The 72,089-nt window shown below is 38.3% G+C and overlaps 1 protein-coding gene across 1 annotated transcript; it reads right to left on the reverse strand.

Annotated features, from left to right (window-relative positions):
• Nucleotides 1-45,685: 45,685 nt before the first annotated feature.
• On the reverse strand, nt 45,686-48,092 carry LOC145160387 (glucan endo-1,3-beta-D-glucosidase-like). The gene has a single exon (XM_079079553.1). The coding sequence runs from the start codon at nt 48,020-48,022 to the stop codon at nt 45,866-45,868; it is 2,157 nt and encodes a 718-aa protein (XP_078935679.1). The 5' UTR covers nt 48,023-48,092; the 3' UTR covers nt 45,686-45,865.
• Between the last annotated feature and the right edge of the window lie 23,997 nt (nt 48,093-72,089).

Here is a 72,089-nt window from a genome sequence, read left to right on the forward strand (position 1 = left end):
CATAAGAAGCATTCCTACTTCATGTTTAAGCCTTAGGAAGAGATTAGGGCACCATTTCACCCCTTTGTGGAGTTTACGGTCCTTGGACCATTTCTCCTTGGGTTTACGGCCGTAAACCCAAATGGTTTATGGTCTTTTTGATGTTTAAGGTACTAAGAACTTTAAGCATATGTTCTAGACTAGTATCCATGGCTTGGTAAGGGACTAGGGCACACTTTGGCACCCTCATTAGGGTTTACGGTCCAAGAACATCGTGGACCGTAAACACCTTTGATCTTGTGTTTCTTTGGTGTTTTCTAGATGATTAGAAGTGTAACAAGTTTTATAAAACACTAGGGTAATAGTACTTACTATGTAGAAGCTTGAAAAGGTGCTAAAAGTCCAAGAACACTAGTGTGTGTTCTTGGTGAAACTTGAAGATCTACACATTTGGAATGATTTCACGGATGGAATCATGTAAGATCACTAGATTAAGTAAGATATCAACTTTTTAGGGCTAGAAACACTTACAAAGTTGAAGATCAAGAAGAAAAGTCGGATGATACTTGAGAGGATTTGAGTTTTGGATCTTGAAATGTGAAAAAGTGATAAAAATGGCTAAGTGCCATATTTATACCCTTGGGGTTTACGGCCGTAAACTCCATGTTTAGGCCGTAAACTCCAAACTCTTGGAGTTTTGGGACTTTATTGTTGCACAATAAACCCTAGGGCATCCTCTCTCCTGTTATCTCCTGAAGTACTAGGCTTTAGAACACTCAAACTGACTCTACACAGCTCAAAAGTTAGCAGAAACTGTTATGTCTTCTATTGAAGTGAATGGTTGTACAGAAAAGAAATTTCGGGTTGTCACATCATCCCCCCTTAGAAGGAATTTCGTCCCGAAATTAGAGTTTAAGCAAATAAGTAGTTACAAATAACTAAGTAAAAAGACGAGGATATTTCAGTTTCATCTGATCCTCCCATTCCCAAGTGAATTCAGGTCCCCGCTTGGCGTTCCAGCGAACCTTTACTATCGAGATACGACTTTGTTTTGTTTGCTTGACCTCCCGGTCAATGATCTCTACAGGTTCTTCCATGAAGTTGAGGCTCTCGTTTATCTCGATCTCGTCGAGTGGGATTACAAGAGTCTCGTCGGACAGACACTTTTTCAAGTTCGAGACGTGGAAAGTAGAATGTACGTTACTGAGTTCGCGTGGTAAGTTAAGTTTGTAAGCTACAGGGCCGATTCTAGCGAGAATCTCGAAAGGCCTTATGTATCTTGGATTTAGCTTTCCAATCTTTCCAAAACGTATTAAGCCCTTCCAGGGTGAGACCTTCAATAGAACACGGTCGCCCACCTGGAATTCCAACGATTTCCTTCGTTTATCAGCGTAGCTTTTCTATCGGTCTCTAGAGGCTTCCAATCGTTCACGATTCTGAACGATCTTCTCTGTCGTTTCCCGAATGATCTCCGGACCTGTGAGAGTTCTTTCAGGAACTCGTCCTTTAGCTAACTGGGTATCACCCACCTCAGCCCAGCACAGAGGGGATCTGCACTTTCGGCCATTGAGGGCCTCGAATGGAGCAGCCTTTATGCTCGTGTGATAGCTGTTGTTGTAGGAAAATCCGACAAGGGGTAAATGAGTATCCCATGCTTTCCCAAAGTCGATCACACAGGCTCGCAACATATCTTCCAAGGTTTGGATAGTTCTCTCACTTTGTCCGTCGGTTTGTGGATGGTAGGCTGTACTCATGTCCAACCTAGTTCCTAGGGAACTTTGTAGCGACTGCCAGAACCTCGAAGTGAATCTACTATCTCTGTCCGAGATAATGGATATGGGAATACCGTGCAGTCGTACAATCTCCCATATGTAAGTTCTTGTAAGCTTCTCCATATTGTCTGTTTCTTTGATAGGCAGGAAGTGTGCGGACTTGGACAATCTATCGACGATGACCCATATGGTATCAAGTCCACCCGTTGTCTTGGGCAACTTGGTTGTGAAGTCCATAGTGATCCGCTCCCACTTCCATTCAGGTATCTCCGGTTGCTGGAGTAATCCTGACGGTTTCTGGTATTCGACCTTGACCTTGGCGCAAGTAAGGCATTTACTCACGAAGGTAGCAATCTCTGCTTTCATGTTAGGCCACCAGTATAGATTTTTAAGATCCAGATACATCTTATCTGAACCTGGGTGGACGGAATAACGAGTGTTGTGTGCCTCGGTCATGACCAAGTCTCTGAAACCACCGAGTTTCGGGGTCCAGATCCGATCCATGAGATAATAAGCTCCGCCACCCTTAACCTCCAAGTTCTTATCCATCCCTTTCAGGGATTCACCCGCCACATTTTCAGGTTTCAAAGCGTCGAGCTGAGCCTCCTTAATTTGTGTGGACAAGTGTGAATGGATAGTCATAGTCAAAGATTTGACTCTACGACCAGAATATTCTTTCCGACTTAGGGCGTCAGCTACTACGTTGGCTTTACCCGGATGATAACGAATTTCGCATTCATAGTCACTGAGTAGCTCGACCCACCATCGTTGTCTCATGTTGAGCTCTTTCTGGTCGAATATATGTTGTAGGCTTTTGTGGTCTGTAAAGATAGTGCTTTTTGTACCGTACAAGTAGTGTCTCCAGATCTTCAGAGCAAACACAACTGCTCCTAGCTCAAGATCGTGGGTAGTGTAGTTGACCTCGTGTGTCTTTAGTTGTCTCGAGGCATAGGCGATGACCTTAACTCGTTGCATCAGAACACAGCCGAGCCCTTGATTTGACGCATCGCAATAGACAACAAAGTCTTCTATCCCTTCGGGGAGGGATAGTATTGGCGCGGTGCACAAGGCTCGTTTGAGCATTTGGAACGCTCTTTCCTGCTTCTCTTCCCAGTCAAAGGCCACGCCTTTCTGGGTCAGTGTTGTAAGAGGTTTCGCAATGCGGGAGAAGTTCTGAATGAACCTGCGATAGTAGCCAGCGAGGCCTAGAAATTGACGAATTTCTATAGGCGTCTTCGGTGCTGACCAGCTCTCAATGGCTTTGATTTTGGAAGGGCCCACGTGTATTCCCTCTTCGCTAACCACATACCCTAAGAATTCGACTCTTCGGATCCAAAATTCGCATTTCGAGAACTTCGCATAGAGCTTCTCCGAACGTAGTGTTTCTAAGACATGTTGGAGATGTTGACTATGCTCATCCTTACTACGAGAGTAGATAAGTATGTCATCGATGAAGACGATGACGAACTGATCCAAGTAAGGACGACACACCCTATTCATTAAATCCATGAATACTGCAGGTGCGTTTGTTAATCCGAACGGCATCACTACGAATTCGTAGTGCCCATAACGAGTTTGGAAGGCTGTCTTTGGAACATCCTCTCCTAGTACTCGTAGTTGGTGATATCCGGATCTTAAGTCGATTTTTGAAAAGAAGTTCGCCCCTTGAAGTTAGTCAAATAAATCGTCAATACGAGGCAGAGGGTAACGATTTTTGACGGTCAGTTTGTTGAGCTCCCTGTAGTCGATGCACATACGAAACGATCCATCTTTCTTCTTGACGAACAAGACTGGAGCTCCCCAAGGTGAGAAGCTTGGTCTTATAAAGCCCTTGATGAGCAGTTCGTTAAGTTAACAAGACAGTTCTTGCATCTCTGCAGGTGCTAGGCGGTAGGGCGATTTGGCTACTGGGGTAGCCCCTGGAACTAAGTCGATTCTGAACTCGACTTGACGTTGCGGAGGTAATCCTGGGAGTTCTTCTGGAAAGATGTCGGGAAAGTCGCGTACTACTGGAATGCTCTCAATGTCTTTTTTTTCTTGGCTCACATCGACCACATGAGCAAGGAATGCGCGACATTCCTTTCGCAAGAATTTCTGAGCTTGAATGCTCGAGATGATACGAAGGTTCGTGCCGGGTTTGTCGCCATAAACGACTAGAGTTTCGCCAGACGGTAGATTAAGGCGAACAACCTTTTCATAACACATGATGTCGGCACGATGTAGACTCAACCAGTCCATGCCGATAATGACGTCGAAACTTTTAATTGAGACCGGCATGAGGTCGATCGAAAATGAATAGCTATCTAGTGTTAGGGTACACCATATGAATATACTGCTAGTGCTCTCCGTCTTTCCATTAGTCATTTCTACAGTGAACGGTTCTTTAAGTGCTCGTGATTTTTGCTTAAGTAAATGAGCAAATTTTTGGTTCACGAAACTCCTCTCCGCTCCACTATCAAATAGTATGCATGCATAAGAGTTATCGAGGAGAAACGTAGCAGTGACCACAGTGGGGTCGGCAACCGCTTCCTCATGGCCTATGGCCAGAATTCTTCCCACTCTACCGGCATTCCCTGCCTTTGGGCAGTCCCTCTTATAGTGGCCCACCTCGCCACAATTGTAGCAAGCTTGGCCCACTCCTGCGCCGGGGACTTGGGTGATTGGCCTCGCCGGAGCTTTGCAGAAACGGGCAGTGTGCCCCTTCCTGTTGCAGTTCAAACACTGCATTTCCCGGCAGGCTCCTGCGTGGTGGAAGTTGCACTTGTTGCGCTTGGGCAAACTTCCGGCATACTGCTTTACTGGAGCAGCAGCAATGGCAGGTGCTATCACACTATGAACTGCCACGATCTGCTGCTTTTTGGCAGCCTTCTTCTTCTTTTTGTCATCCCAGAACTTCCGATTGGAATCAGCGGTTCTGGCGGGTTCTGAGATGACCAGGGTTGTTGTTGCGGCCGGGGTACGAACCCCATGGTCAATTAGCCGTTGTGCCAATCGCTTGGCACTATCAAATGTAGTGGGGTTTGAAGCCAAAACATTTCCCTGGAATGGTGGCATCAGCCCCCATATGTATCTATCTATCTTCTTTCCCTCAGTATGAACCATGTTGGGACAGAGGGCCACCAGTTCACAGAACCTGGCGGTATAAGAGACTATGTCGGAGCCCTTCATGGTTAGGCTCCACAGTTCCTCCTCCAGTTTTTGGATTTCGCCCCTCGGGCAGTACTCCTCAATCATCAACTCCCTCAGAGCTTCCCAGCCCATAGCATTAGCCACTATTAGGGATAGTGACTTGACATGGCTATTCCACCATGTCAGGGCCTTGTCTTCAAAGGTGCAAGCGGCGAACTTGACCTTGCTCCCCTCTAGACAGGAGCAGATTTCGAAAACCGATTCGGTTTTCTCGAACCATTGCGAGAGGGCAATGACTCCGCCAGTCCCTCTAAAGGACTTGGGCTTGCAGTTAGTGAAGTCCTTATAGGAGCACTCTCTCAAGCGCACATGAGCTTCACCATGAGTAGATTATACAGGAGTTCCTCCTCCAGTGGAACCAGATGAATGATATTGAGCCATGGCTGTAGCCACAGCTGCAGCTACATCAGCATTTAATGCTGCCGTATCGATTTGAGGAGCAGGTGGTGTTGCAATTGATGGAGGATCGCGTCTCGTTGATCGACGTGGAGGCATCTTTTAACTATAAGTTTAGAAAGATGAAGACATTGATAAGAATTTAATAGGAAAATTGATGAGAATGACTCATGGACTAACTCTCCATAGCCCAACAACACAATTTAATAGCACGATTGAATGTAGATTTAGTACTAACAGATGATAGCATTTGGATATTAATTTCCATAAGATTAGACATCTGTCAATAATTCTGGTATTACAGATGTAACAAGTTCGGGAAAAATGACCTAGAAGTAGGTCTTACATCAACCAAGATGGGAAAATTTTGACAGAACTACGACCTAATCAAGACCTAACAGGTCTATGATTTACGAAGATAGGAAATTAGACTAGAGTTTTTACATAAACTAAGTTATATCCAAAAGAGAAGTCGAGGAGACTCTATTGGCGACGAGAGCTACTAGAGTGAGTCCTTGAATCCGACAGAAGGCGTTCTATGTCCCTCATGCGCCTATCGGATCTTACTTGCTGAGCTCGAAGTTCCCTGACTTTAGCTCGGGTTTCAGTAAGTTCCCTCTGCAGTGCTGCATTGCGGACCTGAGTCCTTTCATGAGCAGACTCTAGCTGGCGAATGCGGACCGTGTTAACGCCAGAGTTGGCGTCAATCTCTATGACTCGGTCGATAGTCGCTCGACCTTGTTCGGTGTTCCGAGAAATCCTACGAACCATGATGGGCAGGACCCTATCAGCTGAACCTCCCTCGGTGAGGTTGCAGAAGCTTCTGTCTCCATTATAGGGAATGGGTTGACCCTGTTCCTGACTCCATCTGTTCAAGTTTGTGGCCCACAGGGGTGTGGGTCCTTGAAATGCTGGACGAGGGTTCAGGTTTGGGTCTTGAGCAGCTGGGGGTAGGTTGTTGACTTCTGGCTCCGATTCAGAACCATCAGAAAAACCTTCAGCTTCGTGATCATCCAAAGGGATTGGGTGATCATCTTCTGGCTCTTCTCCCAGCCATCCCTCATTGCCGTTGTTGGGGTAGTACGGGTCTCCGGGGATATGGAATCCAGCCATGATATATACGCGAGAAAAGGGATAAGGAAATAACTAAATAGACGTACTAATTAGATAATTATAAGATGATCTTTATCAGTTACTTCAACATTTGCGTAGTGCATACCAGTCATATGTAACCAAGACAGTATAGACCTTCGAATAAGTGACCCTAACTCTAAGCCCACAACCAAACAAGGAACAGGAAGTAAAGCAAAGATCACAGATTCTAAGTCTATGATATCCTAGACACATATAACCTTAGTGTATCCCCTCAGCAACTATTGACATACTAATAAAGACCTTTAGTTCTCAAATAAGGAATTATAGTAACACAAAATACTCCTATAGTATTTTAAGTTTATGTTCTGTTCTACTGTTCTCGTTGTAGTAGTGTTGGTAAGTTTTTAGACTTGTTGCAACCTCACAACCACACTTAGGCACATGATAATCACTCCTCGGATAATGTAGTTGATCAGGCTACATCTTCCCAGGGTTGACCATATGTCTCTACGTCTACTTGTGCTGCCCAACAATCGTAATACTTTTGTTCTGTCCTAGTGACACTGATTTTAGTATGAATGCAGGTATGTATACTTGGTTAAATATTTTATTATTTAAAATTATAAACTCTTTATCAGAGTATTTTAATCCCGCTGTGTTTATAGTTCGTATATCTTTTATGGGTTGATACACTCGATTCACTATAAACAATGCTCTGATACCAATCTGTCACACCCCAAAACCGGAACGGCGGAAACGTTCAGGGGTGGAGGACGTCATGTTCAGTATCACAACAATGCAAAGTAGTAAACAAGCAACAACATCATCCATTGCATTAATAAAATAATTGCATACAAATGTGTTCTGTCAAGTTATATAGACACCAAAAATATACATCAAAATAAAAGATGAGTCTTGAACGAGCTCCATCTTCTCAAAACCTCGCACCGGTACCTGTCTACTGGTGACCTGAGAATACAAGTTATTTTGAAAGAGTTTATCAGCTTTAAAGCTAGTGAGATCATAAGTATATTAATGTCTGTATTTATATGAATGTGTTTGTAAGTCTGTAATTGTATAAGTTTGTAAAAGTTTGTAATTGTTTGAACTCCCCTAGAAAACCCTATGTTTCCTACTAAAAGTAGCCTTCTACCAAGGCATCTAGTATCTGTGTGTGTGTCTCTTGTAAGAGTGTGTATTTTCCCAAATCCGACTATCATTAACCAAAAATATAGTTTTTACATTATTGTTTATTGTGTGAAGATCACAAAGTAAATGTAATGGGAAAATGAAATAGTACTGTAGTGTTGTATTAAGTAACTACTGCTGTACTAACTACCTTAAACCAATTGTTATTTAAAGTACCATGTGATCGGCCTGTATCCTGCTACCGACTCTATAGAAAAACGACGATGTAAGACGTCGTAAGAAATGACGTTTGGCACCCGTAGACTTGCAAGTCCCACTGTAGCGAGCAACAAGGTGTAGGATAGTCAATCCAGTATAGATCTATACACAAACTCATACGCTCCCCACTTAAGGAGATTCTGGATACAAAACGGTCATGACAGGTAGTGTCATGCCCCGTTACGTGGCTCACATAAATGTAGTAATGTTCTAGTATATGTATGTGCTAGCTGTATTGTGTGTTCTCTCCCTGTCTAGCATGTATTGTTTGTTTCTCATCATAGTATTCCATTGTTTGTTTCTCATTATAGTATCTATCGTTTGTTTGTTATTGACTCATGTATGAACTGACTCATTGTATGTTCCACTGTTCTAGTAATAACATTAGTATCTCCCTAAACTATACCTATTATAGTTTACTAGTAATGTTATTTGAATGTATGAGCATGTTTGTATACCTTTGCTACCCAAAGGTATTGAACTGAATGAAGTAACCTTTTATATCTATACACATATACATGATATATAACTAGGATTCAAACGACCTTCGGACAAATAACCTTAATACCCTAAGTCCACAACCAAACAAGGAACAGGAAGTAAGGTGAGCTATCAGTCCTAAGTCCTTTCAATCCTACTTATATAACTATATCTACATAAATACATAGAATATAAGTTAAAAGAGTTTAATAAAAGTATTTGATATGAAAAAGAGTTTGTAAAACAGTTTGAAGTAAAACAGTTTGGTAACACAGTTTGAAAAGTAAGAAATCCACTTGTTTGGTAGTTATTAATCACATGTGATTGATATAATAACTATAATAGTTCAACTTGTATTCCCCCCCATAAAAGCATTTAAAAACATTTAAAAGGTTAATTAAGGGGTATGAACTCACCTGTAGTGAGTGGTTTGGATGAACGGATTGTTATAGGATGCTAAGTGTCAAGTGAAGACTTGAACACACACAAGGATCCTATTTAACATATAATAACACATATATGTATCCAATTAGTCATTAAACAACTAATTAACCAAGTTTAAGACATCCTAAGACATGTAAAACACTTGATTTAAGTGCTATTAGTCCTTAGGATTGCATCTAAGGGTGGTAGGACCTTGCATTTGAGTTTAGGGTTCAAGGGTAAACTCCTTTGGAGTTTACGGTTTTGTGACCATCACCCCTTGAGTTTACGGTCGTAAACCCATGAGTTTACGGCCGTAAACTCATGGTACTTTGACCATTTTGTGTTTTGAAGCTTTAAAGATCATAAGAAGCATTCCTACTTCATGTTTAAGCCTTAGGAAGAGATTAGGGCACCATTTCACCCCTTTGTGGAGTTTACGGTCCTTGGACCATTTCTCCTTGGGTTTACGGCCGTAAACCCAAATGGTTTATGGTCTTTTTGATGTTTAAGGTACTAAGCACTTTAAGCATATGTTCTAGACTAGTATCCATGGCTTGGTAAGGGACTAGGGCACACTTTGGCACCCTCATTAGGGTTTACGGTCCAAGAACATCGTGGACCGTAAACACCTTTGATCTTGTGTTTCTTTGGTGTTTTCTAGATGATTAGAAGTGTAACAAGTTTTATAAAACACTAGGGTAAGAGTACTTACTATGTAGAAGCTTGAAAAGGTGCTAAAAGTCCAAGAACACTAGTGTGTGTTCTTGGTGAAACTTGAAGATCTACACATTTGGAATGATTTCACGGATGGAATCATGTAAGATCACTAGATTAAGTAAGATATCAACTTTTTAGGGCTAGAAACACTTACAAAGTTGAAGATCAAGAAGAAAAGTCGGATGATACTTGAGAGGATTTGAGTTTTGGATCTTGAAATGTGAAAAAGTGATAAAAATGGCTAAGTGCCATATTTATACCCTTGGGGTTTACGGCCGTAAACTCCATGTTTAGGCCGTAAACTCCAAACTCTTGGAGTTTTGGGACTTTATTGTTGCACAATAAACCCTAGGGCATCCTCTCTCCTGTTATCTCCTGAAGTACTAGGCTTTAGAACACTCAAACTGACTCTACACAGCTCAAAACTTAGCAGAAACTGTTCTGTCTTCTATTGAAGTGAATGGTTGTACAGAAAAGAAATTTCGGGTTGTCACATCATCCCCCCTTAGAAGGAATTCCGTCCCGAAATTAGAGTTTAAGCAAATAAGTAGTTACAAATAACTAAGTAAAAAGACGAGGATATTTCAGTTTCATCTGATCCTCCCGTTCCCAAGTGAATTCAGGTCCCCGCTTGGCGTTCCAGCGAACCTTTACTATCGGGATACGACTTTGTTTTGTTTGCTTGACTTCCCGGTCAATGATCTCTACAGGTTCTTCCATGAAGTTGAGGCTCTCGTTTATCTCGATCTCGTCGAGTGGGATTACAAGAGTCTCGTCGGACAGACACTTTTTCAAGTTCGAGACGTGGAAAGTAGAATGTACGTTACTGAGTTCGCGTGGTAAGTTAAGTTTGTAAGCTACATGGCCGATTCTAGCGAGAATCTCGAAAGGCCCTATGTATCTTGGATTTAGCTTTCCACACTTTCCAAAACGTATTAAGCCCTTCCAGGGTGAGACCTTCAATAGAACACGGTCGCCCACCTGGAATTCCAACGATTTCCTTCGTTTATCAGCGTAGCTTTTCTGTCGGTCTCTAGAGGCTTCCAATCGTTCACGAATCTGAACGATCTTCTCTGTCGTTTCCCGAATGATCTCCGGACCTGTGAGAGTTCTTTCAGGAACTCGTCCTTTAGCTAACTGGGTATCACCCACCTCAGCCCAGCACAGAGGGGATCTGCACTTTCGACCATAGAGGGCCTCGAATGGAGCAGCCTTTATGCTCGTGTGATAGCTGTTGTTGTAGGAAAATCCGACAAGGGGTAAATGAGTATCCCATGCTTTCCCAAAGTCGATCACACAGGCTCGCAACATATCTTCCAAGGTTTGGATAGTTCTCTCACTTTGTCCGTCGGTTTGTGGATGGTAGGCTGTACTCATGTCCAGCCTAGTTCCTAGGGAACTTTGTAGCGACTGCCAGAACCTCGAAGTGAATCTACTATCTCTGTCCGAGATAATGGATATAGGAATACCGTGCAGTCGTACAATCTCCCATATGTAAGTTCTTGTAAGCTTCTCCATCTTGTCTGTTTCTTTGATAGGCAGGAAGTGTGCGGACTTGGTTAATCTGTCGACGATGACCCATATGGTATATAAATTCGCTTTTTACACTGAACAGTGTTTTGCCGGTTTTACCGCGGATTTTCGATTGGTCATAACTTCTTCGTTATAACTCGGATTTCAGTGTTCTTTATGTTTTTGGAAACCTTGTTACAAACTCTACCACTTGGTTCATCCCAATTATGATTATTGATCAATTAATTTTTGACCAAACTTTGACTGGTGTCACAGTGCCCTTCCTCGTTGCACTCATAACAGACATTCTTAGTGAACGTGCGCTCGTTGGCATAGTGCCCGGGCTTTCCACACTTGAAACAGGTGACCCCTCCGTTACATTTTCCTTGGTGCTTCTTCTTGCATTTGTCGCACCATTTTGCTTCGACTCCTCCTCCTCTCGAACCAGACTTCGAGAATTTACTCTTCTTGCTGGACCTCGAGGATCCATCAAATTTCCTTTTCTCATCAACCTCCGCTCTCTCCAGACCCTTCTCTCGAATCTGGGTCTCCACATTCTTAGCAGCCCAGATGATGGCTTTCAGAGTGGTTGCTTGCTTGACTATCGGACCAAAGTCCGCTGGTAATCCGTGCGCAAACTTGTTAACCTTGGAGAGTTCGGTTGGAACTAGGTACAGAACAAGATTCATTTTCTCTGTAAAACTTGCAGCGTATTCAACGACGCTCATTCTTCCCTTCTTCAGATTCTGGAACTCATTGTTGATTTCCAGAAGATCCTTCTCCGAGCAATATTGCATCTTCAGTTGCACCAGAAAATCCTCCCAAAACATCTTGCTTGCTTCACCCTTGGGCATTGAATCAACTAGTAGCTTCCACCAGCTTAGTACTCCAGATTTTAATAGAGGAACCACGAGAGCGGTCTTCTGTCTGTTGCTACACTCGCAACTCTCAAACATTGTCTCCATCTTGGAGATCCAGTTCATGACTTCCACCGGTGTCGGGTTTCCAGATAGACACGGTGGTTTGGATTCCATGAAATCCTTGTACTTGCATCCACGTCCGTCATTTCCTCCATCCTGGTTGTTTTGTCTAACTATCGGTGGGTTGGCTTGACCAACAGTACCATTGTAGTTCCCTCCTTCTGACTGCCCATCATTCAACTCGGGCTGTTCGACCAGTATTGTAGCTTCTTCTCGATTCTGTTGAAGCAAACGTCCGGTTTCCTCCATTTGACGATCCAACATCATTTGGATCATCGCTTGTACTCCGACCATCGTTATTGGATCAGGAGCATCTGCTACAACATGTATTTGCTGAATCACTGGGGGTTGATTCCTATTCCCATTTGCATTCCCAGCTCCACTGCGGGTTCTTGCCATTTTGATCTATACACCGAATAAGGTGAATTTAGATCTTTATTTAGGATAGACGTTTAAATCATCCTTATCGCTCTGAAACGTTTACATGCTAGTTCTAATATCATAGTCATACGTTTAGAATCCTAAACACATAAGGTTTCCAGATCCGGTCGGCAACAGACCATAGATCCGAACAAATAACAGCATATAAGGCATAAATCATTTAGCACATAAAGCATATTAGGCATACTTTCCTAAATAAGCTAGTGCTCACATCTCACAATCATCACTTAACATTCTAAGTTTAAGTCTAGAAATCCTACAAATTTCTAGTTCACTTTAACTAATGCTCTGATACCAACTGTGACATCCCTATTTCCACGACCAGAAAAGACCGATTTTGTTTATGCTTTGTTTAAAAATTAGAGTAACATTTTAAATAAAAGTGTTACGGAATTTGTTCCCAAAATAAAATATGATAAAGATTTATCAAAGCATTTCCGTAGAAATGTATTTCATTAAAAACCTCGGGATGTCATGTTCGATACAGATCAAAAGCATAAACAGTACAATAAAAGCCTTACTACATTTATTCATATCTACAAGCCTATATCCGTAATCCCTCATCCAAAACATCACATCTATTCTCGAACGCCACTACCTGTAATACATGAAACTGAGGGGGTCAGGCTTGGGAGCCTGGTGAGCACATAGGGTTTTCAACCCACAATAAATAAGTTATTTAATTTCATCAACCAACAATAACCCGATTACCCATTCCCGTTATCCTCACTTTACGTCCCTAAACACCTATCATAAGGGACCAAGCCTAAGGATCATCATCGGGATGGACACTACTGCTAAGGGGATTCCTCAGCAATAAATGTCCCTAATGCAACCATGAGGGGGATGGAGTACACCGGTGAACACATCGTTCACAAACACCTACAGGTTGCGAGCCTACTAGCGTTCCACTGGACTGTCTAGAAGAGTCTGTGGTCGTCATCTATACTCTGCTAGATGACTGGATCAACATCAACATCGAGGCCTCTCATCATTTTATTTCATCACACCCGACTATTATATCTACCCATGTTTTACCCAACACATTTTGTAGATATAAAATACATATACAGCTTAAATCATTTAAAACATGCATAAAATCTTTCATCCAGCATAGACAGCTAGTATTCAGACAATATGCACACATAACATGCAATTTATATAAAATACTTCATATCTATGTGTAAGATGAAAGTAACTATGCACTCACCTGAAAAGGTAGTGATTCCGAACTCAGACAGCGCTTCGCTTCTTAAAAATAATTTCCTTCGACGAAACCTAGTATTATTACCACTAGATTTTTGTCTAATATTTACCGTGACTCATTATTAGTCTTATTATTATTCTTATTCTTATTCTTATTATTATTATTATTATTATTATTATTATTATTATTATTATTATTATTATTATTATTATTATTATTATTATTATTATTATTATTATATAAGAGTTTAAACAATATTTTCCAACCACTATGTACAGAAAGGGGCCAAACATAAAACACCAGAGGGCAGGACCATTTTGGCATATAGCACTTCTGAAATCCAACAACCCTATGCGGCCCTTTAAACCAGATTCCCTGTACCACGAGTAGTTAAAAAGATATGATAACAACACTTATATAACTCATAATAATAGCCCAAATAGTTATTATAAGGTCCTAATAACATTACTATAATTAATTAAAAGTTATTAAAAATAGCGTAGGCGTAGCTTATTTACAACGGGTTTTCTCGAAAACCGGGCTTCGCTTGGAGCAGCGTTTCCGAGCCGAAAAGCTCTTCTTCTCGGAGCCGTCGAGCACTCCGGGGCTTTCTGTTGGATAAGGTTGATGGGTTTGAGCCATAAGAACTTTCCTATGTGCACATGCAAACCCTAATGCTTGGATCTAGGTTTCTCTATTGAACATGCAATTTATCCAAGTCTTGCAAACCCTAGATCTAGTGTATACAATTCAAATTTGACATAAGAAACTCAGATCTAGATGATTACCTCTTGTAGCTTGCTTGATTCTTCTTGTCTTGGAGCTTAGAGTCACAATTGTCACTCCTTCATAATTTCGTTCACCCCTTGCTCCATTGGGTTTCCCAGCCCAATAACTCAATTATCCAATAATTGCAGTTCAGTTCCCTATATTCAATTAATCTCTTTTAGTCACCAAATTAATTCTTAATTAATCTATGACTAATATTAATTAAATAATATGATTATTCCTTTAATATATTATTCTCAAAATATATTAATAAATCATAATATCTTCTCTCTCTTCATAAATCACCCTGTCAAGTTGTTATGGTGAAGGCAACCCAAAAGGACCATACACAACCGGGTCAAGTACTTACCAAATATAGTTACGGGCTTAGACACTAATCCAACAGTCTCCCACTTGGATAAGTCTAGTAACTACAAATGCAAGCCTAATCCGATTAGCAATCGTAACTCTCAAAGACGCTGTCAAACTCTGATCTTATCAGTAAACTGTCCTTTAGATAAGGGATCGTATAATCCTCTGTTCTAGATATCATGTGGACAATTACATGGAACATAGTCATACTTATTGTCCATCAGTTAGTTTCTCGATCTCAGATTCATTTGACATAGAACTTAATTGAACACATCAATTCAGTCCTGACCGGGCCCGGCATATAAGTCAAATCAAATCATCGAGGGGCCCTGATATCGCTTCTACCCTCTTAGGATAAAAGGAACAGATAAACTTCGACTTATATGCATTTATTATCCACTAATCAAATCATACACAACAATGCGTTTATAACATCAAGATACTGATGCGTTTACGCATTATCAATGCATAACCAACCAGCAAGCGTGGGTTTATTCCAATGCTCAAATCAAGTTCATAAGCACTCATGAACGTTGTAGCAAACTTTTGTTATCTCTAATACAATTTAGACAATCTACACACCAATTCATGACAGTCTTCATTCATATCTACTTACAACATATGAACGACTTTGGACCGTTCAAATAATTCGATTATTATCAAATAATTCAATTATTCAGGAAGTCAAAACATGCAAAATGAAACAATAGGTAAATGATTAACATAAGACAATAACATTACTAATAAATAATACTCTTTTATTTAATCATCAAATGTTAATTACAATTTATCTATTACACGTTTCTAAACTATCTAATCTAAATTTATATCGTCCTTCAACCCGATGCTCCTAGCGTGCTGCAAGTGCTTAACCCTGCTCAGTCCCTTCGTAAGCGGATCTGTTGGGTTATCCTCTGACGATACCCTCTTCACTACGAGGAGTCCTTCTTCCACCCGATGTCGAATAAAATGATATTTTCTATCGATATGTCGAGATCTGCCATGATCTCTCGGTTCCTTGGTCAAGGCAACCGCTCCTTCATTATCACAGAAAATTTCCGTAGGCTCTTGTATGGCCGGCACAACTCCAAGGTCTCCAATGAAGTTCTTCAACCATATCGCCTCCTTTGACGCTTCGCTCGCCTCTATATACTCTGATTCGCACGTTGAATCAGCTACGGTCTCCTGTTTGGAACTTTTCCAAGTCACTGCTCCTCCATTAAGGGTAAAGACCCAGCCCGACTACGAACGGTAGTTGTCCCTGTCGGTCTGAAAACTGGCGTCACTATACCCTCGCACCTTTAAGTCATCACTCCCACCGAGGACTAGAAACCATTCCTTGGTCCTCCGAAGGTATTTAAGAATATTCTTGACTGCGATCCAATGTGCTTTGCCAGGGTTCCCTTGATATCTGTTGACCATGCTGAAAGAGAAGGCCACATCAGGGCGAGTACAAGTCATAGAATACATGATTGAGCCAACTGCGGAAGCGTAAGGTACTCAGCTCATCTCTGCTATCTCGACTTCAGTATTCGGACTTTGAGTCTTACTCAACTTGGCATTACTTTGGATTGGTAACTCCCCTTTCTTTGAATTCTCCATACTAAAACGTTTTAGTACCTTGTCCAAGTAAGTATTCTGACTAAGTCCTATTAGTCTCTTACTTCTGTTTCTCAGTATCCTAATTCCCAAAATATATGAAGCCTCTCCGAGGTCCTTCATAGCGAAGCACTTCCCGAGCCAGGACTTAACCTCCTGCAGTGTCGGGACGTCGTTTCCTATGAGCAGTATGTCGTCGACATACAATATGAGGAAGCTTACTATACTCCCACTGGCTTTGACATATACACATGATTCATCCTCGCTTCGCAGAAAACCAAACTCTTTGACCTTCTCATCAAAACAAAGATTCCATCTGCGAGACGCTTGCTTAAGTCCATAAATGGACTTCTCAAGCTTACACACTCTATTGGGATGCTTCGCATTGATAAAACCCTCTGGCTGAGCCATGTCTCAGCCAACTTCCCATTAAGGAAAGCGGTTTTGACATCCATTTGCCATATTTCATAGTCAGGAAATGCAGCAATGGCCAACATCACCCTGATAGACTTTATCTTCGCAAATGGTGAGAAGGTTTCATCGTAGTCAACTCCAGGAGTTTGAGTGAAACCCTTCGCAACCAATCGCGCCTTATAAGTGTGCACATTTCCATCCACGTCAGTCTTATTCTTGAAGATCCACTTGCACCCGACCGTCTTACGACATGGTACATTGTCAACCAAATTCCAAACTTGGTTGTCATACATGGACTGAATCTCGCTGTCCATAGCCTCTTTCCATTTCGCAGACTCCGGGCCTGCCATGGCTTCCTTATAAGTGTTAGGTTCGTCCAGATTCACTAGTGTACTATCACTAATGAACGTATCCCCTTCTATAGTAATATGAAAACCATAAAACTGGGGTGGAACACTAACCCTTTCGGAATGTCTAAGAGGTAAGGACTCGCCAATCGGTTCAACCGGAGTTTCCTCCTCGGGTTGAGCGCCAGTGTTAGAGGTTCCTTCATCGTTCGACTCTTGAAGCTCTTCAAGATCGATTTGCCTCCCACTGTCTCCTTGACTTATGAGTTCTCGCTCTCGGAAAACCCCTCTCCTCGCAATGAAGACAACATTGGCACTCGGTCTGTAGAAGAGATATCCAAAGGATTTCTGCGGGTAGCCGATGAAAATACATCGCTCACTACGAGGTTCGAGCTTGTCATGAGTCTCTCATCTTACGAAAACCTCGCAACCCCAAACCTTGATATGTGCTAACGAGGGAGCTTTCCCTGTCCACATCTCGTGAGGTGTTTTGGCAACCTTCTTCGTAGGGACTAAGTTAAGGATATGGGCGGCAGTCTCTAAGGCATACCCCCAGAATGAGATAGGTAGTGAAGCACGACTCATCATGGAACAAACCATGTCTAGCAAGGTTCGATTACGCCTTTCAGCCACACCATTCAACTGTGGTGTCCTAGGTGGCGTCAATTGCAAAACTATTCCGCATTCCTTGAGGTAGTCGTGGAATTCAAGACTTAGGTACTCTCCACCTCGATCAGATCAAAGCATCTTGATTTTCCTGCCCAACTGATTCTCCACTTCTTGCTTGAACTCTTTGAACTTTTCAAAGGTTTCTGACTTGTGCTTGATTAAGTAGATATACCCATATCTGCTATAATTGTCTGTGAAAGTCACATAGAAGCGGTCTGCATCCCTTATGGTGGATCTAAAGGGTCCACATACATCTGTATGTATGAGATCCAATAAACCCTCACCCCTCGCACAAGTACCAGTGAAGGGTGACTTGGTCATCTTTCCAAGTAAACAAGACTCGCACACGTCATCGTCCCTAAGGTCGAATGACTCCAACACTCCATCCTTTTGGAGTTGGGCTATGCATTTCTTGTTGACATGTCCAAGACGACAATGCCACAAGCATGCTTTATCCATACTATTGGAAGAATCCACACACAACACATCATTTCCTAAGTTATCTACAACCATCACAGTTTCATATATTCCATTACAAGGCAATGCTTCAAAATATAAAACATTATTAAGAAAGCAAAAATAGAACCCTTTTCATTATCAAAAGAATATCTAAAACCTTGTCTATATAAACCATGAAATGAAATGATGTTTCTTGCCATATCTGGCGAATAGAAACAATTGTTTAAATCTAAATCTAATCCATTACTAAGCACTAAGGAATATACTCCAATCTTGGTGACAGGCGACGTTCTTTTGTTTCCCATGATCAGATTCATCCTTCCATGCTCCACATCCCTATTTCTTCTTAGTCCCTGCAAATCAGAACATATGTGAAAACCACATCCTGTATCAAGAACCCAAGAAGTAGCATGTAATAAACCATTAGATTTAATTGTGTAAATACCTGCGAAAGATGGCTTGATCTTCCCATCCTTGATGGCCTGCAGATATTCTGGGTAGCTTCTCTTCCAATGCCCTATCTTGTGGCAGTAGTGGCACTCTGCCTCCTTAGGGTTAGAGTTGGGTTTAGCAGAACCAACTTTGGTTCCACTAGAAGAGGTACCATCTTGGGACTTTCCCTTGTGGTGGCCCCTTGAGGGAGCCTTCCTCTTCTTACCCTTCCCTTGCCCTATTGCCAAGACAGGGGCAGCAGCGGGAGTTGGAGTTGATGCAACAGATTTGTCTTTGAGGTTGCTCTCAGCAGTCCTCAACAAGCCCTGAAGCTTGCTCAAAGAGACCTCTTCCTTATTCATGTGGTAGGTCATGCGGAACTGGCTATAGCAGGAAGGCAAGGAATGAAGGATGATATCAATTGCCAGCTCTTCATCGAAGTTCACATTTAACTTCATCAGGTGATCGACATATCTCTGCATCTTTTGCAGATGAGCGGTAAGGGACTCTCCATTACCCATTTTGGTAGTGATCATCGAAGTGATGATCTCGTACCTTTCTTGCCTAGCGCTCTAGTGGTAGCGTTCCAGCAGATCTTGATGCATCTCATAGGGGTACTTGTCCTCATAGGACTTCTGGAGTTCTGCAGTCATAGTCGCTAGCATGATGCAATGGACTTTTGTGGCATCACGCTCGTGGGCCTCATAAGCCGCGATCTCTTCAGCGGTAGCAGTGTCGATGTCAATCTCCTTTAGCTTCTCATCAAGGACATATTCTTTGTCCTCGTAGCGAGTGACCATGCGAATGTTGCGGATCCAATTACTGAAATTGGTCCCATCAAAGATCACTTTCCCACACAAGTTCATGAGTGAGAACGAACCAGAGGAGTTTAAACCAGAAGCGTTGTTGTTTGCGTTCGACATCTGAAAAGGAAAAAGAACAAGGTTGATTAGAAATGAATTTCCCCAATTAATCACCCAAATGAGAAATTAGGGATAGGAACCAACAACATTATTCACAAATTAGAAAATGGATGCCGTAATCTAACAAGTAAATAATTTGAAGGCAAGTGAATGTCGATTCACTAATTCTCCACCATGAAAAACGAAAAAGAGATTAAGTTCTAAACGTATTGAAAAACTCCTAGATCTTTTGAGATTCATTGAACTTTTCAATGGCATGTTTAAATCTCGATATGCCCCTCTAGTTTGTGACTGGGATGCCGAGGATCACAAAGCGGGTGTGAATAACCATGCAAATGTACATGGTGCCCTCATTGTTACAGTCACCTATTCGATGTGCCGGTTAACCACACACGCTCCATCGAACTATGACAAACAATGAGTCACCCTTTGCCACCTTTGCTTAGAACCCAATTAATGTGCCGGTTAACCACACACGCTCCATTAACGTCTTAGCAAGGGTACAAAGTGTAATTTCATGGAATTGCATCAAATTCACTTTTGCCTAAAGTAACTAAGATTGGGAATTTTGTAAAAACATTTAGTTACTTTATATAGATTCATTATACTTTTAAATGAGGAAAGTTTGCCCTATCCTACCCATTCGGCTAACGACCCTCCACCAATCAAGGAAGCGGTGGGTGAGAATGGACACCCATTAAACGACCATTTTATAGGCCATAACCTTATACCCCCTTATAGATCGGCTTTGTGAATGAGGCCTACTAACGGTAAGACTAGCATTTAAGTTATACATATATATATTAATCTTATAATACTATAAAGTATAAGGTTGAATTTTAAAACTTGTAAAATTCTAAGGTTTGAAATTTAAATAGTTCAAATTAAACTTTTAATCACAAAATTTAAATTTCAAAATTGAGGACAAGTTTTGAACTTTTCAAAACACAAAGGATCAAATAGCAAATAATATAAATTAACCAATTAATTTAATGATTTTCTAAATTTGACCTAGTCAATATTATTTGCAAGATAATTCAACAATTAATTCAAATAATCAATTATTATCAAATAAGGAAATTATTATTTAAACAATTGGTAATTATCTTTTGTTTTGTTAAGGATATTGTCAAACATGTGATAAAATTCGGATTTTATTAAACCAAAACGATTTAGGTAAGAATCCTTAAGCAAAACAGCAAGAAATCCCGAAAATCACTCTGACAGACGCTCCGACTCGCCGAGTCCCTTTATGGACTCGTCGAGTTCATCCTACTCGTTGAGTCCACAATGGGACTCGCCGAGTCTGTCAGTCAGGGGGCAGAAAAAACGATTTTTCAAGGCTTGAACAAACAAACAAGGCATCAATTCAATAGAAACCAATCAAGGCTCTGATACCACTGATGGGTTTGATCCATAAGAACTTTCCTATGTACACATGCAAACCCTAATGCTTGGATCTAGGTTTCTCTATTGAACATGCAATTTATCCAAGTCTTGCAAACCCTAGATCTAGTGTATACAATTCGAATTTGACATAAGAAACTCAGATCTAGATGATTACCTCTTGTAGCTTGCTTGATTCTTCTTGTCTTGGAGCTTAGAGTCACAATTGTCACTCCTCTAATGGCTTACAAACACCAACTAGAAAGAGGATGATTTGGAGAGAGGAGAGATAGATTGAAATCGGACCTAGGGTTCAAGGGAAGCAAGTGTAGCCGATTTCCACAACCCAAGGGGTCTATTTATACTGTGAGCTTCTAGGGTTTCAGCCAAAACCCTAATGGACAACTTAATCACCAAGCAGCCCATGGAACCTTCTGGATTAAGGCCATGGACGAAAATATGATGGACTCCCTTCATAATTTCGTTCACCCCTTGCTCCATTGGGTTTCCTAGCCCAATAACTCAATTATCCAATAATTACAGTTCAGTCCCCTATATTCAATTAATCTCTTTTAGTCACCAAATTAATTCTTAATTAATCTATAACTAATATTAATTAAATAATATGATTATTCCTTTAATATATTATTCTCATAATATATTAATAAATCATATTATCTTCTCTCTCTCTTCATAAATCACCCTGTCAAGTTGCTATGGTGAAGGCAACCCAAAAGGACCATGCACAATCGGGTCAAGTACTTATCAAATATAGTTACGGGCTTAGACACTAATCCAACAAAGGTTTCTAAGTCCATAACTTTATTTGGTATATACTTGACCCGACCCGGCATGGTCCATTTGAGTTGCACTTCACCCGGACTATTTGTATGGTTAAACCTTTGAGAATTGTATGTTTATAATTTATTAATATATTATAAGTTATAATATATTAATATGAAATCATATTATTTAATTAGTATTTGATCATAACTTAATTTAGAATTAAATTGGTGATAAAAAAGGTGACTAATTAAATATGGGCTCTTGTATTTATATAAGTGTGGGCTAATACTCATTTGGAATGGGCTTGGCATGCATGGGAGTCCATGGATAGTCCATGGAGCTTTTAACCCATGGATCCTTGGAAAGGAAGAGTCATGGAGATTAGGGTTTACATGGATGTAACCCTAATCATCCACACTATATAAAGGAGCTTATGATGCTTGAAATGGTGCTAGTTGTGTGTGAAAGAAAGGTGGCCGATTTCTAGAAAGCAAACATACACTCTCATAGTTTTTCCAAGTTTGTGGTGATTTGTGATTTCCATTTGAGGCATCCACATTATTGGTTCTTGGCTCTCAAACTCCAAGGAATCAACTCACTATTGAAAAGGTATGTAATTCTTCTAGCTTTTATGTTTAAAGTACCCCATGCGATGCTAGATAGGTTATGAGCCTTGGAAAAACAAATTTGCATGTATTCATAGTAAAACATAGATCCAAGGTTTCTAGGGTTGCATGTACACCATAGGAGTGTTAGGATGCTGAAAACTCATCAGTGGTATCAGAGCCTAGGATTGTTTTCTTGAATACTTGATGCAAATTGTGAAAAAATCGAAAAGATGAGCTGTCTGGACAGTGGACTCGCCGAGTCCATGTGGGGACTCGACGAGTCCAAGCACAAATTAATCCTACTCGTCGAGTAGGTTACTGCACTCGACGAGTAGGAGGCTCTGACTGCAGTTTTTCGACTTTTGCTGCTGGAAATGGACTAGAAACATTACCCTAAACTGTTTTGATGTTTTAAAACCTGTTTTAGATGGTGTAACGGTTGTGCTAATCCATTTACAATGGCTTATATCAAAATTCCATGTTTATATGTGTTCATATGATTCTTGAAGTTTTGATATGATATTCATGTTCTTATGAGTTATTGTTAGATTATAGGAATTACTTGCTGAATTGTTTAATGATTAATTCTTGATCAATTATGTGTTTTAATGGAATCCATAATTTGTCCTCAAGTTATGGATTTCCAAATGTCAATTTCTTGAATGTATATTTAAAACACATAAGTTACATAAAAATGAAGAGTCTTCATTTTTATGAACCATTAACTCATAAGTTATGAAATGAAAAGTTTTGAATAGTTTCAAAACTTGCCCTCAAGTTTTGGAATTTGTAAAATCACACACACTTTAATTCCAACCCTTAGGTTTTTAAAAGTTAAAATACAACCCTTATACTATTATAAGATTAATGGTTAATATTTATATATATATATATATGTATAAGATCAAGTCATTTTACCGTTAGTAGGCCTCATTCACGAAGTCGGTCTATAAGGGGGGGTATAAGGTTGTTGCCTATAAAATGGCAGCTTAATGGGTGTCCATTCTCACCCACCGCTTCCTTGATCGGTGGAGGGTCGTTAGCCGAACGGGTAGGACAATGACTTTAAATTCTCATTAAAAGTATAATGTTTCTTATGAAGTAACTAAATGTTTTTATAAATTCCCAATCTTAGTTACTTTAGGAAAATGTGAAATGGTGCTAACCCATGAAATTCACACTGTGTACCTTACCAAGTCGTTGGTGGAGCGTGTGTGGTTAACCGGCACACTAACTTGGACTAGTAAGGATAACAAAGGGTGACTTAATGTTTATCATAGATCGGTGGAGCGCGTGTGGTTAACCGACACATTGATTAGGTGATAATATTAAGGGTACCAAGTGAATTTGCATGGTTATTTCACACCTTGTTTTGTGATCCTCGGCATCCCATTCACAAAACCTGAAGGGCACAATCGAGATTGAAACATGCCATTGAAAAGTTCAATGAATCTCAAAAGAATCTAGGAATTTCAAAAACCAATTAAAACTTAATAATTAATTTCGTTTTCATGGTGGAAATTGGTGAATCGTCATTCACCTACCTTCAAATATGTTATAGCTTAGATTACGGCATCCCTCTTCTAAGTTGTAATAATTGTGTTGGGTCCCAGCCTTAATATTACATTTGGGTGTCTTATTAAGGACTCTATATATCTAATCTAAACTTGTCTTTCTTATTTTCAGATGTCTTCCAACAACGCTTCGGGTTCTACCCCTACCGGCTCCTTCTCTCTCATGAACCTTTGTGGGAGAGTCATCTTCGATGGTTCCAACTTTATGGATTGGATCCGGAACATCAGGATGGTCACTCGTTACGAGGACAAGGAATATGTCCTCGACAAGGAGCTTAAGGAACTCGATGAGACTACTGCTACTCTTGAGGAGATCGCTGAATACAAGACACATGAGAGAGATGCCACCAAAGTGGCATGCATGATGATGGCCACGATGATAGCCGAGCTCCAAAAGTCCTATGAGGACTATTACCCTTTTGAGATGCACCAGGACTTGATGGAAAGGTACCATCAGAGTGCTCGTCAAGAGCGGTATGAAATAATCTCCTCCATGATAACAACCCGTATGAAGGATGGTGAACCCATCACGGGCCACATGCAGAAAATGCAAAGGTATGTGGACCGTTTGCTGAAACTGAATGTGAACTTCCCAGAGGAGTTGGCAATTAATATCATTTTGCACTCCTTACCCTCGTGTTATGATCAATTCCGCATCACATACCATATGAACAAGGAGGAAGTCACACTCAGCAAGCTTCAAGGACTTCTGAAGACCGCCGAAAGTGGTCTTAAAAGTAAGTCGGTTGTTAATCCTACTCCTACAGCAACCCCTGTTTTGGCTACCGGGCAAGGCAAAGGGAAGAAGAGGAAGCACCCTTCGAAGGGTACCAAGGGAAAGTCTCTTGATGGCTCCTCATCAAGTGGAACCAAAGGTGGTTCTGCTACTCCTTCTGCCATCCCTAAGGATGTTGATTGCTTCTATTGCCAGAATAAGGGGCACTGGAAGCGAAACTGCCCAAAGTACTTGCAGGATCTCAAAGATGGGAAAGTGAAACCATCCCATGCAGGTATTTACACTATATTGTCTAATAACTCACCATATTCTAACTATTGGGTCCTTGATACAGGTTGTGGTATTCACATATGTTCTGATGTGTAGGGCCTAAGAAGAAGTGAGGATGTGGAGCACGGGAAGATAAACTTAATCATGGGGAATAAGAAGGTTTCACCTGTTACCAAGATTGGAGTTTATACTTTGTTGCTAGATAGTGGGTTAAAGTTAGATTTGAATAAATGTGTTTACTCGTCTGAAATGGCGAGGAATACTATTTCTTTTCATGGTTTGTACAAACAAGGTTTTACCTTTTCTTTTGATAATGAAGTTGGTAGTATTAATGCTTTCTTTAATAATGTTCTTTATTTTAAAGCATTACCTTGTGATGGTGTGTATGAAACTGTGTCGGTTGTAGATAACCTAGGAAATAATGTGTTGTGTATTGATTCTTCTACTAGCTTGGATAAAGCATCATTGTGGCATTGTCGTCTTGGACATGTAAGCAAGAAACACATAGGCCAACTCCAAAAGGATGGAGTCTTGGAATCATTTGACCTAAAATCAGATGATAGTTGTGAATCTTGTTTGCTTGGGAAAATGACAAAAATCACCCTTCACTGGTACTTGTGAAAGGGGTGAGGGTTTGTTGGACCTTATACATACTGATGTATATGGACCCTTCAAAACCGCCACAAGGGATGCTAATCGCTATTATCTGACTTTTACTGATGATTATAGTAGATATGGTTATGTCTACTTAATCAAGCATAATTCTGAGACTTTTGAAAGGTTTAAAGAGTTTAAACAGGAAGTAGAAAATCAATTGGGAAGGAACATTAAGATGCTTCGATCCGATCGAGGTGGTGGGTATCTTAGTACAGAGTTCCTCGACTATCTTAAGGAGTGTGAGATTGTCTCACAATTGACACCTCCCAGGACACCACAGCTGAATGGTGTAGCTGAGAGGCGTAATCGAACCTTTTTGGACATGGTTCGCTCCATGATGAGTCGAACTTCGCTACCAATCTCTTTTTGGGGGTATGCCTTAGAGACTGCCGCCCACATCCTTAATCTAGTCCCTACAAAGAAGGTTGCCAAAACACCTCATGAGATGTGGACCGGGAAAGTTCCCAACTTGGACCACATCAAGATTTGGGGTTGCGAGGCTTTTGTGAGGCGCGAAACTCACGATAAGCTCGAACCTCGAAGTGAGAGGTGTATTTTCATCGGCTACCCACAGAGATCCTTTGGTTATCTCTTCTACATACCCAATGATAATGTGGTCTTTGTAGCAAGGAGAGGAGTCTTTCGCGAGAGAGAGTTCATAAGCCCAGGAAACAGTGGGAGGCAAATTGATCTTGAAGAAATTCAAGAGTCAAGTGGTGAAGGAACCTCAAACCCTAGCAATCAACCTGAGGAGGAAATTCCTGTTGATCCAACTGACGAGTCTGTACCTCTGAGGCATTCCACGAGAGTTAGGAATGCACCTGAGCATTACTATGGTTTCCATATTACTGCGGAAGGTGATACACTTATCAGTGATAGTACACTGGTAAATCTGGATGAACCTAACAGCTACACGGAAGCCACGACAGGCCCTGAGGCTGCTAAATGGAAAGAGGCTATGGACAGCGAGATACAGTCCATGTATGACAATCAAGTTTGGAACTTGGTTGACAATGTACCAGGTCGTAAGACAGTCGGGTGCAAATGGATCTTCAAGAAGAAGACCGACATGGATGGTAATGTACACACTTATAAGGCGCGACTGGTTGCAAAGGGTTTTTCTCAAACTCCGGGAGTTGATTATGATGAGACCTTTTCACCGGTAGCAAAGATTAAATCTATTAGGGTTATGTTAGCCATTGCTGCATTTCATGACTATGAAATATGGCAAATGGATGTCAAAACCGCTTTCCTTAATGGGAAATTGGCTGAGGATGTTTACATGAGTCAGCCAGAGGGTTTTGTCAGTACAGAGCACCCTAATAGAGTGTGTAAGCTTGAGAAATCCCTTTATGGATTAAAACAAGCACCTCGCAGATGGAATCTTTGTTTCGATGAGAAAGTCAAAGAGTTTGGCTTTTCGAGAAGTGAAGATGAGTCCTGTGTATATGTCAGAGCTAGTGGGAGCATAGTTAGCTTCTTGGTGATGTATGTGGATGACATACTGCTCATAGGAAATGACATCCCAACTTTGCAGGAGGTGAAGTCATGGCTTGGGAAGTGTTTTGCTATGAAGGACCTTGGAGAGGCTGCCTATATCCTAGGGATAAGGATATTAAGAGATAGGAGTAAAAGACTAATTGGACTTAGTCAGAGTACCTACTTGGATAAAGTGTTGAAAAGGTTCAACATGCAGAATTCCAAGAAAGGAGAATTACCGATCCAAAGCAATGCCAAACTGATCAAGGCTCAGAGTCCGAGTACAGAGGCTGAAATAGATGAGATGATTCGATTATCATATGCTTCCGCTGTTGGCTCGATCATGTATGCTATGACTTGTACCCGCCCTGATGTGGCCTTCGCTTTGAGCATGGTCAGCAGATATCAGGGGAACCCTGGCAAGGCTCACTGGACTGCGGTAAAGAATATTCTCAAGTACCTGCGGAGGACTAAGTATTGGATCCTTACCCTTGGTGGGAGTGATGACTTGAGAGTAGTAGGGTATAGTGATGCTAGCTTTCAGACTGATAGGGATAACTTCCGCTCTCAGTAGGGCTGGGTCTTTACTCTAAATGGAGGGGCAATCACTTGGAAGAGTTCTAAGCAGGAGACGGTAGCTGATTCGACTTGTGAATCAGAGTACATAGCAGCGAGTGAAGCGGCAAAGGAGGCAATATGGCTGAAGAACTTCATCGGAGACCTTGGAGTTGTACAAGCTATTAAGGAGCCTATGGAGATTTTCTGTGACAGCAATAGTGCGGTTGCCTTAGCCAAGGAACCGAGAGATCATGGCAGATCCAGACACATTGACAGAAAATATCACTTCATAAGACATAAGATATAAGAAGGACTCATCGTGGCAAAGAGGGTATCATCAGAAGAGAATCATGCAGATCCCCTCACGAAGGGACTGACGAGGGTTAGGCATTTACAGCATGCGAGGCACATCGGGCTGAAGGATGCTATTAGTTTTACAGATTAGGTAGCTATTTCTGAAACATGTAAAATGTAATCGACATTTGATGATGAATAAAAGGTGTGTTTATTTATGAGTAAGGTGTTACTGTCTTTTGTCAATTATTTACTATTGTTTCAGCTTTACATGTTTTGACTTCCAGAATAAGTTACTTTATTCAAACTTCCACAGTCAGTCATATGTCGGAAGTAGGTATGAATTAAGACTGTCATGAATTGGGCTTGTAGATGACTAAAGGTGTTTAGCCATAGCAATGGTTGCTACGACATTCATGAGTGCTCATAAGGTATGAGTATTGGAATAAACTCACGCTCACTTGCATCACTTCATGGAATTTATCTCGAGTGATCGTGAGATGGTAATATCATATAAGTCTTCAAACCTAGAGATATGAGTTGTTGCCTATGAGTTGGTTATGCATTGATTGCACGAAAACGCATCAGTAACTTGATGTTATAAAACGTGCCTTTGTGTATAATTCAACAAGTAGTAGAAACAAGTATATGAGTCGAAGTTTATCTGTTCCTTCTAGTCCTTGGAGGATTAGAAGCGATATCTGGGCCCCTCGATGATTTTGTTTTGACCTATGTACCGGGCCCGGTCAGAACCTAATTGAGGTGTTCAATTTAGTTCTATGTCAAATAAATCGGAAATCGGGAAACAAACTGCTGGAAAATAAGTACGACGTTGTTCCATGTATTTGTCCGGCTGATATCTTGAGAACAGAGGATTATATGATCACTTATCTAAAATGGCGCTTCATAGTTCAACAGAGTTTTAAGAGCTACGATTGTTGGTTGGTTCCTGAAGTAATATAGGCAAATATAGTTATTAGACTTATCCAAGTGGGAGACTGTTGGATAAGGTGTCTAAGTCCATAACTTTATTTGGTATATACTTGACCCGACCCGACATGGTCCATTTGGGTTGCACTTCACCCGAACTATTTGTATGGTTAAACCTTTGAGAATTGTATGTTTATGATTTATTAATATATTATAAGTTATAATATATTAATATGAAATCATATTATTTAATTAGTATTTGATCATAAATTAATTTAGAATTAATTTGGTGATCAAAAAGGTGACTAATTAAATATGGGCTCTTGTATTTATAGAAGTGTGGGCTAATACTCATTTGGAATGGGCTTGGCATGCATGGGAGTCCATGGATAGTCCATGGAGATTTTAACCCATGGATACTTGGAAAGGAAGAGTCATGGGTATTAGGGTTTACATGGATGTAACCCTAATCCTCCACACTATATAAAGGAGCTTATGATGCTTGAAATGGTGCTAGTTGTGTGTGAATGAAAGGTGGCCGATTTCTAGAAAGCAAACATACACTCTCATAGTTTTTCCAAGTTTGTGGTGATTTGTGATTTCCATTTGATGCATCCACATTATTGGTGCTTGGCTCTCAAACTCCAAGGAATCAACTCACTATTGAAAATGTATGTAATTCTTCTAGCTTTTATGTTTAAAGTACCCCATGCCATGCTAGATAGGTTATGAGCCTTGGAAAAACAAATTTGCATGTATTCATAGTAAAACATAGATCCAAGGTTTCTAGGGTTTCATGTACACCATAGGAGTGTTAGGATGCTGAAAACCCATCACTTTCTTCTAGCGCTAGGTGAGTTGCCTAGGGCTGGGGGGGGGGGGGGGGGTCTGGGAGGTTTAGAGAGAGAGAGTAGAGAGAAGAAAGAATGGGAAATGTGTGAAGAAAATAAGGGAGAGAGAGGTTCTATTTATAGGGTGAAATATGGCTGAACTTGGTGCCACATGTCACCATTTGGTGGCAAGACTTAGGGAGAAAGCAATGGCCAAGATTGTATCACGTCACCCATTTTCGCACAGCACACTTCCGACTTCTAAAATCCGTAACTTTCACATACAAGCTCCGTTTTTTACGTTCTTTATATCCACACGTAGGTAAAAATAAGATCTACAACGTTCATTTTGACTCCGTCGGCTAATTCTCGACCGATCTTAAATTTAACAGTACGATGAGATTATACTGTTAAATGTCCGCGTAAAATTTATAACTTCCACATACGGACTCCGTTTTTGTCTGTCTTTATACCTTTGAGTTCCTATTAATGAGATCTTCAATTCTCATTTAGGTCGCGTAGGCCAAAAACCGCTCGATTTAAAATTCGAGTTTCGGGTTGTGTACTGCTAAGCCAAATCTTAGAAAATTCATAACTTACTCATATGAAGTCAGATTTGGGCGTTCTTTTTATGCACGCTCTCGGTTTAACGTATACTACAACTTTGGGTTAGATTACTAAGGCCAAAAATTCCTCTATCGTAAATTCACTATTTACATCACACAGCGTCGTGCCGGTTTTGTCGTGAAACTTCGACAGGTCATAACTTCTTCGTTATAACTCGGATTTCGGCGTTCTTTATATGTCCGGAATCCTTGTCACGACCAATACAACTTTCTTCATCGATATTGGGTTTATATAACACTTTATTTTTTACGCTTCTTTTTATCCTTTATTTATTATATAATTATAAACAAGTAATAAGCACATCAATTCACATAATTCACGTATTACTCAAATAATTCATCTTTATTACTTCAAAATAGGTTACAATGGTTGACCTGACTATTACATCACTATAATAATGCTTAGCCCAGAAACACAGGCGTTACATTGTAGTTCTAAGACACATTTGGTCGATGGATCTGGAATTTGGGCTTAAGTGCTTAAGCCATTAAGCACTTATTAGAGTTTTGGTAAAACTCGCGTACGCCCCGTCTAATTTCTATATGCACAACGTACTGGGTCAACCACCCTGATGGTGGTCAACGCAAGGCATAGTACGCCCAGCGTACCGGAGGAGTACGCCCCGCGTACGACCTCTGTTGGGCTTTTGCAATTTGGGTTTTGGATTAGGCCACCTTTTGGTCATTATGGTTTGGGCCTTTGCTGGACTTTCTGAATAAATGTATTTTGGGCCTAATATAGAAATGAACCTTAGGGTGAGGCCCAATTATAGAGTTAGGCCCAATTGGGAAAATTAGGCCAATGATGGGCCTTGTGTATATGGACTCTTGGATCATGAATTTGGTATTGGGCCTTGGCCTAAATTAGAGAAAAGGCATAATGGATTATGTGGGACCCTTGGTCAACATTGATATCCCTTGTTGACTTAGTATCTGTTATTTTGGATAGTTCGGGATTTTTGGTGAGACAGCAGTCGGAGACTTTCAGTCCAGTACAACACTACTTGTGAGGTGAGTTCTTCTCACTATATCAACAGGGTCTAAGGCACCAAGGCCGACCCTTTTGGATTGTTATCCTGGTTATAGTATGCTTGTATGCAGTTATGATATGTTAGATCGGTATCCTGGTAGATAGGATGTTGTTGTGCTATTATGATCTGTTAGATTAGTATCCTGGTAGATAGGATGTTGTTGTGCTATTATGATCTGTTAGATCGATATCCTAGTAGATAGGATGATGCTATGCTTAGTGATACGTAGATCGGTTTGACTGTCGGTAGACTGTTATGTGATTATCTGATATATGTGTATATGTTTGATTGATGGTTGAGGACTGAGAGTATTCCATCCTGAGGATGATTGGACTCGCAATATGTTGGCATTCCAACCCGCTGGTTGAGGGCCGGGGTATTCCAACCCGATGGTTGATTGGACCCATAGTATGTTGGCATTCCAACCCGATGGTTGAGGGCCGGGGTATTCCAACTCGATGGTTGATTGGACCCATAGTATGTTGGCATTCCAATCCGATGGTTGAGGTCCGGGGTATTCTAACCCGATGGTTGATTGGACCCGTAGTATGTTGGCATTCCAACCCGATGGTTGATTGGACCCACAGTATGTTGGCATTCCAACCCGATGGTTGAGGGCCGAGGTATTCCAACCCGATGGTTGATTGGACCCATAGTATGTTGGCATTCTAACACGATGGTTGAGAGCCGGGGTATTCAAACCTGATGGTTGATTAGACCCGTAGTATGTTGGCATTCCAACCCGATGGTTGAGGGGCCTGGGGTATTCCATCCCGATGGATGATTGGACCCATAGTATGTTGTTTGTATGATATTGTTATGGTTTATATGGCGTTGGTATTTTGGGGGAACTCACTAAGCTTCGGGCTTACTGTTGTTGATTTTGTTTTCAGGTACTTCGGATGATCGCGGGAAGGCGAAGGCGTGATCGTGCACCTCCTCATATTTTATGATTTGGATTTCTGGGATACCCTGACATGAAACTATTTTGAAAACACTTTGTAATAATTAATGGTTTTTAATTGGTTGAAAAGGTTTTAAATTGGCTTGAATATTATGGATGTTACAAATCAAGGAAGCGGTGGGTGAGAGTGGACACCCATTCAACTACCATTTTATAGGCAGTTTCCTTATACCCCCCTTATGGATCGGTTTCGTGAATGAGGCGTACTAGCTGTTCGACTGGCTTTTCTTATACATATAATATATGAATTAAACTTTTAATTATATACACAGTATAAGGTGTATTTTAAAACATTTTAAAATTGCAAGGGTTTAATCTTTTAATAAATTACCCTTTTAATTTAATTAAATTAAAACCATTTTATGGATTTATTAATTGTCCTTTAATTAATTACTTAATTAAATAAATAATAAGATCCATATAGATGTATTTTAAACTTTTCAAAATATCAATTATTATTTGAAATTAATTATTTAATTAATATCTTGATTTATTTATACACTTCAAATAATCATATTAATCAACAAAACCAATTAATTAAGTCAAATATTTATCTCCTAACTTCTAGGCTTTTAATTTATCATCATAGATACACCAAAATCGGGTTTGGAGGATAAGTATAGCACGTAATTATCAAATAAAAGCATATTAGGCAGATAAGGCACCAAAATTCGGATCTGACAGCTCAACACGCCGTGTTAGAAGATCAACACGTCGTGGTGGGTGCCAACACGCCGTGTTGGAAGAACACCACGACGTGTTTGAAGAACAGAATGATGATTTTGTTTTCTCCTCCTTGTTCAAGTTCACCATTATATCAATTCAATAGAAAACTAAACCTACTCTCTGATACCACTGATGAGTTTTGAGCATAACAAACAATCTTATGTGTGCATGCAACCCTAAATAATTTGATCTATGTTTTCTCTAATTGAACATACAAATTGAACAACAAAGTGGAAACCCTAGCACACTAATATATAATTAAAATACACAATTAGGGTTATGAAAAACATACCTCAATTGTTATGTAGTAATAACAATGAAAACCTTATGTTGTTGAAGCCTTGAGAGCAAGCGCCACAAATGTTGCGCTTCTAATGGTTCACACCTAACACTAGCAATGGAAGAATGATTGATAAAGAGGAGAGGGCTTCAAGATTTCTGCTAGGTCTTCCAAAGAAGAGGATAGCCAAAATCCATAGGGTATATCCCTATTTATAGTGCAGTCATGAATCCCTAGATAAGCCCAAATCCAAGATTATCTTAAACCGGGTAATTATCCACTTTCTTGATTATCCATTAGGGACTATTCTAGAAACCCTTAGGCATCAAGAAATCATCCAAAACCGTCCATAGTCTATGGAGGGTTCTAGATTGCCTCTTGCTTAACTATTGAACAATTACAATTCAGTCCCTGCACTTTTAATTAATTCTTTTAATCCCGAAATTAATTCCAATTAATTTGTGATTAAATATTAATTAAATATTACTATTTCAAATTAATTTATTATCCTCATAATATATTAACAAATCATTTATTTCAATTTATTAATTAAATAATAAATTCAACCTCTCTCTCCAAAATCATCTGTCCAGTTGCTAGCTTTGAAGGCAACCCAAAAAGACTGTGTTACTATCAATTCAAGTATATACCAATTATAGTTATGAGCTTAGACACCTAATCCAAAAATATATACCATAATTATGGTTATTTTAAAACATGATATTTGGGCAGAGTAACAACTAAGTACATTGTATATCCTTATATTTGACCAACATAACTTTTAAGTACTACGTTATCCTTGGGATTTGGCCATTATAACATCTAGGTATTATCTCTTCCTAGACTATGGGGCATCATATCTCTTAGGCATAATATCATAGCTTAACACTAGGCATAGTATCTACAGCTACATTTTCCTAAGGTTTTAAGCTTTATAAAATGATTTGATATTTATAACAATAAATATATTTTGATAAAACCATTTGATAAGAATGTATCCCCCCCCCCGGTAAAACATTTAGAACAGTAAAATAGGGGTCGTGTACTCACGCTAGTTGCGTGAAACCTTTGATATAGGGTTGAATCGGGCTCGGGACTCTGGGGATCGCTCCAGATGGCAACTGCTTCGAGACTTAGAAAGATATATATATATATATATATATATATATATATATATATATATATATATATATATATATATATATATATAGAGAGAGAGAGAGAGAGAGAAGTCTGAGTGTGTGTGAAACTGGAATGGCACAACCCTCTATTTATAGTCGAGTTTTGGAGGTGCACGCCGGGCAGATATCTACGCGCGCCGCACGTGACAATCGTGGCTCAATCTGGAAGTTTCCACGTGCCACTCCGCCACGTCTCTCGCAATCTACTCAAATTCGGTGTCAGGTGTGCAGCGTGCGGAGACGCGCACCTGGCGCACACGAAATATTTTTGCAAAAATCATAACTTCTTCGTGCGAGCTCCGATCTAAGCCCTATTTATATCTATGTGATGATCTCAATGGGTACTAAAACTCTCCTTTATGTTGTTTTGGATAATTTTGACTTTTATTTTTGTGTCTAACGGGGTTAAACATTAATGATTTTATAAAACTCATATCTCTCTCGTATGGACTCCATTTTCGGCAAACATTTTCCTAAAGTTTATATCTCGAGGAGTACTACGAAACTCCTTTTTGCACTTTTATTCAAAACTCAACCAATATCTAAGTACCATTTTGACGTAATTAAATTTAATTACGAGGTTGATTTTTATTTTTATAGAATCCATAACTCTTTCCCTTGGAGTCCGATTTTTACGAAGCTTATATCCTTGAGATCACGTTAATGAGTACTATGCAAGTATGTTAACCATCTTAGAAAACGTTACAATTTTCCGGAAACTAATTTTTGAGCCTAATTGACGTTTTATCAAATAAATGTAACAACACATTTGATTCTTATTATCTCAAAAATCAAATATTACAATACTAAGCTATTACATCTATTTTTCTACTCTTTCCTAATGGCGACCAGTGACGGAAACCTCTCGGTTGTCACAGAGTTATGCTGACAGACGTCGATCTGAGTTGGAATTTCATGTCAGCGATATGGTTTTACTGAAGGTATCACCCTGGAAGGGTGTAATACGCTTCAGGAAGAGGGGCAAGTTGGGGCTCCGATATATTGGGTCGTTTCAAGTTCTATCCAGGGTAAGCAGGGTAATCTATCAATTGGATTTGTCTGAGGAGCTTATTCAGATTCACAACACCTTCCATGTTTCTCAGCTTCGGAAGTGCATGGCTGATGATTCAACAATTGCTCCTTTTGGATGATATTCAGTTTGATGATCGCCTGAATTATGTTGAGAGACCAGTAGCGATTCCGGATAGGAAGACGAAGGCCTTGCGCAACAAGGTGGTTCCATTGGTCAAGGTTCAGTGGCAGCATTGGAAGGGTTCCGAATGGACTTGGGAACCCGAGGCAAAGATGCGAGAGCACTGCCCTGCGTTATTCGCAGCAACGGACTTCGAGGACGAAGTCTGATTTAAGTGAGGGATAATTTTAACACATTGATCTAAGTATTTTCCATTTCTACCCTTAAGTATGAAATTTGTTGCAAATTGGTCCCATTGTCATCTAACTGAGAAACGCGTGATCAGTTGAGTACGTTGGGCGTACTTAAACGTACGCAGAGCGTACGTGGCTGGGAGTCAAACCCTAATTTTTAGGGTTTAAGCCTTATTTAAGCATCATTAACTTCTCAAGACCTTTTCCCTCATCAACCTCCACCTCCCAAATCGTCCCTTGAAAATCCTAATCCATTATGTGTACGTTGATGGGTTTTATACAAACAATCCTATGTGTGCATGCAACCCTAGATATGGATCTATGTTTTCACTATTAGTTATACAACATTATGAACACAAAAGAAACCTAACATGCTCCTAGGTAATTTCGAAAATCATAAAGGAGAATGGAATACATACCTCTTGTTGTTATGTTGTAATAACAACTTGTATCTTGAATCTTCTTGTCTTTGAAAGCAAGTACCACAAGTGTAGTACCTCTAATGGCTCACAAACACCAAGAGAAAATGGAGAGGCAAGAGAGAGAAAGGGGAGGTACGAAATTCGGCTCTAGGAACCCTAGGTATCAAGTGGCCGAATTTCTTATGCCAATGGGTCTTTATATAGGTGTAGGAATTAGGGTTTCAGTCCTTATCGTTATCTGGTTGCTTAGCCACCAAGCAGCCCAAAGGATAACCCTAGAAACCTTATCATGGACGAATTCTAAGGCCTTATTCCCTTGAATTCGTCCACACTATCATATAGGGCATCCTTTGCCCTACTTTGCAACTATCACATAATTACAGTTCAGTCCCCCTAGTTCAATTAACTTCTTTTGATCACAAAATTAATTCTTAATTAATTCTTGACCAATGTTAAATAAATAAATATGATTTCTCTTTTAATATATTATTCATATAATATATTAATAAACCATAACAACCTCTTTCTCTATTATTTCTCCAGTCAAGTTGCTTTGGCGAAGGCAACCCAAAAGGACCATGCACAACCGGGTCAAGTACTTACCAAATATGGTTACGGGCTTAGACACTAATCCAACAGTCTCCCACTTGGATAAGTCTAGTAACTATAAATGCAAGTACAATCCGATTAGCAATCGTAGCTCTCAAAGATGCTGTCGAACTCTGATCTTATCAGTAACCTGTCCTTTAGATAAGGGATCATATATTCCTCCATTCTAGATATTGTATGAACTAAGACATGGATTTTAATCATATTCTCTATTCACGTGTTGTTTCCCAATTTCTGATTTATTACGACTGACAACAAACTACAGTTGAACACATCAACTTAGTCCCGGCTTGGCCAAGCGCTTAGGGTGTCATCACTAAATCATCGAGGGGCCCACACATATCGCTTTTATCCCACTTTGGGTAAAAGGAACGGATAAACTTCGACTCAATGCTCGCTTGTACTCACTCACCAAATGACACACAACAATACGTTTTATAACACCAAGTTACTGGTGCGTTTACATATTGTCAATATGTAACCGACTCGCAAGATACAACTCACACATCTCGGTTTCAAGAATATAAGATATTACCGTCTCACCAATCACTCGTGATAAAATCCATGAAGCGATCCAAGTGAGCGTGGGTTTAATCCAATACTCTAATCTTATAGCAGCACTCATGAACTCTGCAGCAAACTTGTGCTATGTCTAAACGCTTTAGTCAATCTACAGATGGATTCATGACAATCTTCTTTCATACTTACTTCCAAAGTATGAGCGACTGTGTAGGGTTTGAATAATCTTATTATTCAGGAAGTCAAAACATGCAAAGTGAAACACAAGAATAATACTAATCCCATTTGGCCCCAAACTTTTAAGTATAAATAAAACATATTTTATTTAATCACCATATTGATTACTCATTATTTGTTGTTTCAGGTAATCAACTTCTTACTTGAATTATAACAACAGTTGTCCCATGCACCAAGCATGCACACTATGTTTACCTATGGTCCTTACTTTTTGAAATAGATCAAATGAAAACATTTCCAATGATGCTCATTTCATAATTTCTAATCCTAATCATTAGTGTAAGAATACAAATTCTCGCCACTACTAGAATATGTCAGATTCTAACATTTTATGCAACGGTCCTTTCATAATATCACAGCGCCAAAGTCACCAAGACTTTGCCAATGAAATTACAAAGTACTCTATTGGAGATTATTACAAGACAATCCCATAGATGTGAAGTCTCACATTCAAAGTACATTCCTTTGAACATCCTTCTTGCATAAAATTTTCTAATCTAGACATAAATTCTTAACGTCCAACTCTCAATAAGGAAACATTTCCATATTTGTCATATGACAACTCATTATAAATAGAATCTTATCTATTCATAATAATGTCAATATGGTCCATCCATGACTATACTTCCAACTGTCCACAAGCGACCAATCCTTGGCAAACCTTAGATTGTCCTTGACAGTTGTTTAATTATTTTAGTCAAATCCGGTTCTATTCCCTTTTTCCCTTTAAATGCCCTAGGCATTTGAAAAAAAATTTAGAACGGTTAAATATTACAGCATATGCAATCGATCCTATACCCGAAGCATATGGGATACGATTCATAATGAAAAACGTGATACTTCATCAGCTTCTTGCTATAATATTTCTATTTGCCACGTTCTCACAATTCGAACTATGAAGAGGGATGTCGTAATCATAATTGAATTTTGAGAATGCAGTGGAAACGAAGTATAACATTCTCTCCCTTAATTATAGCAAAAACAACTTTTTAACCCCTGCAACTTTGCAAAGTGAAACTGTTGTTTTTCTATAATTAATATTGCCAACTTGCAATACTCAAAATAATAATCATGCTCCTACTAACATGATGATTTTATCCATTCCAGCATAACATTTATGCTCCCACTAGCTTTGACACGTATTAGAAAACAATCAGACTTCTGGAAGACAACACTTATTAATTTCTAAAGTTCATATTTCCAATATGATGTGCTTCGATAAGCCTTTATCTAAGCTTCTCAAACTCATACACCTTTCATTAGACAGCTCACATGGGTGTCTAAACTAATTCATAACTTATATTACTAAGTTCCGAATGTTCAGACTAATCGCCAAATCTCACAATTCGAACTATGAAGAGGGATGTCGTAATCATAATCGAATTCGAGAATGCAATTTACATAATCGCTATCTCCTTAAAATCTCTCTTAGTGAAAGCGTTTCCTCACAATCATTTTCATGAAGGAGAGAAACCTTATGATACTTAGATTTTATGGTGCATGTGTTCCTCTCCATGCGAATTTGTCATAACCATAATCATAAGATAATGTTTGTGACAAATCCAAACTCTTATGGACAGAACTTGTTCATACTTGATTTCTTGCCATCAAGGGCCCCACCATTGCTTCCAAGTTATTTAGCAGCTCACCTATGCCAGTCAATGTACTTTCATCGAACAAGGTTCTTGCCTTATGCAATCTATTGAGAGCTCGTAGAACTCATATGCATAGTTAACCAAACTGGAATGGCACAGAAACAAGAATATGTCAACACGATAGGTTATAATCCTTAAGTCATGTGCTAGTGTTTAATAGGTTTACTCTCGATCAGTTCTTGAAACTTTTCAAGATCTTTAGACTCCCACTGACCTCTTGACATATTAGATTCTCTTATCAAGAAACATTTCTTGACAAAACAAATAGTCAAGAGTTAGTGTGTGTCTATATCAAAACAAAACCTACACGCAATTTGGTACTAGTTGGCCTTTGTCTTATTCAATACATCACAACTTACCAAAATGTGCAAGTGTAAGAACATTCCTACTTAAGATTATGTCACTCAAGTCACAATCTTGGAGTATAACTCTAAGACTTGATTTTGGAACGAAGTACGATACATCTTACTGACTTAACCACTACAACAATTCTCGATTCCTCTTCTTAGCCAAACTAGTGCACTAAGGTGTCCTTAGAGGATGAATTGTAATATGGTTCCTATGATTACCAAGATGATCATAAAACATGATACAAAAGTACTCTCCCTTCTTTTTAGATTGGAGAAACCTTTTATCTTTCTGCCTTCATTGATTCTACTTATTCGTTTTGCCATTCATTGAAACTTTTCAATGATTCAGAATTACACTTAATCTTGTAAGTATAATCACATTTACTAGACTTTTAGTAAATCATGACGAATAATGTTATTGTTCTTTGTGGTGGATTTGAATAGTTCACAACATTGTGTACTAGTTCTCCTAGTCCTTCACTTGACTCTTTGTCAAGGAATTAGTCTTAATTTTCCAAATATGAAGGTTCTCATTCATCATACAATACAGGTTGTACGATTCCAAGTTTCTGTCCAACTGAAACTCGGGTGACAAGAATCTTTCTTTATTTGGTATATTCTCGACATTACCACAAATAATATAACTAAGAATCATATCCATTTCAACATTGCTAAAACTAGAAATATACAAACGTCAATTTTTCATACATGCAATTGTAAGGAAATATATAAATAAGACAAAACCAAAATTTATTTTATTTATAAAAGGTGCGGAAAAACTTGTCCTTACAGTGCAAATCAAATGAAAAACTACACTATTACATATTCCTAAGCAATCTATCATAACTCTAAAAGTAGCAGCTCAAAAATCCGATCTTCGAATCCATGCGATCGAAATACATTTCTTCGTGATCAGACTCAGCTCACTTCTTCCTTTAAGCTTCCTTTCTTTTCCTCGATTCTACAAAACATCAAAAATGTAATCTTATCACATAATGTATCAAGAATCAAAAATAGGAACTTATAGAGTTAGTTAATGGATTTTACCTGAAGTAGAGCCATACTTCTTGACTCTCCCATCTCTTAGATCTCTCAAGTAGACAGGGAAGCTTCGTCTCCAATGCCCCTTCTCTTGGCAATAAAAGCAAATTGACTCTTTTGGAACAGCACACGGAACTACCTCATACTTTGCCTTTCTCTTATGATCAAACTTTTCGACCATGGCATGCCTTTCGTTGCCATTGCCTATGTCCATGGAGGTTTGGAAGGTAGATCCACCAATCAACTTTGCTTCTCCAGTGCGCCAAATCATTGTTGATTCAGCAGCAACAAGCAAATAGGTGAGATTGATGAGGGTCACGTCGTGGTCCGTCATATAGTACTCTCTTACGAACTCACTATATGAGTCAGGAAGCGATTGAAGAACCCAGTCAACAGCTAGTTTCTCACAGACAACGACTCCCAACATTCTTAACCTATCAATGTGTGACTTCATCTCTAAGACGTGTGCACACACTGACTTTCCTTCTTCATGTTTACTTGCTAAAAGGTCTTGAGTGAGCTTGAACTTTTCAAGCCTTTGAACTTGTGGGTTAGGGAGAACAATAGGAGGAGGTGGAGGAAGTGAAGCATGAGCTCTTGTTCCTCGATCGAATCGTGGAATATCATCTTCATGTGGAAAGCTTGTTCCAAGGGATTTGGGAAGACCATAGTTAGAATCAGACATCTACAAAACGGGAGAAAATTCAAGTCAATTGATTGAGTCCTTAATAAAACACCCAAACGAGATATTAAGGCTAGGACCCAACACAATACTCTTCAACTTGGGAGAGGGATGCCGTAACCCAAATTGCAGAACATTTGAAGGTAAGTGAATGACGATTCACTAATTTTCCACCATGAAAAACGAAAAAGAGATTAAGTTTTAAATGTATTGAAAACTCCTAGATCCTTTGAGATTCATTGAAGTTTTTAATGGCATGTTTAAATCTCGATATGCCCCTCGATTTGTGACTGGGATGCCGATGATCACAAAACAGGGTGTGAATAACCATGCAAATATACATGGTGCCCCCAATGTTATAGTCACCTATTCGATGTGCCGGTTAACCACACACGCTCCACCGAACTATGACAAACATCGAGTCACCCTTCGCTACCTTTTCTTAGAACCCATTTAGTGTGCCGGTTAACCACACACGCTCCACTAACGTCTTAGCAAGGGTACAAAGTGTAATTTCATGGAATTGCATCAAATTCACTTTTGCCTAAAGTAACTAAGATTTGGGAATTTATAAAAGCGTTTAGTTACTTCGTATTTCATTATACTTATAATGGAAAGGGTTTGCCCTATCCTACCCGTTCGGCTAACGACCCTCCACTAGTCAAGAGTGCGGTGGGTAAGAGTGGATACCCAATGGCAGTCATTTTACAGGCCGCTTCCTTAAACACCCCTTATAGACTAGCTTCGTGAATGAGGCCTACTAACGGTAAGACTGACATTTAAGTTATACATATATAATATTAGACTTTTAATTTTATATATAGTATAAGGGTGTATTTTACACTTTTAAAATACTATGTGGTCTAATTTTACACTTTTAAAATACTATGTGGTCTAATTTTACACTTTTAATTTAATTACATGTAAACCATATCATTATGGATTTATTAACTCTCTTTTAATTATACACTTAATTAATTTAATAAAACCATAAGGGCACAATTTGAACTTTTCAAAAATTAGGGTTTTAGAATTTAACATTTTAAAATTAAACTTTTAATTAAAATTTAAATTCCAAAACTTGAGGGCAAGTTTTGAAACATTTCAAATCATTAGGGTTTTAATCAAATTTAAAATTTCTGAAAATTAAAATCTTTTAATTTGAAATTTTAAATATTAAAACTTTGATTTAATAATTATCCCAAAATTAAATAATTAATTTGAATTATCAAATCTTGAAGGATTATCTATTAAATTAACAATTAATTTAACCTAATCCCTTAAATCCCCTAAAAATTCGAAAATTGGGATGAGATAATTCAAAATCTTTAATTACCATATTAAACAATTAAATGGATAATTACAAGATATGACATTATCCAAATCCCTAAAATTTAGGAATCTTATCTTGGGGATGAGGCAATTTCGAAAACCCTAGGGTTGGATAACCCTAAAATTCGAAATCTTGGAGGCTAAGGAAAGGGTTTGGGAAACCCTATCAAAATTTCGAAATCTAGGGTTTAGGAACCCTAATTTCGAAAATCAAGCCCTTAGGGTTTATTTGCTATAAACCCTAATATGTCAAAATCATACTTTTGTATAAAATCTAATTGAAAACAAAACCAAAAAGCTCTGATACCACTGATGGGTTTATACAAACAATCATATGTGTGCATGCAACCCTAGATACGGATCTATGTTTTCATTATTAGTTATACAACATTATGTCCACAAAAGAGACCTAACATGCTCCTAGGTAATTTCGAAAATCATAAAGGAGAATGGAATACATACCTCTTGTTGTTATGTTGTAATAATAACTTGTATCTTGAATCTTCTTCTCTTTGAAAGCAAGTACCATAAGTGTAGTACCTCTAATGGCTCACAAACACCAAGAGCAAATGGAGAGGCAAGAGAGAGAGAGGGGAGGTATGAAATTCGGCTCTAGGAACCCTAGGTATCAAGTGGCCGAATTTCTTATGCCAAGGGGTCTTTATATAGGTATAGGAATTAGGGTTTCAGTCCTTATCGTTATCTGGTTGCTTAACCACCAAGCAGCCCAAAGGATAACCCTATAAACCTTATCATGGACGAATTCTAAGGCCTTATCCCCTTGAATTCGTCCACCCTATCATATAGGGTATCCTTTTCCCTACTTTGCAACTATCACATAATTACAGTTCAGTCCCCCTAGTTCAATTAACTTCTTTTGATCACAAAATTAATCCTTAATTAATTCTTGACCAATGTTAACTAAATAAATATGATTTCTATTTTAATATATTATTCATATAATATATTAATAAACCATAACAACCTCTTTGTCTATTATTTCTCCAGTCAAGTTGCTTTGGCGAAGGCAACCCAAAAGGACCATGCACAACCGGGTCAAGTACTTACCAAATATGGTTACGGGCTTAGACACTAATCCAACATACGTATTTGAGCTTGAGCGTGCATTTTTGGTGTTCTTGAATGAAGAAGAAGGAAGTAGAATCATCTTGGAGGCTCAAGGCATCTTGGATCCAAAAGTGTTTCACCTTTAAGCATCCTTTGAAGGTATAAAGTCTGAAACTTCATGAGTTATTTGCTTAGATCTTTCTAGCCTAGTGTTTGTGTTTATTTTTGGTCCCATGAGCTTGGTGTTCATGAGTATGGCTTAATCTAACCAGAAGAGCTATCCTTTCAGACTTTTTGAGGTGCTAAGAACCATAAAATTGTGATCTTAGTCCTTCTATCCCTTCCATGCAAGAGTTATAATGTCTTAATGGAATAATAAGTTAGTGTTTTAGCTTTTGGACCTTTTCTAGCCATGGAAAGTCATAAAGGTGGAAACTTTATGACTTAGAATGATGTTTTGGGTCTAGATATGAATTTGGATGAAAGGTCTTTAAGAAATAAGCACTTAATCATAATGTGCTGGTCTAGGAGGAGTACGTCAGGCGTACCAAGTAGTATGTTGCGCGTAGTGGGCTGAAGCCCCGATAATTGCTTGGGTCGCGACTACACCCAACGTAGTAACTGAGTACGAGGGCGTACTCAACCAGCTTGACTTTTTGACTTTTTGACTTTGACCTTTGACCTGGGGTTTGACCAAGTTTGACCTTGGGGCATTTTGGGTATTTTGACTTGTAGTTTGAATTTAGGTTACTGTTTGTCGTATAGGTGACCTGTAGAGTTGGAATTTGGAGCAATGTTCTTTTCTGCTATCTTTTCAGACTGTGAGGTGAGTTTTCCTCACTGTACTTGTGGGTCGAAGCCAACAATGTCGGCCCAGTAGATTATTTATCCTGTTTTAGGATGTTGCTATTCTGTAGTGATCTGATGAGATCTGCATGTTTATCTGTTTGCTGTTATATATTTATTTGTTGCATATATCGACATAGTGTAGTTTGGGTTAAGGCTGCACTGCTTTGTGCTATCGGCCAACAAACCCGGTGGCAATCCAATCGGGAGATTGTGGGCCAGTGACAATCCAATCGGGAGATTGTGGGCCAGAGTGGCAATCTAACTGTGAGGTTGTGGGCCAGGGTAATCCAGTCGGGAGACTGTGGACCCAACATGCATTTTGTATATTTGTTTGGTTGTGTGTGGTATTTGGGGGAACTCACTAAGCTTTGACTTACAGTTTAAGTTTTATGTTTCAGGTACTTCAGATGATCGAGACAAGGCGAATGCTTGATCGTGCACATCCTTCAGTTTTTATGAGATTTGATTTTGGGATATACTCTGATTTGTGATTTTGACTTTTGGAAACTAAGTTTTGTATGGTTTGATTTTGAAAAATAAAAATTTTACTTTGATTTTTGGAATGTTTCAAATATTACCATAATTAAATGTTAATTACATTTATTATGGAGATTATTAATATATTTCACATTTAATTATGACAATATTTCTCATAATAAATGAATTTCATATTTAACTATGATAATATTTGTGATAATTAATGATTGTTATATGTGCCTTTAGGACACATTAGAAAATCTCACATTTTATTTATTAGATAGTATAGATAGATATAGATATAGATTAGGATTCCCGCTAATTGTTTTTTTTCTTTTTTCTTTTTGCTAACTTGTTGAATAAAATCTTTAGTGGTTCAAATAAAAAAAATGGTTACCTTTGATTATGTGATTATTTAGTACTGTATTTAATATTCCACATAATAATTTTAAAAACACTAATATTGCAGGTAGGTTCATCAACAGTTGGTTATGTCATTCAGATTATTTCATGTCGCATGATGATTTTCATTAAAGCACGCCTAAATAGACAAGTAAGAACATCAATTGTTCAATTTTATTCATGAAAATGTATGTATACACTCTACATTGACTTTCTCTAATGAAAATACAATGAAAAAGATATCACATATTGAGCTTGAGAACAAATATTACTATGGATCGCAAGAAAAAACATTTGATATAGAGACATTAGACGTGTATGCATCGCCCAACCATTTCAGTGACAATAACGACCAAACCAACAATGTCTACCACCATCTTCACCAGAATCATCATCCCTGCTGAAGATCCACCACAACAAATTAGTCAGTGAATTCCCATCATCATATCCAGTCAAACTCCTCATCTTTTCAAGAGCAATCTGCTTCTCATAAACCCCTTCCAACGCATACGCAAATCCCTTCCACCCTTCTCCAACACCCTCCCTCTCCAAAGCAGGCAAAGTCCACTCCACAAGCTGCCTCACAAATCTCACATCAGAGAACAAAACCTCTGTGATCGGCAACAATGGTAGAACTTGAATCCCTAGCCTACATTCTTTCCACTCAGCTGGAGCAAACCATAGCCCACTGTCTCTTTTGTTTGCCCAAAGAACTCCCACAACTCTGTTCTCCTTTGTGAAATCTGCAGCATAAATTGTGTCGTCTTCTCTTACATGCCACCATGTTTGAGAAGCATGAATCTCCATGGCTGTAAGCAAAGATCCAACTGCAACAAGATGTGTGTCTCCATAAGCTAGACCCATTAAAGCAGCAGAGTAATACGCGTTTACAGCTTCACTTGTGCTTTCTTGATTCCTTCCGTCTGCAAATTCGGTCAATCCAGATGCCCATGAGTGTAGCTTCCACAAATCAAAGCATCTCAAACGGGGATACTTTGAATTTCCACCTCTACCCAGTGTCATGAAATCTGCCATTAAAGAGTATGCTTGAGCTCTATATTTTCTTCCCCAAATTGGATCTATCTTCGCTAGAACAGCAATTCCATAAAGAAAGTACCCGATGTGAAAATGGTGATCGTTGTAAACCCCGAAACCAAAATCTGCACCTGTATCTGTGGATCCTTGTTTGGTTATAATTCCACCCCAAGATTTATCATACAGAAACGCATTGCTACCAAAGGTTCCATTTAACCATGGTTCAATTGTATCCTTCAAATACTTTCGGATTTTGGGGATTACATCAAGATAACAGACTTCTTCAGCTATCAATGCTAACCTGGCTGCCCTTGCCACCAATTTCCCAAAAAAGTATGATGATGTGGTCTCTATAGCAGTTGAATTCAAACCCTCGACATCTTTCACAAGAGCATCAATGATTTGAGGATATGATTCTTGTTTAACTCCTTTGATTGAATGCCAGGTTATAGAAACGGGGTCAGTTTCCAACACCCATGAATCTCCAATAACACCCACAAGATCACCATCCATACTCCTGTATTTAAAATCATCAACAACTTTAACTGAACAGTTATCAAGAAGACGAAGATGGAGAGGGTTTGCTAACATTAACAGATCCCCCCAACCTTTCTTCTCAAATTTATATTCAACACAAAATGGTTTTGTAAACACGGCATGGCCAGAAACCGGATAACAAGAACTGAATCTATCAAGAACGGATTCGAATTCAGAATCCGGGTTTGGCAATATAGCGATGCGTATTATACCACAAAACTTATCGGATGAAATGGTGGATACATCATGGGTCAAACTGATGGGCGTTGACGAATACAGAACCCATGTTTGACCATTATTCAGATTGATCTTGTACTTGGTTTTAGAAGAATTGGGAACAAAATCAAGAATTGCGTGGATAGTCGAAATGGATAATGCGACATTTTGCAATACTTGGCATGTCAAGAAGGGGCTGCCTCTAACGAGAAAGAATCTCAAACTGGGTTGAATGTCCAAAGTGACGCTGAGATCATTGAAGGAAGATATGGTATGGGTTTGATTCGGATTCGGGTTATTCAAAACCGATATGGTAAGATCAGCTGTAAAAATTTGATATGTGAAAGCAGTGTTGGAAAACAGCGATGGGTAAGAGAGAGAAAGTGAGGATAGAGAGGATTTGATAAGATACGGGTGGATGTATTCGGGTTGATCGCCATTTTTGAGGACAAAGTTTTGAAAAAATGAGTTTGTGGGGAGAGGGGATGAGAGGAGGTTAGGCGAGAAGAAAGAGGAGGGGTCAGGTAGGACGGTGGACAAGGTTTCCGGGAAGGTGAAAGGGCGGATCGAGTTACGGTTCATGGCGGCGGGTGGTGGTTCAAGTGGAAGAGATGAATTAAAATGCCGTGTGGTGTGGGTTTTATAAAGGTTTTCTTCAAGGTTTTGATGACCATTCTTACTTCGCTGAACTTTCTTCAACGCCATATTGGAGTGGGCTAAGTTTCCAACTAAAAGAATTAAATAAAACACATAAAAATAAAGAAAATTGGTAGAAATAAATACCATTGTATCAAAATTTACGACTTATCCAAAAGGACATTTACAAAGAAAGTTGTCCGCTTTTATAGATACTTTCAGAATACGTATATTAATAATTTAATTAATTAATATTGCTCAGGACCCTACAAGCGACCTGCTGTAACCATGACATTAAATGAATATATAAATCATAAATAATGGTAGGAAACAGTTACAGAAGTATAACTTTACAATTTTGTAAAATAATTTATTCTTACGAGGTTTTTCCTTCAAAAAACAATTACAGAATTGTAGGAAAAATTAGATAAACTCAAGTCAATAAATTAATCTTTAATCAAACATTCTATCAATTGTTATTGCGAATATCATCTATTATTGACATATTTGATCCAAAACGTGGTAAATTATGGCTAAAAACATGGATTAAATATGTTAATTGACGAAATTATTTAATCAATAAACAGTAATCGTTGTAATTGACGAGAATATGAAAAATTGGCAATCATATTTTTTCATTTGTTAACTCTATGCTTTTTCACTCATATTATTTAGATATTATTTAGAATGTTTTATAAAACGTTTAAGAGAGTGCTTGTGAAATGACATTGTTTATATAAAATGATTTTAAAAAAATAGAGTAAATTACACGAATGGTCTCTATGGTTTAGAATGTTTTATAAAACCTTTAAGAGAGTGCTTGTGAATTGACATTGTTACGCACTTGGTCCCTGTGTTGCTTAAAAATACTATTTTGAGCTTGATTTTTTAATTTATTTAAATAAACACACCCCAACCCCACCACCTCACCTTACCTTATCTACCCCACCATTTTTCTCTATTTAAATAATAGTTTTTTAGGTAAGACATGGACCAAACGCGTAACAAAAACAAATAGTAAGGACCAAGCGCGTAACAAAAACAAACAGTATGGACTTTCCGAGTTAAAAAATAAGTTACAGACCAAACGTACAAATTATCCTAAACCATAGGGACCATTCGTGTAATTTACTCAAAAAAATAATATATGCTTTTATCAGTTTAACTGGTGTTAAAATGAAATTAAAAAAATATATTTTGATTAGTTTATCCTGTACCAAAACGTAATAAGTTAATAAATTAAATTTTAGTGTTTAGCAAATTGTATTTATAGTTGTGATAAAGAAATCTTATCGAAAACTCTTTAAATAAGTTGACAGGTAAGAAATAACTAACTTATGAAAAACTCATTATTTAAGTCAATAAATACTTATAAAATCTTTCTTACCAACACTTAAAACTCATTATGCTATGCGTCAAACCACAATAAATCAATCAACACTTCAAATAATCAATTATAAACACCTATTAAAAATAGGATAATGAAGTAGTCCAACTGAATCAATATAACAATTAAAAAGACTATCAAGTATTTTTTTTTTTTTTAAGCAAATGATAATTAAGTAATCAAATTGAATCAAACATAACAATTAAAAAAGCCTTCAAGTCTTTTTTGTTAAGCAAATGATAATTATGTAATCAATTTGAATAAAATATAACAACTAATACGGCTATCAAGTCTTTATTGTTAAGCAACCCCATGATGGTATTGATCGAATGCGGGAGAAAGTTTAGTAAGATTTGACTATTAATTGTTTAACTTAAAACACAGAGCAAAATAAAAAATAGAGTAAATTTCTAACTTAAAACACATGGCAAAATAAAAAATAGAGTAAATTTCTTGGTTTCAGGGGAAAATGCTTTTATTAACATTTGAGACTTTTAAAATGAGATTCGTTATCAATAATTCGTTATGATTTTGGTGTCTCAAAATTTAAAATTGCATTTTTCTTTTTCTTACTTTCTTCAAGGGTTTGATGACCTACCCTTCCCTTCTTACATTGGTAGAAAACTCAGCCCCAACGTCTTATTGATTAACCATAGGATTCCCCTTAAAATGGCACATCCGCTAATCCCCCCTAAATCATATACATCATAGGATTCCCCTTGTTTCTCGTTCGTAGGAGTTATTTTATATGTGAGCGTTGTTCTTCAACAGATTTGACAAATTGTTGCTAAAACTAAGATGTGGGCTCAATGAATATAGCATTTGGAAGTTTAGTTGGAAGTGTAAGTATTACAGGCACACTGGTCTCTCTATTCATAGAACATTATAAAGCATCAAATAGAATTTTAAACAATTATATAAACTTAAAAAATGAAATATGTATAATCAAACCTAATGAAACTGCTCAAATATAAATTTAAACAATTATATAAACTGAAAATATGAAATATGTATAATCAAACCTCGTGAAACTGCGTGTGCAAGTCAACATATTCACTAGCAACAAATAAATGATCTAAATTATGATCGGATCACCTATGATATTGGAAAGGGCGGTTGTAGTTGGAGTGTTGTGATCAAACAGAATATGGTGTCCTACTGTTCTATCACAAAAGACATAAAAAGGTGGATACGAAACCAAAGTATCTTGTGTAGAATCTAACACTTATATGATGTCATTAACAGGACGGCTCAACCAGTTTGGGGACTCTAAGCGAACCAAAAAGTTGGGGCCATTTGACCTTTAATATACATAATGTTATAAACCGTCCTTTTTTATCCGGGCTTGGGATCGACAATAATAATCTAATTTTTTTTTAAATTGCAGAGTTAAAAAAAATATTATGTTTTCGTCTTTTGTGAAATGCTTGCAAGTGTATATGCATGTTTTAGCCACTTCATGTGTCCTAATTCATCATCTTCAAGTTTAGCCACATGAACAATCTGATACAACTTTCAATGTAAGACAAACCGACACAGCCTTCATAGCCAAACTCTTGAAAATGTGAATTGAGGTGATTCAAAAGCTTTTCTCAAATACATAAATATACATACAATTCTGCAAGTGTACTTGGAAGTCAGAGGAAAATAATCAGTACACTCAACATTTTGTAGTCCTTAAGGAATAACCTTTCTAATTAATGTGGGAAGAAAAATATTGGATGTTCTACAACTTCTCCACCAGAAGTAGAAGCTTCTAGCAAATTTGTTTGATCCACCACAGTAGTACAAGACTTGTCAGATCTCCAATGATCAAAGTCTCAAGATGAGGGATACTGTCATGTTACGGATTTTGAATAAAAAAACTAAGTCTTTAAGATTTAGAATCTGCAAGGATTGAAGGAAATACCTCCTACTTCCCTGCTTGACACGGTGAGTCAAATGTAAAACTCAAAATTTTAAACAATTCCAAACACTTCACACTTGAGCTGCCCCTGGATGACAAACATGAAAAAATTATAAGTTATTGAAACATTTAGAAATCTATGAACAATTCTCTAATTTCAAACTTGTATATCTATATTCATATATGTATACAGATTACAGAGAATCAGAGATTTCAGTTTCTAAAACCATATTTTCTTCAACCAAAGTTTTAAAATATGATTATTCTTGATACAACAATCAGTCAATCAACTATATTTGATGCAATGATGTTGTATTATACTCCTAAAGATAGTGTATTTGAAACATAAAAACTAAAAAGATAAAATATTGTTGTTCTTACAATCGACAATCGTGAATCGTCAAATCTCAATTGAAAATCAGAGAATGGACCGAGAAGAAGAATAAAGAAGTTGTTGGCTACGTTTCAGACTTTCACTCTTTCACTTAATCAGTTTTTAAGAATTGAAATTGGAAGGACAGGGGAGACGCCAAGAATGAAGAAGAACACTGAAATCGAATCGTCGCTTCATTGATTATGGAAACTTGGTTTACAACTAACAATCTATACTAAAAATTGGGGTCCTTTACAATTGGGGGCCCTAAGCCCTTGCTTACTTTAATACAAGGTAAGTTCGGCCCTGGCCATTAATCTCATCATGTAAACATGAAAGAAGCATGTCAACACAATGATGTGATCACTTCCTCTTCTTGTAATAACTAGGGATTCAAATCACCATCACATATGATAAAACAACAAACAAGCAATATCACGTTCGCACGTCAAGTGTGATAGAAACATGAAAGTTATTTTTGCGAATGTAGAATTAGGATAGTGGAGGCAGGGAAGGAAGGAGTTAATGTTTTGGATCTACAAGTGAACGACGGGGGAACTCGAGGTTGAGATGTGTGACAACCGTCAAAAATTCGATTCGGTTCTAGATTTGACTAAACTTAGTTGCACGTATAGGCACGACACATATTAAACTTAGTAATTAGAAGCTAAGTTATAACCTACTAGAAACTTGGAAACAGATAGAAACAATGGATGGTGTACTTAGATTTCACCTTGATATGTGAATTCTACATCTACTAAGCTGTAGTGACTATCCATATTTGGATCACTCTTTGACTCGAACAACATTTCATGAATCATATACACACATCATGCACTTGACCTAGAAGTGGAAGTTAGTTCAAAGTCTCATAGAAACTTAAGTCAAATTTGAAGACTAGGACTAGTATACTTGATTCCTCAATTTCGCTTGAATCTCGGAATCACTACATAGAATGCCAATAAACCGATAAAAATAAATTACAAACATTATTTATAACTATAAAAGAGTTATAATACCATAAGATAATTTAAAGTCTCAAATATTCTATTTATTTTGATATTCAAAGTTTATTAAACTCCAAAACCCTAAAAGCCCTAAAAACTCATATTTATAAACTTTAACCTTAAAAATCCTATAAAAACAATTATGAACCTTATGATATTATCTTATCATAATAATTATTATGAAATAAAATTCAATGAAAAATAAAGATTTAGTTATTAACATTTACCCTTGATTTATAAGTCAAAAATCAAGAGTTTTATGCATAAAAACTAGGTTAAGGTGCACATTTTATAAAAAGTTGGATATTTTTATAAAAGATTTGAATTTTTATAAAAGAAACAAGAGAGAGAGAGCCTCTCCTCCCCTAAAATCGGATCCCTCTCTCCCCATATCTCTCTCACACTCTCATTCTCCAACACACACACATCTCTCTTCTTTCTCTCTCTAGAAAACTCTCTCTACCTTCTCTCTACTTTTTCTCTCCAAACACCACTCCATTCTCTCTTCCTCCCTCTAAGAACCAAGAAATTTTCCAGAAAACAAACCCAAGAACACTCCTCAAACTCGAAATCTTCATCATCTTGTGGTATTCTTGAAGGTAAAATCGATTTCTACTTCACTTTTCCTTCAAGTTTTGCTCTTTTTCTTACACTTTCTCCTTCTTCATCTTCTTAAAACTTGTTTTCTTTTTGTTAAAATGGTTTTTACAACATGATGGATGTGTTTTAACACCATGCATGTATGATAAACAAGGTTGCATGTTCATGATCTTAGTGCAAAAATCGATTTTAAGGATTAAAACATCAAACTCAAGTTAAGAGTTTTTTAGAAACAAAATTTTGTTCATAAATGCATGTATACATTTTGATAAGTTTTAATCTTTTGATCTCTGGAAACATGACTAAAATATGAGTTTATCATGATATATTTAAAATACTTGAAAAGATTTACTCAAGGAAATGATGAAAACCCACTTTTCTAACCAATCATCATGCATGCAATCTGCCAGATTTCTTTACCTGACTTTAAACTGTCATATCTCACTCATTTCTTAGCCAAAATTCGTGATTCTTTTTCTGAAATATAATATTTTGAGTTAGCTTTCAAACCCATCTGACCTTACTGGAAAATTCTAATATTTCGATTTTTACCAATTTTTACAAAACTGTTGCTCAAACAGCACTTTCCTTATGAACATTTGTTTTGTGTTGCATGTTCAAAGGACTTATTCATCACTAAAAATCATTCAAAAATTATTTTAAACTCTTAATATCATTTATTAATAGGAACAAAAAGATCTTGATTCAAAAGTCTTTGTAACATGTTGCAAAAATTGTCAAAGTAACATCAATAATCTTTACATAAATCACAAGAACCAAGTTTTCTCTATACATTTTATTGAGCCTTTAGGCATGGTTTTCAACATCAAAAATAAGAAAACAATTTTTCATTGTTGTTAAATTGTATGAAGATGCATTCTGGAAATTTTCAGCTCAATATATATTTTCTTTATTTTTATATGAAAATAATAAGAAAATAGAGTGTTAAATCATATAAAATACTTACACTAGTAAATAAATTCTGGAAAAATTCGTGGATGATTCTTTAAGTTAATAAACATCTCCCATGAAGTTTCAATGACTTTTGTTACTGTTTAACATGGTTTTGAATTTTCTTTTTGTTTAGCTCCAATAAATCATAAAACTACTTTAGACAAGTTGAAAAGGCTGTATAACAATTTTCGCAGCTTCTACCAGAGGTATAAGACTTAGAAAAATATTTTCAGAATTTTTCATAATGTATTCCTTTTTTTCCCCGATTTTGGTATTTATAATGGACTAAAAATAGAAAAAATAGTTCTGCTCATCCAAAATTCATGCAAATTTACCAGAACACCTTATAGTACATTAGGAGGCTACATAAAAATTTTGATGATTTTTCTCTTCTGTATACTATTTTTCTCCTATTTTCTAAGATTAAATACACTTAAATACACAAAATCGGATTTCAGTATATAAAAACCACATTTGGTATTTTTCCCAGATTATTTACTTTGAAAATGAAGTGTACAAAAATTTTGGTAATTTACTTTAACTGTTTAATAATTATTCTCCAATTAATGATTATTTAAGAGGATAAAACAAAGAAAAATAGAAAGACTAATTGAAAAATATCTTTTATATTTTTCACAGCTTCTAAATGTATAATAAAAGTGTTACAAAAATTTTGGGCAATTTTGGAAATTGTATTAGAATAAATGCTCAAAAATCATAAAATTGGGTTAAACAGTTTAGAAATCAATTTTTATATTTTTCCCAGCTTAATAATGTTTAATAACAGTAATACAAAAAGTTTGGGTAATTTTGGAAACTGATTTCTATTTTTCATGAATTTGTATCTATTTAGAGAATTAAATATATGAAAAATGGTTATACATATTCATACTCCATGAAAATTTATCTAGAAGTCTTTTAGTACATTTAGAACCAAAATCTGAAGTTTGGTAATTTTTATTAACTGTTTAGTATTTTTCAAGATTTTATGGTTATTCAAGAAACTAAAATCGTGAAAAATAGTCAGACAAATCAAAAATTCAAGAAAATTTATCTTGAGGTCTTTCACTTCAATTAAAACTGAAATGCAAACTTTGGGAAATTTTAGAACTAAATTAATTTAGTTTTTGAATATTTAATCATTGGAACACCTCTTAAATTGTTAAATATTAGCATTTCAATAATGGAAAATTTCCACTTAAATTGTTATATAACAATTGATTCATTGAAATTTAATTTTCACAGAAAAATGTTTGTAACTTATCAATATTAAATTTTGACACAATATTGACATAATTATATTGTAGTAGTAAGTATACTAGTGTTAGATTTCGATTAGAGACTCACTAGCGAATACCATTATTGTAGGAATCGATAGTGGTACAAGTGGAACTTAGCTCAAGGCATCATTTGCATCATCTCAATGCATATTGTGAGTATTCACGCACTCCCCTATTTTCAGTTTTTATGTTTTGGGGTGGAAAAGCATGTCCCGAAAAACTATTATTTTAATGTTGTATTTAAATTGATTTGTATCAAACATGATTGTTATTTTATTGCTATGTCTCTCTATGTATGTCTATGCAACACGGAACATGAGAACTTATCGTACTAAGGCCCTTCCCTTATCTCTAACCATTAACTCTTTGAGCCAATGGTCATTATGGATAGCGCTATTAGGAATTGACAACTCCTCACTCGCCCTATTGCTGGAGTGCATGATACCATATTCATCTATGGAACGATAAGCATAGATCTTGATAGGGCTTCAGTCATAGGTTTGGTTGAGACTCATTGTTTGCTCATACACATACAAACTCGTTTCTCGTTATAGCAATAAACTTGTTATTAATTATAGCAATGAACTTTGTTTCTCATTACAACAACGAACTTTTATTACTGAAAACTTATATACATGTTTTAGCAATGAAATTGTTTGCTCCTTGTAGCAACGAAATTGATTGCTCATTTTAGCAATGAAACTTGTTTACTCGTTTGAGTAACGAACTTTATCTTCCATGAGAATATGAATGTTGCATCTTATTTGGGCAACATACTTTATCTCTCATGATGACAAAGAACTTTGTTTTTACAAACTTATTTACTCGTTTTAACAATATACTTTTATTATTGGAAACTTTTATCAAAACTTTGATTTCAATTCATGGAACCAATATTATTTTGTTTATCTGTGAGTACTCACCAACTATTTTTATAGTTGACGCTCGTTTTACATGCTTTTTCAGGAATCATCGAGTAAGTGGCACTTAGGGACACTTCACTTTTAGGAGCATTCGTATGTGTTGTATTTCAATTTACATTGTAATTTCTTTTAAAAGTTGTTCAAACCCATTGTAAAATTGTAATGATTTTAATACTATGGTTGGTGTTGTCTTTTAACTTTTGCTATGAAACCCTTTATACTGCCACGCCTCGTGTTTCCGCTTTAGCGGGGTGTGACAAGATGCGGGAGCACTACCCCGAGTTATTCACAGCATCAAACTCAGAGGATGAAGTCTGATTCAAATAGGGGAGAATTGTAACACCCAAATCCAGAGGTAATTCAAAATTCTAATTTCTGGCATTTTAAGGTTTACCAAGGCGTGAGGGGGAGGCACCACGACATGGCAATCTCCCCCCACGCCGTGGAAAATCGAGAAGCATCGCGGGTCATTTTTAAGCCGCCACGGTGTGACAGTATATGGCCACGACGTGGCAGCTGGCAAATGACAAAACCCTATTTCTGAGTTTTGCTCCCTATTTAAAGGAATGAGGAGGCTAGGATTTGCTCACGCTCAGCCTCCACCAGCCTCTTTTATACCTGAGAAAACCCTAACCCCCCTCCTCCTTTGTTTAAGCCTTGTTTTGGTGCTCTTTAAAGCCATTGAAGGAAGAAATAAGAAGAAGTGAGCTAAGTTCTATCAAGCAACTCTCCTTTTTAATCTTGAGCACATTTCTGGAATCTTATGACCCGTAGAGCCAGTAGTTGGAGCAAGATTCAGTTATGTTATCTTTTTGTCATTGAGGTGAGTTTCATCATTGTACTCATGGGTCGAATGCACCAATATCGGCCCACTAGGTTATGTATCCTAGTATATGGGATGTTACTATGCTATAGCGATTTGTAGATCTATATGATTATCTATGTTATATGATTTATCTATTGCATATGTCGACATAGTGCGGTATGCGTTGAGGCTTTACCATTATGTGCGTAAGCCAACAGACCGAAGCATTCCAGTCCGATGACTGATTGGGCCGAGGCAATCCAGTCTGATGACTGTGGGTCGGGGGTAATCCAGCCCAATGGTTATGGACCCAAGGGTAATCCAGTCTTGTAACATCGCAAAAACTTCAGACAAAAAATTTCATTTTTAATTCATTCCAAAACATCCAGTAATTGTGTCAAAACAATCAAAAGTGTATCATAGTGGCATAATATTAGAGTACAAATCCCACAATCATATAATACAGAAAACATGGGCGAATACGGTGCGATCAAGTCGGGCCCTTCCCTTTCGAGTTGGAAGTACCTGAAACATAACTGAAAATTGTAACCAAAAAGCTTAGTGAGCTCCCCCAAAATACCACATACCATATATGCATAACAGTCAAACATAACTGGGTGTATTTCACCCTTTCGGTATCTTTCACCCGGTACTGGGTCTATTTCACCCCCTTCGGTATCTTTCAATAGGTACTGGGTCTATTTCACACCCTTCGGTATCTTTCAACATGTATTGGGTCTATTTCACCCCCTTCGGTATCTTTCAACCGGTACTGGGTCTATTTCACCAGTACAACTAAACATACAATCATATCAACGCAAGTCGCGAAGACAACATGCATAAATAGACATAACATGAAATTGTCACGAAGACAACTATCATCCTACTAACATAATCTAGTGGGCCGACATTGGTGCCTTCGATCCACGAGTACAGTGTAGGAAACTCACCTCAGACTAAAGATATCAAATCACACTCGGGTTGCCGAATCGTGAAGTCCTCTCACTAAATCACAAATAAAAGAACCCTAATTAGCAATTAGGTCAATAACCCTACCCGAGAGTCTAAATCCTGAACGTCGGCTTTAAGGGTAAAAAGGCTTCTTAATCCTTGCCTTCTTGGGCTAACAAACCAAGGCCCAAATCCAAACTAGCCCAAAGCCCGAAAGATATTTCATGCCCACTGTGGGCCAAAGAGCTCCAAGATGGCCTAAGGCCCATAAATGATCCAATACCATAAAAAGGTCTAAGGCCCAAACTCAACAAAGCAAGAGGCCAAATAAACTCGAACCCAAAAAGTCCAAAAGCCCATAGACGGTCGTATGTGCGGCGTACCTGGCTCGTATGCCCGACGTACGTGGCTGATCTAGAATCGGGGGTGTTGGCCCAGTACGCGCGGCGTACTCAGGAGTACGTCTGACGTACTGGTCAGATAGCCAAATCCTCTCCAAATGACTTAACTCATTAAGCTTATGACGTCCAAACTTCAATTCAATATCAGAACAAGGTCTTAAACCATAAAGTTGAATACTTTAAGCTTTTGCGTAACACTCAAAATCAGGTAATCATTCTTTTCCCTTTTAAATGAAGTAATTTTGCATAAATGGTCCCTTTTTGTACCCTGGGTATACTTAAGTGTACGCTTAGCGTACTATGGAGGAAGGACCGCGAAGGAGCATCGCGTACGCGGGGCGTACGTGATGGTACGTCGGGCGTATGTGGCTGATGGACAAACCCTAAATTTCAGACTTGTGACCTATTTAATCATCCTGAACTCATTTGAGCATCACCTTAGCCAGCCTCCATCACTATCAATCGTCCCTAAAACCCTAAAATCATTAGTGTGTGTTTCTTGAGCTTGTGAGTGCCTTTAATACCATCTTCTTGGTGTGTTAGCTAAAAGGCAGTAGATGAAACAACCTTGAACGTGGAAAGAGCTTCTGGACCTTGCATTTAGAGCAGCTTAGGAAGCTTGAGGAGGTAAAAATCTTTCTCCTTGGTTATCATTGTCATTTCTAGAGCTAGGGTTTTCTATGTAGTCCCTTTTTTGAGTTCATGAATCATTTCTTGGGAGTTTGAACAACTCTAGGGATTATGGATGGTAGATCTGAGGTCCTTTAGCTCGTCCATGACATAAAAATGCAGACTTGTTGGTTGTTTTAGCCCTATGCATGAGTTAAGACCCCGGGAAAGGTCTTAATGGGTTGTAAAAGGTTTTTGGGAGCATATGGGGCATGCAAAGGCATAAAGTTGCCAACTTTAGGCCTTAGGACTCTTCAACCGACCTAGATCTGAGTTTGGAACGTAAGGTCTTCATGCATTGAGTACTTAATGAAGAACGTGCTTATTCTGTTTGTACGATGGGCGTACCAACCTGTACAATGCGCGTACAGTCAAGAGCTCAGTACGCTGGGCGTACTTCTGAGGAGCGTCGGGCGTGCACTCAGCTGTGAGATTTGGGCTTCGGTGGACTTATGGACTGTTTGGACTTCACTTTACTTTTGGTCCTGGACCGTAGGATGACATTGGGCCTTAGGAATCTCTTTGGGTTTTTGGTGTTTGGATTGGGCCTCTTTGGGGCATGAGGCCCATTATAGTTTGGGCTTGGATTTTGGGCCCATTGTTGTAACTAGGCTTTTGGGCTTGAATGGTGGGACAAAGTTTATGATGTTGGACCCTTAGCTGAATTTGTGTCATATATCTAATTAGGTTAATTTGTATATTTATACTGTTAGAGATTTGGAATGCTAGTCGAGCTGTATCGTGTTCAGCGTACTAAGGTGAGTCGTCTCATCATACCAATGGGTCGAAGGCACCAATGTCGGCCCATCACCCGATGTGTAGCGAGTAGTTGGTATGCATTGTATGCTTAGTTCTATTGATTGATTTATGTGAAGACCATGGGGGAGCCCATGGCACCTGGTTATCGGACTCTGGGGGGATCCCAGGGCATTCCAGGTAAAGACCATAGGGGAGCCTATGTCACTTGGTTATTAGACCATGGGGGAGCCCATGACATTCCAAGTAAAGACCATGGAGGGAGTCCATGGCAATCTATGTTTGCATATTTGTTGTATGGTTTCATGTTATTATATGTGCTGGGTATTTTGGAGAAAACTCACTAAGCATTAGCTTACAGTTTGTTGGTTATTTCAGGTACTTCGGGATCTAAGGGCAAGGGCCCGACATGATGACGCAACACACACTCTCCAGCAGTTTGATATGGACACTCTGATCTTTTGAATAATTTAATTGATGTAATGAATTTTTGAGAAACACTTTATGGTTGGAACTTACAATTAAGGAACATACATTTCTTTTTTAATGAAAAATTTTATTTGAAAAATTGGGTTGTTACATTTTGCATGGCTTAAAATGGTCAAATCTTGGAATTTATCATACTAACTTCATGAAGCAACCCTCAACCCTTGCATGGTTGAGCTTAAACCATCAAGACACCATTTTTATGCATAAGGGACATCAAAAACACTAGGATCTATCATCATAAGCTTCTGGAGTAGCTTATACTCTCAAGAAACATCTTAAGGGAGCAAAACAAACCAAAAACCCTAACTTTATAGAACTAAGAGATGAATTATCAAGGTAAGGACTTGATACCTTCTAAAGAATGACCAAGGTGACTAAGTTGTGGATCCACAAGCTTTAACACCACAAGAGAAACTTCGAAGAGATCCTTCCATCTTCAAGATCACAAAAAACACCAACAAAGGTCACTTCTAAGCTTAAAACACTCAAATGGCAACTAGGGTTTTGTGGGAGGGCTAATGAGTGAAGGAGGTTGATGAAGGGCATCCTCAAGCCTCATAATTGGGATTATATATGGGTTAAACCCTAAAATTTAGGGTTTAATGATTCACAACTTACGCCCAACATACATATCGTACGCCCAATGTATGAAGGTGCTTCCCCCGTGTCCAAATCCGGTGAGTACGTCATGCATACTCACATTACGTGCAGCGTAATAAGCCTCTTTCCGACTTTAATAATCCACACTCAAACAAAATGCCAAGAAATATATTACCTTACAAAATGGATGTTATAAATCTCCCCACCTGAATCAGACTTCGTCCTCGAAGTCCGCTTTCGCAAATAACTCTGGGTAATGCTCCATCATCTAATCCTCGGGCTCCCACGTCCACTCAGAACCCTTTCGGTGCAGCCATTGCACCTTTACCAATTCCATAACCTTGTTCCTCAAGGTTTTTGTCTTCCGGTTAAGTATCGTCACCGGTCTCTCAATGTAATTCAGGCGGTCATCCACCTGAATGTCCTCCAAAGGAACCACTGCAGAATCATCAACCAGACACTTCCGCAGCCGAGAGAGGTAAAAGTGTTGTGATTCTGACTGAGCTCCTCCGACAGATCCAAACAATAAGCTACCCCGCCCACCTAGGCTAAAACCCTGGAAGGTCGAATATACCTGGGGCCCAACTTACCCCGCCTCCAAAATCGGATGACGCCTTTCCAAACTGACAGCTTCCAGAGTACCATATCTCCAACCTGAAATTCCAAGTCTGACCAGCATCTGTCTGTGTTGCTCTTCTATCGACTCTATGCGGTCTGAAGTCTGCCGTGAACTTGCTGAATCAATTATGCCATCTTGAGTACCACCTTGGTACTCCCCATGAACCTCTGGCCGACCTCACCCTAACATATCAGGGTCCTACACATCCGCCATAGAGCATCTCAAAAGGAGGTCGATCAATGCTAGTGTGATAACTATTGTTATACGAAAATTCTACCAACGAAAGATACGTATCCCAACTGCCTCCAAAATCCATAACACATGCCCGCAACATATCCTCCAAGGTTTGGATAGTCCGCTCACTCTGACCATCAGTCTGTAGGTGGAAACTTGTGATGAAATGCAGACGCGTACCCAACTCCTCGTGGAATCGCTTCAAGAACCTGGAAGTAAATCGAACATCTCTATCAGAGACCACAAAAATCGTCATCCCATGACGTGCCACCATCTCCCGAATGTAGATATCAGCTAGCTTCTCTAATGAAATACTCTCCTGAATCAGAATCCACTCGACACGTCGCCTAGGGCAAATTGGTGATAAAATCCATCGTAATCTCCTCCCATTTCGAAACGGCGACCTCCAACGGCTCCATTTTGTCATGAGGTCGCTAATGCTCGGCCCTGACTTTCCTACAAGTCAAGAACCTCTCCACATACCATGCCACATCCCACTTCATGCATGGCCACCAATAGTCAAGCCGAAGATCTTTATACATCTTTGTTGCTCTGGGATGAATAGAGAATCTTGACTTGTGCGCCTCCTCCATCAAAACCTGATGCGCACCACCCTAAATATGGAACCCACACCCTCTGATGGAGAGTCAATAACCCCTGGCTATCATAATCAAAGGAAACCACCCGACCCACTATGCACTCACTCTTCCGATGCTCTTCCTTCATAGCCTCAAGTTGAGCCACTCGAATATGCTCTAAGAGTAGGGTAATCACTGTCATCCTCAAACACAAATCCCTGATCGGAGCCGCGACCACCTTGCGGCTGAGAGCATCGTCCACCACGTTAGCCTTCCCCGCATGATAAAGGATCTCACAATCATAATCCTTCACCACATCCAACCATCTATGCTACCTCATGTTTAGATTTGGTTGATCCATCAAATACCTCAAGCTCTTGTGATCCGTGTAGACAATACATCAGACACCATAGAGGTAATTATGCCAAATCGTACGTATGGTAATTCGCCTCATGAGGCTTCAGCTGACACGAAGCGTAAGCAATCATATGTCCCCGATGCATCAACACTGCTCCTATACCTATTATCGACACATCACAATAAAGTACAAAATTCTCAACACCCTCCGGTAGGGACAGAATCGACGCCTCACACAATCTCTGTCTCAGGGTCTCAAAAGCCGCCTACTGCTCAGGCACCCAACGAAATGTGATGGCCTTCTTCGTCAACCGTGTCAAAGGAACCGCTATCTTGGATAAATCCTTAAGGAATCTTCAATAATAACCTGCCAATCCAAGGAAACTTCGAATCTCATATGGAGACCTCGGAATCTCCCACCTCATCACCGCCTCGATCTTGGCCGGATCGACCAGAATACCATTCTGGTTGACAAGGTGCCCCAGGAACTGCACCTCGCGCAACCAGAACTCGCACTTGGAGAACTTCGCATACAATCTCTCCCTCCTCAGAGTCTCCAATACCTCCCTCAGATATTCCTCATGTTGCTATTGGGTCTTGGAATAGACCAGGATGTCATCAATCAACACAATCACAGACCAATCCAACATGGGCCTGCATACGCGATTCATGAGATCCATGAATGTGTTGGGTTTTTGAGCATTCTAACACTCCTAAGTGTACATGCAACCCTAAATACCTTGGATCTATGTTTTCTCTATTATACATGCAAATATGAACTTTCCAAGGTATTCATCCTAACTAGCATAATAACATTGATTCATATGAACATATCAAGTTAGAATTACATACCTCTTTGATGTAGAATGTCTTCATGAAGCTTGAGTGCCTAGTGCCCCAAGTGTGACACCTCAAATGGTTCACACAACATCAAATGCACATGGAATGACTTGAGAGAAATTGGAACACTTCATAAAATCGGCTAGCCCTTCCTTTACACACATAGTCGCCGATTTCTTGAACCATGGGATTCTTTTATATGGTGGCTATTAGGGTTACACCATGTAACTCATAACTTTACCCATTCCTTATGCTCCATGGATTTTAACCTCCATGGAGTATCCATGGGTCACCCCATGGACTTAGTCCAACATAAGGAATCTTGGATCACAAGCCCACATATAAAAGAATGAATGATTTACACAATCACCCCATATATTTAATTAGTCTCATTTTGATCACTTAATTAATTCCAAATTAATTCTTGATCAATACTAATTAAATAAACTTATTAATATATTAGAACTTATAATATATTAATAAACCTTAAGTGTTATTTCTCTCATTTTAGTCTATCCAAATGCATGATGCCATGCAACCCAAATGGACCATGCCGGGTCGGGTCAAGTCTTACCAATTATAGTTATGAACTTAGACATTAATCCAACAGTCTCCCACTTGGATAAGTCTAAAACTATTATTGCGTACGACTTCAATAACCGACTGGCAATCGTAGCTCTCAAAAGCTTCTGTCGAACTCTGACCTTGCCGATGATCTCTGACCTTTGTCAATGACTTGTCCATTAGATAAGGGATCATATATTCCTCCATTCTAGATATCATATGGACTGAGACATGGATTATAATCATTCTCTCTGTCCATTTGTTGTTTCCCGATTTCCGATTTATGACGACTGACTAATTGAACAAATCAAATCAGTCCAGGCCCGGCCGAGCACTTACATTTGTCATCACCAAATCATCGAGGGGCCCACATATATCGCTTTTATCCCGAAGGTAAAAGGAATGGATAAACTTCGACTCATATGGCTTGTTCTACTACTTGTTGAATCATACACAAAGGCACGTTTTATAACATCGAGTTACCAATGCGTTCTCGTGCAATCAATGTATAACCAACTCATAGTAACAACTCATATCTCTAGGTTTGAAGAATATAAGATATTATCGTCTCATGATCACTCATGATAAAATCCATGAAGTGATTCCAATGAGCGCGGGTTGAATCCAATACTCAGAACTTATGAGCACTCATGAGTGTTGTAGCACCACCTTGTCCCACATCTTAGACCTCTACAAGCCCAACCCATGACAGTCTTGATTCATATCTACTTCCAACATATGACCGACTGTGGATGGTTTGAATAACTTAATCATTTAGGAAGAATGACCTAGTTATTCTGGAAGTCAAAACATGCAAAGTGAAACACAATAATAATCGAATCCAATATGGTCTCAGAACTTATGAATATAAATAAAACACCTTTATTTATCACCATATGATTACACATTATTCATTGTATACTGTTTCAAACTATCAACTTTATACTTGAATTGAAACAATAGTTGTCCCATGCTCCAAGCATGTACACTATGTTTTCTAAGCACTAGTCATGCCATACACCAAGTATGCATACTATGTTTGTCTATGATCTTTACTTTGTGAAATAGATCAATTGAACATAACTTCAATGATTCTCTTTTCACAGTCCCAAATCCTTACTGCAAATGCAAGAATTCCAAATTCATGCCATTTACTGAAATCTATTAGATTCTAAACTTATATGCATTGATCCTCTTGTAATGATTATGCACAAAGTCACAAGGACTTGACAACAAACATTACAGAGCATTCCAAGGAGATCAACTCCTTGGAAACATCCTTCTTGCATTAAGTTTCGTAATCTTACACAGATTGAATAATTTCTAACTTTGAAACATTTCCATATTCCATTTTGACTATCACTTCTGAACAAGAGTTGCCTCCTTACAGATTATGTCAATATGGTCCTTCCAGAATTAACACTATACTTCCAACTGTCCTTGAGCAACCAATCTTTGGTAAACCTTAGATTGTCCTCGACAATTGCTTAATCCTTTTAGTCATATCCAGTTCTAGACCTTTTCCCTTCTTAATGCCCCAGACATTTGGAAAATTTTAGAAAGGATGAATATAGCACATGTAATCGATCCTATATCCGAAGCATATGGGACACGATTCATGATGTCTCACATAAAGACTAAACCAGTCTTTTGCTATAATATTTCCATTTCAATTTGCCAAGTTCTCATAATTCAGATTATGAAAAGGGATGCCGTAATCATAATCGAATTTTAGAACGCAAATAATGGACCCATATATAGAATTTCCTTATGTTGAGCCATTCCAACATGAAATTCATATATATATATATATATCCTTGACTAAATACGATTTAAAACCTCAATCTAAACTTTTAGATTTGAGATGAAGTATAATTTCCTCTCCCTTAATTATAGCAAAACAACTTTTATTGAAACCTTTTGTTTTCTATAATTAACATTGCTAACTTGCAACCTTTATCATAATTATCATGCTCCCACTAACACGATGATTATTAGCATAACACTTATGCTCCCACTAGCTTTGACATGTACTCAGAAATCAGCTGAACTTCTAGAAAAACAATACTTTATTGACTTTCTTACCAAAGTTCAGATTTCTGATACTAGATTGCTTTGATAAAACTTTATCAAAATCATACACCTTGCCTTAGATAGCACACTTGTGTGTCTAAACAATTTTAAGAACTATGAAAAGGGATGCCGTAATCATAGTCTCAATTGTTTAGACCTTTGCCACTTCTCACAAGTGCATGTTAGTGTGCCGGTTAACCACACATGCTCCACTAACGACTTTGAGAATGCAAATATCACAATTGCTATCTAGCTAAAATCTACTTAGTGAAAGTGTTTCCTCACCATCATTTTCATGAATCGGGGAGAAACCTTATGACACTTAGATTTAATGGTATATGTGTTCTTATCCATGTGAATTGTCAAAACCATAGTCACAAGACAAGGATAATGACACATTCAAACTCATATGGACTGAACTCAATCTTAATTTCTTGCCATCTGGCAGCTCAAGGGTCTGCCATTGCTTCCAAGTTGCTGTGCAACCAATTGAGAACTCTAAGAACTCATATGCAAAGCCAACTTTAATTGGAATGGACACAGAAATAGTCAACACGATAGGTTATAAACCTCAAGTCGTGTGCTAGTGAAGAACTTTATGTTTTACTCTTGATTAGTTCTTGAGACTTTCAAGACCTTTTAAGACTCCCACTGTCCTCTTGACATATAAGACTCTCTTGTCAAATATTCAAGAGATAGTGTGGATTCTAATCAAGACAAACACGTCACACAATTGGCCTTAGTTGGTCTTTGTTTTATCCTAAACATCACAACTTACCAATTTCAAATGTACAAGAGTAGAAACCTTTTACTCTTACATTTGACAAGTGTTTTTAAACCTTCTTTAAGACATGTCACTCAAGTTACAATCTTGGAGTATGACTCTAAGAATTGTTTTGGAATGAAATATGACTCATCTTCTTGATTTAACCACTTCAACAATTCATAACTCCTCTTCTTAGCTACCAGAATGCACTTAGAGGATGAATTGTGATAAAGTCTCTTAATCATTAAGATGATTATATAACATGATACTAAAGTGCTCTCCCATCTTTTCAGATTTGAGAAACTTTTATCCTTCTGCCTAATTTGATTCTTCTCATTCGTTCCGCCATATACTGAATTTTTTTTCCAATGCTTCAGAATTATACTTAAGCCTGTAAGTATAACCATATTTACTAAACTTTAGTAAATCATGACGAATAGTTTTATCGATATTTTGTGGTGGACTTAATCAGTGCACAAGAATGTGTACTCGATCCCTTAGTCCGTTACTTGACTCACACATCCATGTGAACAAGTAGTTAGTCTTAATTTTTCCAATGCTTGAAGGTTCTCATTCATCATGCTCTACAAATTGCATGATTCCAAGTTTCGGTCCAATTGAAACTTGGGTGATGAGAATCTTTCCTTATTTGGTAAATTTAGACACTACCACAAATGAAAGAATCAATTTCATATTTCCACTCTTGCTCTTAATGGAATCTTATAAGCAACATAGTTTTTCACAAATGCCATTGTAAGGATATTTTAAAATAAATAAAATCAAAAGATTTACCTTTTATTTTAAAACTTTGCGGAAAAACTCATCCTTACAATCCATATGAAAACTTGTTGTTATCTATTCCTAAGCAAAATATCATAACTCCTAAGAAGTAGCTCAAGAATCCGATCTTCAAACTATGTGATTGAAATCCATCTACGCGATCAGATTTAGCATATTCTTTCTTTAAGTTTCTTCACTTTTTCTTTGATTCTTAAAACATCACCATGTGACCCAGTCACATCATGTATCAATAATCTCAGAATAGAAACTTAGCAGAGTTAGATAGTGGACTTTACCTGAAGTAGAGTCAAACTTATTGACTTTAACATCCTTAAGTAAATTTGGCAGCTTCGCAACCAATGCCCCTTTCTTTGGCAATAGACCCTTGATAATGGGACTATCTCAGACTTAGCCTTTCTCTTTACCATTTGGTCAACCGAGTTGACTATGGCCGATCCCTTTCCATTGGGAAGAGAGAGCTTTACTGGATATCCAATGTCATCATTGTCAATGTCCATAAAGTTTTAGGAAGTTGATCTTAGCAAATAGATAAGATCATTAAGGGTCTTGTCATAGTCTGTTTCATAGGAGTCCCAAAGGAACTCACTATGTGACTTAGAAAGTGATTGATCATCAGCTTCCTCTAGACTTTGACACCCAACTCTCCCGGCTTGTCAAGATGTGACTACATCTCCGAGATGTGATCACACATAGACCTTTGCTTGCCAATAGGGCTTGAGTGACCTTAAATTTTTTAGGAACTTGTGGGTTAGGGAGAATAATTGGAGGAGGTGAAAGAAGTATGATTTCCATGGGACATCATCTTCATTTTAGGAAAACTTGTTTCAAGAGATTTGGGAAGATCATCTTTTGGGAGATATTCAAGATAGTTGATTTAAAGTCTTTAATATAACACCCAATATGAAATATTAAGGCTAGGACCCAACACAATACTTTTATAACTTGGAAGAGGGATGTCGTAATCCAAGCTATAAAATATTTGAAGGTAGGTGAATGACGATTCACCAATTTCCACCAAGATAAACGAAATGTATTATTAGGTTTTAATTGGTTTTGAAACTCCTAGATTCTTTTGAGATTCATTGAACTGTTCAATGGCATGTTTCAATCTCGAGTGTGCCCTTCAGGTTTTGTGACTGGGATGTCGAGGATCACAAAACAAGGTGTGAATAACCATGCAAATATACTTGGTACCCTTAAGTGTTTACCCCTCAATCGATGTGCCGATTAACCACACACGCTCCATCGATACTATGATAAACATTAAGTTACCCTTTGCCTACCTTGTTAAATACGAGTTAGTGTGCCGGTTAACCACACACGCTCCACTAACCGACTTAAACAAAGTGCAAAGTGTAATTTCATGGGTTAGCACCAAATTCACATTTTCCTAAGTAACTAAGATTGGGAATTTATAAATGTTTAGTTACTTAGTATTTATCATTAATACTTTTAATGAAGGGAGAATTATAGTCCTTGTCCTACCCGTTCGGCTAACGACCCTCCACCAGTCAAGGAAGCGGTGGGTGAGAGTGGACACCCATTAAACTGACATTTTATAGGCAGTAACCTTATACCCCCCCTTATAGACCGGCTTCGTGAATGAGGCCTACTAACGGTAAGACTGACTTTCTCTTATACATATATATATATATATTATTAACTTATAATATTATAAAGTATAAGGGTTGAATTTTAACTTTTAAAATTCTAAGGGCTTAACTTGGAATTAAAGTATTCATAAGAGAAAACTTTTCAAATTCCAAAACTTGAGGGCAAGTTTTGAAACTATTCAAAACTAATTAATTCCATAACTTATGTGTTTAAAGTAGTTTTAATTAAAAAACTCTTCAAGTTCCATAACTTGAGGACAAGTTATGGAAGACTTTAAACTAATGAAAGAATGTAACTTTTCTTTATTTTTGTAACTTATGGAACTAATTAAGGTTACACATTTTATTACTTAATGAAGTGACTCTTGAACCTCCATAACTTGAGGACAAGTTATGGAGTCATAAAACCATTCAATGAAGACAAGACTCTTCATTTTGTAACCTTTGCCAACTTTTATGAGTTTTAAGAAACTTTAATGTGACTTTTCATGTAACTTGAGGACAAGTTACACAAACACATTTTAGAATCATCTCTTAGATTAAAATGGATTGAAAACAACAATTTCTAATAATTTTTCTATTAATCTAAGCAACTCATAAGAACAAGATAATTTAATCAAACTTTTTCATGTAATTAGACTAACCATTAAACTAATACAAAACATGAATCTATTGACAATTATCTTTGAAATTGGATTAGAATGAACATTACCACATCAAAAACAGGTTTATAGGTTCAAAAACAGCTTATGGTAATTGAAGATATGCTGACAGGGGCTCCTACTCGTCGAGTGTATGAACCTACTCGACGAGTAGGATGATTTTCTTCATGGACTCGGCGAGTTCATCAGTGTACTCGGCGAGTCCAGTGCCCAGAATGCCCGAAATTCTACTTTTTCAGCATTTTTCAGCAATTTGCATCAAGTATAATTGAAAACAAGCCTAGGCTCTGATACCACTGTTGGGTTTTGAGCATTCTAACACTCCTAAGTGTACATGCAACCCTAAATACCTTGGATCTATGTTTTCTCTATTATACATGCAAATATGAACTTTCCAAGGTATTCATCCTAACTAGCATAATAACACTGATTCAAATGAATATCTCAAGTTAGAATTACATACCTCTTTGATGTAGAATGTCTTCATGAAGCTTGAGTGCCTAGTGCCCCAAGTGTGACACCTCAAATGGTTCACACAACATCAAATGCACATGGAATGACTTGAGAGAAATTGGAACACTTCATAAAATCGGCTAGCCCTTTTTCCTCACACATAGTCACCGATTTCTTGAGCCATGGGAATCTTTTATATGGTGGCTATTAGGGTTACACCATGTAACTCATAACTTTACCCATTCCTTATGCTCCATGGATTTTAACCTCCATGGAGTATCCATGGGTCACCCCATGGACTTAGTCCAACATAAGGAATCTTGGATCACAAGCCCACATATAAAAGAATGAATGATTTACACAATCAACCCATATATTTAATTAGTCTCCTTTTGATCACTTAATTAATTCCAAATTAATTATTGATCAATACTAATTAAATAACCTTATTAATATATTAGAACTTATAATATATTAATAAACCTTAAGTGTTATTTCTCTCATTTTAGTCTATCCAAATGCATGATGCCATGCAACCCGAATGGACCATGCCGGGTCGGGTCAAGTCTTACCAATTATAGTTATGGACTTAGACATTAATCCAACAGAATGTGACTAGAGCATTGGTGAGCCCGAAGGGCATCACCACGAACTCGTAATGACCATAACGAGTCCGAAAGGCCGTCTTCTGCATATCCTCCTCTTTGACCCTCATCTGGTGGTAACTTGAACGTAGATCAATCTTGGAAAACCAAGATGCGCCCTAAAGCTGATCAAATAAATCATCGCTCGTCTGGAGCGGGTAACGGTTCTTCATCATTATCTTATTCAGCTCCCGGTAGTCGATACACATCTGATGCGACTCGTCCTTCTTTTTCACGAAGAAGATTGGCGCTCCCCATGGTGAACTTCTGGCCGAATAAATCCCATGTCTAACAGCTCCTGCAGTTGTGTAGACAACTCCTGCATCTCTGGAGCTGCTAAATGATAAGGTGCCTTGGATATCGAAGCCGCACCTGGAACCAAGTCAATCCGAAACTCCATCTTCCTCTCCGAAGGCACTCCGGGAAATTCTTTTGGGAACACATCCGAATATTCCCGAACAATCGGTACATCATCCACCGTCACCTTACTCTTCTCCCAGGTATCCATCACATAGGCAACAAATCCAGTACAACCCTGCTGAATATAGCGTCTGGCTCTAGCTGATGAACATAGAATCGACCCACATTGAACACCCTCTCCTTGAATCACCAACTCTCCCCCACTTGGAGTCCGAATACGTACCAGCTAAAGTCCGCAGTCAATCATCGCCCTATTGGGGCTCAACCAATTCATCCCCACAATGACATTGCTTTCGCGTAAGGAAATCGGAACCAAATCAATCGGATACTGCTCACTGAATAATTCCAAAGTGCATCCCCGGTGAACCCTAGACATATGCATCGGACGATCATCAGCAATCTCAAACTCTA

Source organism: Lactuca virosa, chromosome 2, assembly GCF_052849685.1.
Source record: "Lactuca virosa cultivar CGN04683 chromosome 2, Lactuca_virosa_CGN04683_v6, whole genome shotgun sequence".
NCBI classification, from domain to species: domain Eukaryota; kingdom Viridiplantae; phylum Streptophyta; class Magnoliopsida; order Asterales; family Asteraceae; genus Lactuca; species Lactuca virosa.

Bases quoted from the DNA above. Each gene is read 5' to 3' on its own strand.
- LOC145160387 (XM_079079553.1), bottom strand. From the start codon at position 48,022: ATGGCGTTGAAGAAAGTTCAGCGAAGTAAGAATGGTCATCAAAACCTT.